This window comes from Mercenaria mercenaria, unplaced genomic scaffold, assembly GCF_021730395.1.
Source record: "Mercenaria mercenaria strain notata unplaced genomic scaffold, MADL_Memer_1 contig_2226, whole genome shotgun sequence".
Lineage (NCBI taxonomy): Eukaryota > Metazoa > Mollusca > Bivalvia > Venerida > Veneridae > Mercenaria > Mercenaria mercenaria.
Genome location: NW_026460271.1, coordinates 1 through 65190, shown reverse-complemented (window position 1 = coordinate 65190; position 65190 = coordinate 1). Strand labels below are relative to the sequence as shown.

The window sequence follows — 65190 nt, the reverse complement described above, 5'->3', positions numbered from 1 at the left end:
CCGTTTCATTTGCAAATATACGAAGTCAACTCAACAAAAATGTTTGCCAACTGAATCATCGGCTTACGTGGACTTCCGTTTAATGAACTCCACGATCTGACAGGACCAGAACGCCAGAAAGAAACGTTATTTTGGTTACAAAAATCAATAAATTAACCAGATCTGCAAAGGACAACATTTTCCTTTCACATGGTCATGTAGAAAAATAAATGTCTTCTAACTTTTCATAAATTTTATAAAGTTTCCTGCCTGCGAAGATCTAAAACGTATTTTTTTACAGGAAATAACTCTATGAAATGGGTGCTTTGTTCCTTCAATAATTATCTCAATAAAAGATGTCATAAATGTTGCTCAAATGTGATCAACGAACTTAATTTTTTTAAATTATCTACAAAAAGAAAAAAACGCACATCCAATCGCATCACACAAAGCGAGCATTTCTTTCCACGCGTAATCAGATCAGCAGTCACATTTTTTTAGGGATAAAATGAAATTAAACATGTTAATTAAAATACGTATACAGGTAGTTCTCCATGTTTAATAAACCGGGTAAATGGTGTAACGTCATTAATACGGAACACGAAGAGTGAAGTCTGGTTAGGGCGGAAGGAAATGAAAACACTTTTTATGAGTGAATTTATTACAATAGCACTATCACTATCTTTTGAAAGTCTGTATATGATATTATAACATCAGACACGTTAAATAATTCAAAATAATTTCTTTCAATCAGTTCATTTAGATAATGGCCAAATATCTCAAAAATACGCACACAGACCTATACATTTCATTTCACCACGTAATAGACCATATGTTTATTTACGACTTTGAGAAGTTTAATTAAAATCTACACTGTAGAACAAAAACTATTCACAAAAGTGTTATGAAAGTTTTTATTTTCCCATGGACTTCCATTCCGAAAAAGTTCGCGAGGTCCAAATTTCTCGAAATAGTCTATCAAAAAATCAAGCACACGACTCTATATTTTTTTGTATTTTTCTGCATTTTCTTAGTATATTCTGTAATTTTGAATATTAGGATTGGATCAAATTCTACTTGGTAGAAAAATTTCGATCCGAACATGCAGAACTATCCTAAGACGTATTTCTGGAACGTGCCTAATTAAACAGACATTATTTATAATACGGATATTTTCGAAACTATACCATTAAGAGCTAACTTGTAATTTATAAAATATCAACAACTTCATTGCTTTAAATGCTGTCTATGTATCCATAATTTTCATCAACTTTTGATTCTATTTTTCATTGAGGGAAATTGAGAGAATTGGTAAAATCTTACATATCAAGAAATGTACATAATTTTGATAACTATCAACTGAAACAATTTGCTGAATGGCTTGATACTTTTTTTTACGAACGTTGTAAAGTATATGACAAAATGAAGAACATATCTGTTTAACACTATTGTTAATCATTTTGTTAACTTTGAATTGTCACGAAATAATTTTATTTGCACTTTACCGTTATACATGTTTTTTCCTTCAAATATGCTGCCTCGATCAAGTCTGCATTTTATGCCAAAACGTGAGTGCAGGGACGACATGGTATAGTTATACATTGTAGGTAACAGTACCCTCCAAATACAGAGCATTAAGCAATCTAATTAATTTATAAATTTATATGTTATGCGCAATATAAAAATACGAACCATTCTAGAATTGCTCCGATGAGTCCAAATATGTTGTTATCTTCATTTGCGCAGAATCTCGTATAATGCATGTATTACATTAAAGATTTGGCGAAGAATTAAACCTGAGAATGTTACTTTTGTTCACAATTTCAAAAGGGCATCTTGGGCATCTTCACTCTTTAATGATAACAAATGCTACTTTCACAAAATATGTTGACAGTTTTTAAAGAGTATTCATTTTGTAAAATGACTATCTATTAATGTGTTTCCTAACTTACTTTAGACCTCAAAGTTTAAGTGAATGAATAATGAATGACCACACTTAAGAAATTCTTAATCCTGTTTTAAAAACCAGGACTAGGAATAAAGACTATTTAGTTCATTTTGTGAAAAAAAAAAAAACTGACCGAAAAGAAATATTTTGAAAACTATGATTTTATCATAAATAGCATCCGAAACTCATTATTGCTCCTCAAACTATAAAACGATTTTACTTCTGATCATGATAAAAATAAACGATTCTAGAGTACTAGCTAAAATTCTATTTTGTTGTAGCAGCTGTTTGGGGCATTTTTTTGTTTTGATTCAGTACAAAATAGAGCAATATGTTATCAAAGTTTGCCCCATCAGCTGTTATATCTGGCGATATTGGATGGCGACCCACACAAATGAGACAACTAATAAATGTTTTGAACTGGTAAAGAAATTTTAGGTCAGTAGTATAAGCGGTTTATTAATTATCACAACTGCAATCTTTCAGTGCCGTGTGGCGGCTGTAAAAAGTCTCCCCGTACTTGGATTCAGTGTTGTTAAATTTTCTGGTCCTTTGGGATCATGGAGTCCATTCAACATGTGTAATAGAGTTCCGCTTATAGAGTTCCACTTAAACCGTTGCTAGGGGGCGTGAGAGGTGTTGTACATTTCATTGCCTCTCATGAATAGACTCAATCAAACCGAGTCTGCTATTATTCTTTTTGATTGCATTCTTTATTTCCAAAGGATCTCTTCACAGATTTTATTACTTGTAAATAAACAGGCGTCATCTTGGCTGACCTAGTTACTATAAATAGTCACTCATTTGCATATAAGAAATCAAAATAAGAGCGCATGTGCGGCGGCCATATTGGATTTTAATTTTAGAATGACGTATTTATGAGAAACATTTTAGTTTAAAGAACGACCTCACTCTGCTATTTATATCTCCCTGAAGTATATAGAGCTGACTTATATACCTATCTAGGGTGTGAACGCGCACATTGAGGGTCAGGTGCTCAGCCCTAGACGGGGAGATAACATGAAAACAAAACATTACAAGAAAATCAAATAAAACATTAATTATATTTGATCATATAGATTTATCTATGACCTAAATGAATAAAAACATTTTATGGTAAACAAAGAACTTATTAATGATAATCTAAAGTACAACATTCATTATATTTTTGATAAAAACAAAAACATTAAGATAGCTACGTTAGAAGTAACGTAAACTGAAAATAAATAGAGAGTTTGAGATTTCAACCTTCGCCTTCCCCTTAAACGTCTCTTGCGAAGTTAACGTATGAAGTTGAAGTTCGATTAAAATTCCTTGAGATTTCAAACTTTAGAATGAACCTTACTTCTTTTAATCCGCCCATTCAATGTATCTGTAATTATGATCGTTTTTCTCGTGCATTTTGATATCAATTGTCCGAAATTGCAGGACTTTTACAAGAGGTTTTAGAAATGAAAATTAAATAAAAACATTTCAATTAACATAATCATCGCATGGATATTAGTGCAATTACAAAAAAATAAATAAAATAAAAAAATAACATATATAATGTATACAATGCATGATTGTAAATCATACATGAGAGGAAATAAAAATGATAATCATATCAACGTATTCTATTGTTGATGGTGTTCTTGAAATATATTACAGTTAATATTTAAAAAAAAAACATGAGACATCAACTACAACAAATGCATTTCTCGATATACATTGAAGTTAAATATATGAGATAAAGCAAACACAAAAGGCTGTTGACTAGTATTTCATAGTTTTTCCTAAAGTTTTTTTTTACTTTGAATTGGTACTTTGTACATCGAGTTCCTTAAAAGACGCGTTTTACTTGTAGACTGTTCCTGTTGAAAATCTAACCTTTTAAAAGATATGTTGATAACATGAGCCAATATACACAATTTATGAATACGTTTAACAAGCGATTTGAAAGAAATGTAAGATACTCTCGTGATATCATACGTTTTGGCATCATGTAACTAAGTTTGACTCTGTATAATACCAAACTCTCAGACAGCACAATATAATCGTGCCAAGTCACCATGTGTCTAGCGAAACAGTCAAGAACTGTTAGGTGGAGACGAAAATTGTCGCACAAAATAACATGTGTGCATATACACGTATTTGTTTGAATATACTATTTCATAAGTAAAGCATGTGCAGATCAAGGAATTTTGGTTAGAGGGACACCAACTTTAAGAGGAGTGGGGTCACCCATTCAGGGGCGGGGGGAGGGTAGTCACACCGAGTTTCAAGATCGATTTTCTTTGTAAAATGTTAGAATCAAAGGGGGATTGACCCAAATGCCCCTCTGCCATGTTCTGGGTCCGTGCATGTAAAGAAAGGAGCTATCCCATACGGCTAACAGGAAACCTCTCGCATCATGATATCATAAATCAAAAATTGTCTGATACTTCAAAAAAAAAAAATCCGTCTTAATAGTACCATTTTATGTTTATAATTAAAACGCAATTGTCTTATTAAGTGTCCGGCAGAAACGGATTGATTCTATTTGGAAGTTAAAATAAAATGTTCCACCAAATGATAATCGCGCGTTATCAGTCATTTTTCAAGTAAAATGACTGTCATGCCATGTGCCTCCATCCAGATTTCAGTCTTTGATGCCGTGTATGTGGACAGAGTAGATGTACAAAGACTGAAGTTTTGACTTTCGTGATATCACATCTTCGGACGTTCAAAACTTCACTTCTTACGACAAAAATGCCCATCTGGTATAATCAATACCGCCTGAGGACACAAATATGCCGTAGAAGTTAAAGTTTGAACAAAATCTCAAAGTTTTTCAAAATCAGTTGATAACTTCATACTTCCAGGTTCAATTCAATGTATTTAGTTAAAATCATTAGCCAAACAAAACTTCAATATTCTTATACTTATTGATAGTGTTTCGCATCAAATTTAGTCCAGTTATACATATGGATAATCGAATAACTTAATAAGCAGAAATCCTGAAACTAAGCTTTTTATTTCACATAGTAATAAAACGAAGTCTTAGGCTTTCTTGAAATTACATGGAAAACTTTAGTAGCAACGTTTGATATAAATAAAATACACGCATATTGGTGACGTTTTACTCCAAATATATATGAGAGACGTGGAAGGGGAAGGCGAAGGTTGAAATCTCAAACTCTCTATTGACTACTTTTTTACTTACGATGTTTCCTCCTTGGCGTCCACTGATAAAATGACTCAAATCATAAGTGTATTATCCCTAAATGCGCATGCTCGGACCTATTCTTACAATGATTTCATAAGCTATATTTAGATAAGGTCATGAGTACATCAAACGTGATCATGGTCACAATGTATAGCGTGTGTTGATTTAATGCCGGATAGACAGGACAATAAAAAATAAACATGTCAAAGTTAATCCCTTAAAAGTCGCCACAATGTCTGGCGTGTATTTATTTAAGAGCGGATGCGTTAACAATAGCCTATTCAACTGTCAAAGTTAATCCCTTTAAAGTCGCCACAAAGTCTAGCGTCTGTTGACTTATGGATGGATAAATTAACAAAGGCCTAGTGATCTGTCCAAGTTGATCTGTGTATTGAGTACAGGAAGTGAGGCGACATCAGGTCTGGGGCACATACGGACCGAAGTGCCTCTTTCATACCATCAAATATGTGATGTTAAAAAACATTTTGATAGTTTTCTTAAAAAAATAGACGTTTTAGGGTTTATTTTTACATTTTGGGTATCTGACATATTTGAAAAGCCTATAGGGTACACTTTACCATAACTTAAGTGCCAACGGGAAATGAAATCATTAAATTTCAAAGTCATTGTACTGGCTCGGGACCAGTACCGTTAGAAAGACCTTTTCAAGAAGGTTCGGAAATTATGTTCTATTTTGGGTCTATCTCTATCCATTTTCCAGATATTGAGGTTAAAACCGGATTTATTTATCCGGAAACACCCGGCTTCACGCCTTTATTATTAAAGATTACCTAGGCATGTTGGGTATCTAACTGAAGGTCTCGACGAGAACTATAAGTTGGTATACTCAAACCGGAAGTGAAATCAATCATGCGTAAAATTCATATTTTTGCGCGTTCCTAGACTCGAACCTGGTCAAGTAAGTTATCGTTGGAAAGGTCTCGTCAAGAAAATTCGGAAAAATTATACTTTGATCATTGTATTTTCCAAAGGGACCGAATGATGAGCTAAAATCACTCAAGCATTAAAATCCAGCTTACTCCTTCATAATTGAACTAAAGCTAGGCATGTTGGGTATCTAACCAAAGGTCTCCATAAGTACTATAATGCAATAAACTTAAATCGGAAGTCAAATCACTCATGCGTAAAAGATAACCTTTTAACCTCTTTTTGTATAAAAAAGAACCATTTGAAAAATATGTATAATAATGATATAATTACGTACTGCCTATGACTTGACAAATCATTGATATAAAAAGAAAAGTACTGCAGTCGATTGTACATATCAAGTCAAGATCAATAAATAGTACAGAGGAGAAAGACTAGAAGATGTGAGGCAAGGTCTCCATCAAATGTTTGACGACATGTTGGAAGAAGCCCGGGGCAATTTGGCGGGAAACGATTTAGGGCGTGTTGTTATACATCACCAAGGACTGCATGACCCTATTGTTGTTCCCCTTCAGCCCTGGAATCAATTGAACGCAGACACAGGAATGGGAACCATAGAAAAAGTATCAAACAGTAATAAAGATCTTTGTATTGACGAAAGTTTTGACATTTCAGTAGGATTTATTGATTTACCTAAAGGAAGCGGTGGACCAAGACGATGAATAACTAAACTCAAAGGAAAAACAATTTATTAAAGTTGAAAAAATCTATAGTCACCATAGAAAATGACGACCAGATATGTATGGCCAGAGCGATTGGAGTCAGTTGGGCCAAATTAAAAAGATGTACGCAAGATGAATGAAAAGAAAATTACAAAGGAAAGAGGAAAGAAAAGTAATCTACAGTTGATACTAGAATATCAGCAAGTACCTTAAAGTTACTACAATGATCTGGTCAATAAGAATCTGAAACAACAAAAACAATTAGCAGTTGCAATACGCCAGTTAGCCAGAGTGCCCACAGACAGAACAGCGAGTTTAGAAAATATAACGGCGTTGGAAGAAGTCCTTGGCGTACGCGTAATTGTGGTCAGCGCCATGCTGGGCAATAAATATACTTAGTGGACGACAATCACTTTTACGCTATTGCTAGTATCACCGGTTTCTTTAGCGCCATGTATTTTTGCGAAAAATGCCTCAGACACTACGATCACAAAGAATATCATCAGTGCGAAACCCATTGTATAGTGTGCAAGACGGACAAATGCGTAGAAACAGAAAATCAAGTCACATGTCAAGATTGTAATATGGACTGTAGATCAGAAGAGTGCTATCAAAAAAATGAACAAATACCAGTACTTAAGAAGAGAAAAATAAAGGAACCTCACATTGCGACAAACGATGGAAGTGCCCTTTATGCTACAAAGTTTTAAGATTGGATAAACGCAAGAAAGATGAACACCAGTGCGGAGAGTATATGTGCAGTTCATGTAACGAATATGTATTAGGGGAACATTTGTGTTATTTGTAAGAGCTACCCCGTCAAAAGATCAGATCAAACTCCAAAGTGTATATATATTTTTTTATTTTGAGTGTAGCCAGGATGAAACATCAGTGTGTGACAATGGATACCTAATAGGAAAAATGATTGTAAAGACTGCCAATCGCAACAGGTATGACAACCATGCTCCAAGTGTCAAAATTGTAAAACGTCATGCTGCGGTAAGACCACGCATCGTCCCAAATTTGTAGTGGCCCATACGGTGTGTCCAGAATGCATTGATAAAGAATTAGTGCCCGAGTCTGTATGTAAAAATGCGGTACCCGTTGCGATGAATGTGACAACTCAGAGTTGCCTGCTAATGAAGATGAAGGGCCATGCTCTGGAACTTGTGGGTTTAGAGAAGTGACGTTTGAAAGAATGATTACCACGGAAAAATTTGGCGAATGGTTGTTTTCTCATCAACATCAATATTTTTAAGTTGTTGCCCACAATATGAAAGGCTACGACGGTTATTACCTTTTAGAATATCTTATAGACCAATCCCTTAGACCCAACAAAAACATTTATAGCGGATCCAAAATTATGTATATGACGTTGGAGCAAGGTTTGTAAATTAAAGGGATTGACATTCTTATTTTTTATCCTTGAAATTATCTGCCTTACTGAAAGCCTTTGGATTAGATGAATTGCAAAAAGGGCGGTTCCCTCATTATTTTAATACAAAAGATAACCAAAATTATATAGGACCCTACCCTGAGGCTAAACTTTACGGGCATGATTTTATGAGTGAGAAAGAGAGATCTGATTGTAAGCATGGCTCAGTGAAAGAAAGAATGATGTGTTTGATTTTAGAAAAGAAATGTTGGAATATTGTAGAAGTGACGTTGATATATTGAGACAAGCGTGTTTAAAATTTAGAGAATAACTTCTGAGTGCTAAGGGTGAAAGACAGTTTGAAATGAATGAGAAAGGGCAGGAAGAAGAAAAGTTATTACGGGCCGTGGATCCATTCGATTCCGTGTTTATATATAGCTTCTGTCTGCATGAACGTAATTAGAATCAAATTTTTGGAAAGAGAATGGAAAGTGAAATTAGAGGGTGAAAATGATTGGGTACCCGCACAGTTAGTAGATCGAAAGCTGTATGTATTACAAGAAAACGAATGGATCCATGAAACCAGCCGAGATCGTTTCACAGATAATCGCGAAAATATGTGCCAATCAATCTTTAGACGAACTATTCGCATTGACATTAAAAAAGAAAGCTTACATAGAACAATTAGAAATGAAAAATGTTTGTATTGGGGACCTAGAATTGAGAAAACAAAAGAATAAAAATTCTGAGATGAAGCGTTTCGTTGACAATTTAGATTTAACAGATAGACTAGATCCTAGGGAAAGTTTCTTCGGGGGACGCACCAATGCCTGTAAACTCTACTACAAAGTTGATGAAAGTGAGCAAATCAAATATGTTTATTTCACTAGTTTGTAACCTTGGGTCAACAAATATTGCCAGTATCCTGTAGATCACCCCGTCATAATAACGAAAGATTTCAGTGACATAAAGAAGTACTTTGGCATTGCCAAAGTTAAAATAGTACCATCAAGAGCTCTATACCATCCCGTCCTTCCTTATAGGTGAAAGGGCAAGCTGAAATTCCCTTTATGTAGGACCTGCGCAGATACTGAAAACCAAAACCCCTGTAATGGCCGGATGATGACAAAGCGTTAACTGGCACGTGATGTATTCCGGAGATTCAGACCGCTTTAAGATTATACCATTAAGAAAATATACGAAGTATACCACTGGGAGTAAACCAATAAATATGACCCTAAAACCAGTGAAGGGGGACTGTTTGCCAATTACATAAACACATTTTTAAAGCTTAAGCAAGAGGCAAGCGGCTCCCCTGACTGGATAGAAAATGAACAAGACATGAAGATTACATAACTCAATATATGGAGAAAGAGTGTGTTTCATTGGATCGGTCAAATATTAGGAAGAATCCTGGTTTGTGAGCGCTGGCTAAACTATGTCTCAATAGCTTTTGGGGTAAGTTTGGTCAACGTCTCAATATGCGTCAGACAGACTTCTTTCACGAAATTATTTTCCGATCCTACAAAACAACCACTCAATTTTCATATCCTTTCCAATGACATGTTACAAGTAGAATGGTAATTTAAACAAGACTGTCAACCTGAAGATAATAAAACTAACATTTATTTAGCTACTTTTACAACTTGTTGCGCCAGATTTAAATTTTACAGTGTACTCAAAAAGCTTAATAGGAGGTATTGTATTATGATACAGACAGTGTGCTATATGTAAGTCGCCCGGGACAGTTTGAGCCTCCATTAGGCGATTACCTTGGGGAACTTATGGATGACGGTGGGGAGTAAATTGTAGAGTTTGTGTCTGGTGGCCCTACAAATTACGCTTACAAAACCAGAAAAAAACAAAGAGACTTGTAGGGTTAGGGGTTTTACTTTGAATCATATAAATAGTCAGTTGATCAATTTTGAAAGTGTAAAGCATATTGTTACCGATCCAAAAGGATGTCCAAGCATTACAGTGACTAATCTGCAAAAAAGTTGTAGAGATAAGAGAAAAAGGAAAATAGTCAATCAAAAAGAAAACAAAAAATATCAAGAGGTGTAGACAAAACGTAGAAAAATTGCAGATTTTGACACTGAACCATACGAATATTTAGTTAGATACAATGTATTGTTAAAATATGTTTTAAAATTATATTTATGTTACCCTCGTTTCAATTTTTTTCACCTGCGTTTCAGTTTCTGTCATCTGCGTTTTAATTTCTGTCATCTGCGTTTCAGTTTCTATCATCTGCGTTAAAGTTACTGTCATCTGCTTTTCAGTTATTGTCATCTGCGTTTCAGTTTTTGCACTTTAACATGTAATTTCCCATATGGTCTGTTTTTTCCTCCTATGTATTTATGTAGCCAGATGAGTCCAGGGAATGCTCTAGGATTATAACGAGCTTTTGATATACGATAACACAAGTGCCTTAAGTCAATAGCACAGTCCAAATGGGCACTGTACACAACGTTTGTGATAATCATGGTTTGGACTACGCAATGTCTTGACTATAAATGAAGATAAATTGTCTCATATCTGTAATATAAATACAAGTCAGATCACGTGGCTTGTATTTTCTGTTTAGGTTTATTGAATTATAGTACTTATTGAGACCTTTGGTTAGATACCCTACATGCCTAGTTTTAGTTCAATTATGAAGGAGTTAGCCGGGTTTAAACGCTTGAGTGATTTTGGCTCATTATTCGGTCCCTTTTAGAAATACGATTATCAAAATATACATTTTCTCCTTGATGAGACCTTTCCATTGATACCTCACTTGACCAGGTTCGAGTCTAGGAATGCACTGAAAATGTGAATTTTACGCATGATTGATTTCACTTTCGGTTTGAGTGTACCAACTTATAGTACTTGTTGAGACCTTAGGTAAGATACCCAACATGCTTAGGTTATCTTTAATAATAAAGGCGTGAAGCCGGGTGTTTCCGGATGAATGAATCCGGTTTTAACCTCAATATCTGGAAAACGGATAGAAATAGACCAGTAATAGTACACATTTTCCAAACCTACTTGACAATATCTTTCTAACGGTACCAGTCCCGAGCCTGTACGATGACTTTGAAATTTAATTACTTCATTTCCGGTTGACACTTAAGTTATGGTAAAGTGTACCCTATAGGTTTTACAAAAATGTCAGATACCCAAAATGTTAGACTAGCTCCTGGACTATGATATATCTTTTTACATTTTTATGATTGAATATAGTGAACAGTCTATATCCTATGTCCAATATCATAGTCTAGTACAATCCGAAAATTCACAAACCAAATTTTAGGTTTGTTATCAATCAATGTCAAGAACTGACCACAGCTTAACTGATAGAGATCAGTGGTTTATCTCCACATGTTTATGCAACTCATTGAGACCATCTGGTAGCTGGGATTTACAATTTTATCAGAAAGGAATTTCATTTCTCAGTACTTGGTACTTGAAGTTAGATTGAAAAATCTGAAAGATACACAATTCCTATGGCTTGTCATAAAATGGACATAAGGAATTAAACTGTAACTGAATAATAAAGGAGTAGAACAGAATGTGTTTTTCCCCGAACTGGTAGCGAAAAAAATTAGCTTTTGCGACCTTGAACGTTAAAAGACGGAATGCACATATAATATAGTGATATCACCTCTTGGTGCATTAATGAATATCCAGGTTCAGGGGCTGAATAAATGCATATTAAATTGCTGTCTTTGAAGAACAGTGAAACACAAGTACAGGCACATAAATCTGCAATCTTGCTCTGAGAATATTGGACAGAATGCTTTCATTTCTTCTTTTCCTGTATTCTGTTAGTTAGAGGGTCTATGGCTTTTCTGGATCTAAAGCAGGTGTCACATTCATTGGAGGAATTTTTAGCTTCAAACATCTGTATATAAATACATGAAAGCACATTTTTTACATCAAAATTGGTATTTTTGCAGAAGATAGAAAAGTTAAAGTTAGAAATACATTTAAGCTGATAATTCTTGCAAGTTTCTGTGCAAATTTCGCATGTTGTATACTATATTCTTCAGTTAACTCCAGTTAGTTATCTATTACTTTACAAATCAAGAAAACCCCATACTTGTATAATCTTTGGTAACGATTAGCAGTGTCAAATGTTTTAAAATAAAGAATAATTGATTTGTGAAAAATATAATGTTAAATAGAAACATTTGGTTTCAAAATGTTTATGGTGTTGAATAGGTAAATCTGCATATTAATATTCAATTACATATCTCTTATAATGCACATGCATTTGTTCAATTAATCGCCAGTGTAGAGAGGACTGGGGGTGATTGAAAATCTTATGTATACTATAAAGTAATATTATTTGAAATTTTAAGCGCTGGTTATATCATCTTATTAGACCACTTTATTTGCTATTTTGATGATAATAGTACAGGTTCTTTCATGGAAGGCTTGTTCAATTTACCAAATACTTCATTTTAACATCAAAATGCTTAATACTTTAATTACAAGTAAGCATTTGATATTTGATATAAAATATACAGCATTAGGAAGTTACCATTATATCTCCGCCCTTTCATTTGAAAAATGCCACATGTCAAATGCAAAATATTTAGTGCTTAAGCTTAAACATTGAATCATAATTGTCAAATGCGATGACAAAACAATACTATGGAAGGCTGGTGCGTCATGCTAATTGCCAAATGCTAGATGACAAATAATTTAATAAAATAATAGCATTTAGCATTAAATAATTGGTATTTAGCATAAAGTTATTGGCGTTTAGCATTAAAATTGACATTCGGCAATTAACAAACCAGCCCTCCATACAAAGCTGAATGCTTACATGTATTGTCCGATGTTAGCATGACATGGTAGAACATACAAGGGCTTCAAATCAGACTCATAAGACATGATGCAGATCTTTATTTCATAAAATCAATGGACAATTAGCATAATCTTTCAGCAATAAACATTAGATATTTGGAATTTTCGCAAGTTTTGATATTTTTCAATCTTCGTTAAGAAAATAAAATATCTTTTTTGTTTGGTGCTGCAGTGACTGCATTGAATGCATTGCATTGATGGTCATTGAAAATGTTGTCAATCTTTTAAGAAAACTATCAAAATGTTCTTTAACATCATATATTTGATGGTTTGAAAGAGGCACTTCGGTCCGTATGTGACCCAAACCTGATGTCGTCTCACTTCCAGTACTCAATACACAGATTAACTTGGACAGATCACTAGGCCTTTGTTAATGTACCCGTCCATAAGTCCACAGACGCTAGACCTTGTGGCGACTTTAAATGGATTAACTGTGATAGTTGAATAGGCTATTGTTAACGCATCCGCTCTTAAATAAATACACGCCAGACACTGTGGCGACTTTAAAGGGATTAACTTTGACATGTTTACTTCTTATTGTCCGTCCATCCGGCATTAAAGCAACACACGCTAGACATTGTGACCATGATCACGTTTGATGTACTCATGACCTTATCTAAATAAAGTTTATGAAGTCATTGTAAGAATAGGTCCGAGCATGCGCATTTAGGGATAATACAATTATGATTGGAGTCATTTTGTCTTTTACTTTTAGTTTACATTACTTCTAACGTAGCTATCTTTAATAAGGCTTAATGTTTCTTTGTTTTTTGTTTTTATCAAAAATATGATGAATATTTTGCTTTAGATTATTATTAATAAGTTCTTTGTTTACCATAAAATGTTTTTATTCATTTAGGTCATAGATAAATCTATATTGTCAAATATAATTAATATATTATTTGATTTTCTTGTAATGTTTTGTTTTCATGGTATATCTTAGTCTAGGACAGAGCACCTGACCCTCAATGTGCGCGATCACGCCCTAGATAGGTATACAATTCAGCTCTGTATACTTAAGTGAGATATAAATAGCAGAGTGAGGTCATTCTTTAAACTAAAACGTTTCTCATAAATACGTCATTTTAAAATTAGAATCTAATATGGCCGCCGCACATGCGCACTTATTTTGATTTTTTATGCAAATGAGTTACTATTTATAGTAACTAGGTCATCCAAGATGGCGCCCGTTTGTTTACAAGTAAAGCGACCCTTATACTACTAAGGTCGACAACACGAATAAACCGCTATTGTTAAAACCAGAATAGAAATAAATGCAAAAATCGGTGTTTTAAAATATGTCAAAAATTTAAGATATATTACTTGTGACGATTTGTGTGATCGGACTTTGAGTATGTCTAAGAAAACTATGTTATATAACGTCATTGAATTTTACATGAAAGAATGTGCTAAACGGTGGAAAACCGACATAAATGCTCCACATGGTCAGAGCAAAAGAGGTAGAAATAAATTATATAATTATAAACTGTTTAAAACAAAATATGAAATAGAACAGTATTGCAAAATTATCCTGTCACGTTGCAAAACTTAGGATAGTGTGTAGCATCAAGACGTATTGAACTGGATTATATGAAAGACTAGATACGATTTAAAGACTTTGCCCATTTTGTAAGGAAAATACTGAGGATGAAAATCATGTCATTATCGACTGTCAATTATACAGGACCTTAGACAATAATTGTTCAGAAAAGCAATTCTATTGAAGCAGAATTTAGGCATTTCAAATGAACGTTTTCATTATTTTTTACAAATATAGCTATTGTTTGTTTTACAGCAAAAACCCGCTGCTTTCTTATTTTAAGAAGAAGAAATGAATTTGTATATAAATAATGTAGTTATTAAATGTACAAACAACTGGCTATTGGACTTACACGTCCGTCGGCGTCGGTGTCCGCATCGGTGTCTCGATTTGGTAAAATTTTTGTATGTAAGCTGGTGTCCCAGTAACCACGTATTGGAATGAATTGAAACTTCACACACGTATTCACTGTGATAGACTGATTATAGTGCACTGGTTCCATAACCCTTTTTTGCTTTTCTTTTACAATTAAGGTTTTATATGTAAGCTGGTATCTCAGTACCCACTGATGGGAATAGATTGAAACTTCTAACACTTGTTCACTGTTATGATCTGACATGCAGTGCATGGGTTCAATGACTCTACTTTACATTAAGCTTTTGTATGTAAGTTGGTATCTCAGTATCCACTAATAGGAATGGATTGAAACATCACACACATATTAACTATTATGATCCGACATGCAGTACAAAGGTTACATAACTCTACTTTGCATTTTAACAAAAGTATGCCCATTTCTTGACTTAGCTGTTTGTTGCTGTTGTTTTTCTTGTTAAGTTTTTGTAGGTAAGCTGGTATCTTAGTACCCACTGATAGGAATGGATTGAAAATTCACACAATTGTCCATTGTCATGAGGTGATATATATTGTAGAGGTTCAAAAAAATCCCTGTTTTGCAATTTTACAAAAAATATCCATTTTTTCGACTTTAATATTCATTCAATTGATAAGTTTGTTGAATAGTACAGCATTGCTGTCCTCCGACAGCTTTTGTTGCAATGGTATTCACCATGGCATTTAGAAATACATTTAATAGAAACATACATTTTCAAAAAGTTTTAATAGCTGTATCTGTAATACTAGCACAATGTTCTTATATGTATCAATGTAGCTATTTAGGACAGTCTGTAAACAGTTGTTTCATCTGTTGTTCAATGTAAATGAGACCGTTTTAGTATTTTATGTCTATTTCCTAGACTTTAGATGATAATGATAGAATTGTAATTAATGATTATACCGGTATATATAAGTATGTTTTAAAGTTATGTCTGGCTTTTTATAGTAGAAGTCAACTTTATCTGTCGCAGTCTCTTTTAATTCATAAATTGTACGCTGTATTAATGTTTTATTAATTATTATGTTGAATGTGTATTGATAAACTGTGAACAGACTATAATAAATAATTATAAAAATGTACAATTTAAGTAGGTTACATAACGCCAGTATGTTAACGTAAAACCAGTATTCCTTGCTTTTTAAAAGAAAACGTATTCTCTAGCAGTACTGAGAACTTTGCAATATGAATAAGAGGAGGGGTAGCGGAGAAGGAAATGTATTCTATCATACCGTCATGGAGGACATTTGCAATACGCGGAATATCACGACCACGACCTCTCGATTTGCAGAACTACACACTATCATCTGAACTAGTATAGATAAAAAAGAAACACAATCGACCAATCGACACGAACTTGAAGCATATTTTATAAATATTCTTTACATGCGTTCTTCGAAACCGAAATATTACGTAATATTTTTTTATAGTTTATTCTGTTAAAACGATGATATTTCACGCCATTTTAATTTTAGCAATTTTTATCAAAGGGCAAAAGCCATTTTTCAATGTAAACTGTACCAAGTCCTCAAAAGATTTTTTCTTCTTCTGTTAACAAAGAATTTGGCTGAAATATATATGACACGTTCTGTGTTTCTGCGTCGTTTTAATTTGATGTGATAACGAAATATCAATACAATACACAGTACTACCAATCTGTTCTGTCTCGTGATCAGTGATATAAAGCTCATAAATGCAGCCATTCTTGTGAGTAGGGAAACACATTCTGTAAGTTCAAGCGTTTATTTTCATTTCAGAAACAATATATAAAGAGAAAACAGATGTACGGATCATGAAGTTTTTGATATTCTTGCACGAACTATGCTTGTAATGATTTTATGAAATACACTATGTCTGAATTCATTCGATCACCACTTTTGATGTATAAGGAGAAGTTGGAAGTTACTTGCGGATAACAGAGAAGTATCAATACAAAATCCAGGAACATTGGTTAGCTTAACTGCCTGCGTTACATAATTGAATTACTGTTCCAAGCGGTACTTAACTAAAACTAACAAACAAAGGAAACTACGTGTATCTAAAGTAAGAACTTAAGATTCAGTTTTGTGCTCCTTCAGTGTTAACAAACTAAGATAAAAGAAACATAGGTGAACTTGATGGATATGAAATGAAGAAAACTACTGAATTCAGTTAGAAACATTAAAAAACAAAATATACAGACACTGACTACACTGAATTAAGTAGTGGAATATTCCTAGATATACTGGAACATTATGAGATACAGTAAGGGATGGAAGCTATGTTTTGATCGTAATATATGAAGTCTAAACTTCAATGAAATGAAGCATCAAAGGCTATTAAGAAGGCGCGTTATGCGCATGACCTTTCTTTGTGAAAAGTACAAACTGTAGCAATAGACTTAAATACATTTACAATGAAATGATACAAAATGCATCACGATCAAATTGTAATGAATGTCATTCAAACAAAATAAGGTGATTACAGTCATGGAATTATTACAACTGCCACAAAGTAGACAAGTTGCTATGATATTTTGTTAAGTCAATATTACAGTTTATATGTGTAAAAACTGATGTTCTTCTTTGGTCAGTTGTTTTCCATTTTAATAAACAATAGGTTATAAGGCAACGCATTTTTCATTAGAGCTAGCCAACAGAAGAGCAAAATGTAAATACGCTTTACATGTATTAAGCTATATTAAAGTGAAAATAACATCATCAAGACGTTGCAGAATGTAATTCCTGTACTCGCGCTGCCAAATATTGTAACATGAACTATGTTATTCAGAAATTTCGTCATGATATCAGAAACTTATCATTTCTATGGCAAAATATTTTCAGCAATATTCAGTGTCAGTCAGAAGGCACTCGTCTCATCCTAAAAGTCTTGAGTAGTATTTAGTGCTTTTAATGTTAAAGTTTCATATTATTAATTAAAATATGTTATAAGGTTAAGAAGTACTTTTGACACATAATGCCTTAGTATAGTATAGTCATTAACTATATGCAATATTTCAAAATTAGTGATACTTTACGATATTTCTAAATTATACAGAATGATAACTATAAGTTTCTCATTTTATATCCATTAAGCCATGTTTTACATTTGTTTCTACCACTTAATATAGTTTCCATTCTTGGCAATCTTTTGCAAATCTAACGATCTTACTTCAAGAACCTGTTAATTTTTGTTTTGTGTGGCCTTTCAACAGTAGATATTTTATTAATAAGTACATTTCAAAAGAATGCATTTCTGAATACTTTATAACTCATTTGAATGACTGCAGAGATACACTTTACGACCACACAAAACAATAGTTACTATTAATTAGGAACACCATTGTAACCCTTTATCAGAGATTTGATGTGGTCATGGATGTAACATACTTAATCTATACACAAAAATTCATAGTCAAAGTGAAACATAACGGTGATTTCATTTTTTTCTTACATATTTTTAGATACAACCTAATAAGTAGTAACGTATTTTCAAGCACCGTCAAGGAAAAGGTCTCACTACCTGACAAGTATGGAACTATACTGTTTTGTTAGAGTATTAAGTAACTTAATAGTAAATTATTCCTAGACTATTTCTAATAAGACGATACAATAAAACATAATTATTGAAATGGTAACGTAAAATGTATAAAGTATGTTACGTACAGCTTTGTTTACACTATATCAAACTATGATACAGCTCACATTATCACATTTTTATCGCAGTTTATTCTATCATGCTTTTTAGTTTTAGTAATATCTTATTTCCTGGGATGTTGGATTTAGCATTTGTTCATTATATGTGAATTAGCTAAACATACCTAATGCCGAGTAAATTATTTTCTTCAGAGTAACAAAATACTAATTTAGAAAATACCGAGGGACTTTAAGAACATATTAAAAATGTTTGATACATTAAATGTAGGCTGTCATTTTGTAAACTTTTCATTTATATTCATGAAATGCGAAATTAAATACTGCTAATAAAAGGCCAATGTCTAAGCTCTTTTTTCTACCACATTAATAGTTTCATCACCTAAACTGACCAAGATATTGTGGATTTTATTCTATACGGTTGCCATTTGAAAAATGAGCGTATGCCACGAAAATAGTAAATCATAAGTAGTTCAACACACTTTTTCATGTGATAATTTTCTATTGTCACACAGTTGTACTTGACCTATGAAACGTTCTCTTGGTGTGCATGAAAGGACGTACTGGCTCTAGACGTAGCACTAGTTTTCTACATTGCCTATGAAAACCATTGTTGGCGAGGGATTCTTGTGTTAGCTTGTTTTCTTTGATCAGTAAAGAAATAGAAATATATTCTATCCGCTAAAATGGATTAAATAACATTTAGGCATTTAAATAAGTATCAACGTGTACAGCGCGGGTCGAGGTTTCAGCTTATAACATGGAAATTATATAATGTCCGTTCAAAATGTATTAATTTCGGTCTAGGACATCTCTCTTTTTCTCATGTAAATTTCCGACGTTTTACTTAATATGTGCAGGTACACACATATCATTTGCAAAAGTTTCATGTATATTTTTTTCAGTATTATGTAATTATAAATATACTCGGACAAGCATTTCTAGAATTTACAGATCTTTAGTATTTTTTCTGACGCAGAAAAAAAATGTTTGTGTTACTGTATGTGATTTGCAGAGGAATCAAGTTTTTTGTAATATAGGGTAAGTAAATACATACTTTGCTTGTTAATCGCATCCAATAATGTCATCACGCTATCTTTATAGTACTGGTGTATCTCGTAGACTTCAACACAATCGAATACGAATATGGCACAGTGAATCATTTCTGATAATGAAGGGTCTGCGACGAAATGTTCGTTTTCTTCAGAAATTGTCTCTTCGGTAAACTAAAATAAACAGCTTAAAATGGGTATATAAATATCTAAATGACTCTTCCACACGCGGTCGATCAAAGTCAATTATAAAATATTGCAAACTCACCCAAGAAGACATTCGATAACTAATGATATCTTTGAAACGTAATTAGATGACTTGTTTGATATCATTTAACAAATAGTTTACGTCTGCGAGAACTATTTTGAGACACACTACTTTTTTGGTGTTACGTTACATGCGTATTTGGCACTTATACATTTATACATGACCATTTTTGTGATTTACATAACATGCCTTTAGTTATCTTTACATACATAAGACATTCATCCGGCGGGGAAAAGTTTTATTTATACTGTCGCATAACTTTGGAACAAAATGTTGAAAAAGAGAGCGAGGCAAGGGACCGGTTTAAGCTATTGCCACAGGCAATTTCAAAGTCAGTGATATATAAACAATATTGTACTATATATACAATATGTATTATAACACGACCAGCAAATAACCTACATACATGTAGAGCAAAATCTATCTCGGGCTATTCTGCAATAAACCACTCGCGTGCAATGACGTCATCCGATCCAGGTGCGTAGCACGGTCGTAAAAAGTAGTTACCATGTTTTCTAACACTGTTGATACTAGTATGTCATGTTAGAATCGAAATAATAAGTTCCCAAGTGTGATTTATCGTAGAATAACCCGAGTTTTTCGTTCTTATGCGAAACAATAAATCACTCAGGCCTACGGCCTTCGTGATATATTCTTACGCATAAGAACTCAAAACTCGGGTTATTCTACGATAAACCACGTTTGGGAACTTATTATTTCTTACAAAACACAACACTTGGATTAAAATTTGCATATACATGTACAAAAACCATCTATAAATATGAAAAAGTATTTAATTTCTATTTTTATAACATTTCATTTTGAAACTGGTTGGAAAATTTGAGAAAAATATAAGAAATCATCATACTAAAAGGAAGTTATTCTGAGAAAACTACATCAACATATTTTTTCACTGGGTCCATCTGACACATGAGCCTATATCAAAATATTTTAAAGACTGGACAGGAAAAAAGCAATGTTAACCTTTGACCTTTATGTGTGGCATTGACCTTTACGATTGCTGTTTAGCTATTGCCCATGACACATTGTCTCATTATGGGGAAGATTTGTGTAAGGTAATATTAAAATTCCTTAATTGATGACAGAGTTATGGATCGAAAAGAATAAAAAGTCCTTTTGATCTTTGACTTCAAACAGTGACATTGACCTTTGAGTTCAGGATAAGGAGTTGCGTAAGACACGTTGGCTCATTGTGGAAAGCATTTGTGATAAGTAAAGTCTATATCCGTTCATGATTGACAGAATTATTGACCATACAAAACCATCCTATCTCCCACTGACCTCCAAGTGTGACCTTGACGTTTGAGATAGGGGTCTGGGTGTTGCGCAAAACACGTCGTCTTATTATGAAGTACATTTGTGCCAAGTAATATTAAAATTTCTTTGAGGATTGGTGACTTGCAGACCGGACAGATGAAAAGCCCAATTGGCATTTGACCTCCAGGTGTAACCTTGACCTATCAGCTAAGGGTCCGATTTTGAGCACAACAATGTGTCTCACTCAGGGATATATTTGTGTCAATTGATATTTAAATCCTGTTTTGCATGAAAAAGTTATGGATCGGACAGGAACAAATACTAATTCACCTTTGATCTCCACGTGTGACCTTGACCTTAAAGCTAGAGGTCTGGATGTTTCGCATGACACGTCCTCTGATTATGGGACAAATTTATACCAAGTAATATTGTAATCCCTTGATGGATGACATTCTTCTGGACCGGACACGAAACAGACACTGTTTATGCCATGATAGCTTCTGACTGCCAAGTGTGATCTGATCTTTAAAATAGGGTCCTGAAAGTTATGCATGACACATCGTCTAACTATGGGGAACATTTGTGGTCAGTAATATTAGAATCCCTTTATGGATCGCAGAGGTATGGACCGGACAAGAATAAAGCCCTGTTGACCTTTGGCCTCCAAGCTAGGGTCTGGGTTTTACGCATAACACTCCATGGACTCTCATCATGGAGAACATTTGTGCCAATTAATGTTAAAATCCCTTGATAAATGACTTAGTTATGACAAGACAGCCAATTTCATACCTGACCGTTGCTTTTCAAGTTAGACATTTTAAATGAAATTCGGGTAGTGCCTCGTAGTCGGGAACGCCATTTATAAGTTAGATGCCATTTAACGTGTTTAGCTAATTTGCATATTGCGCTAGCAGTCCAGTTTATGCCTTATTTACGCAATATCTTCAGTATCAATTACGTAAAATCTTATTTACACATGTTGAGAACTACGGGCGTACAATTTCGAACAGGTTGAGATGACCATACAACGTTTTCATAAATGTTCTTTCATTACCGCATGAAAAAAAATATTGTAGGAATTACCTACCAGTGAAACGAGTCGATATTTACCCCAACACCGTGCCAATTTGGTTGTGTTTCTAATCGATGTAGCTCATTGCAGAGTTGGAGCGGTCTTCTGCGCATGCCCGGAAGTGATTATCTAATGTCGCGTACGGCGAAAATGCGCATTTAATGTATAATATGTATAATATACTGACTAGAGGTTATGGTAAGTATCACTATAGTTACAAAATATATACATTTAAAGTACTTTTAGTTCAAATTGCTTCAATGCGACATATACCGGCGCTCCAACTATGCATTGAGTCACAGCTGTTTCTAATCACGTACCGTACCCATACCGTACATCCGTATTCGTAAACTATAGGTTTTGTTCGGAGCAACGCGGAAACTTTCATCGTTCTATGACATCAAAATACTTCAGAAACACCTTAAAATCCGCTTATTAAAAATCTGCCGTTTGATAATTTGATATGTCTCTAAGTCATTTGCTCAAACACTGAAAGAGTATTTCGTACCAAGCTGCGTTGTAGAAATACCCGCCATACCCCACCTCGCTGAAATTTGATTTAAGCGAAATCTAATATGGTGACCTATCAATAGTAGTACCAACTTAAAATTGACAAAAATATGCAAAAATAGCCCTTGGGTCTGCTGAACAAGTATTCCTTTCTTTACAAAATCATTTTCTTTTGATTTCTCTGAGCATGTTTCAAATGGATATATTGTTTTCCGTTATAAAAATGCTTAGATATCAAATTTATGCTGGTTATTGTACTTTACTGAAATATATTTTAGGAGTATAGAAATTTTGAAAAATGTTAAAAATAGCACCATATCTAGGGGCAAATTAAACTGAAACAAAGCTGGTGACCTAGTATTTTTATTTCATTTTTCAATACATCATAACATGATCTTTTAATACAAAACATTTCATCAAAATCTATTATTGAGAAAAAAAATCGAAACTGTAGCGAGCGTCCTTAAAGAAAATGTAAAGTGCTTGATATATAGTAATAGCAGTCTGATTTTGTAAACAATATTACCTCATAGGGGTCTTTTATTTTCCCTTTTATTAACAGTTCAATGTCTTTCAAAAACGGTCTCATTTCCTCATCTTTCTTCTTTGGAAGTCCTGATATATCACATACACGAAATTGAGCCATATCACCAAGAAACTCATAGCTGCGATACTGCAAATAATCAAAAAGGTTTATTCTTCTTTTATTCCAACCTATTAACAGTTATAACATGGTTTATTGTTGCTGTAAACGCTGGGAATAATTATGATATGCGAAAAGAATAAAATAACAAAGTAATAACCTGATGTTCAGAGAACTCTTTGCTTTAATAGTAACCCCAATTACCTGTCTTTGATCGTCTGAGCATTTCAAAAATGAACTCTGTAACATATATTTTAGCAAACTTGATAACGAAAAAGAGTTTCATATGTATGTTTCTGATCTGCAAAAAGTCGCTCCGTTAGCCAAGTTAGCCAAATTTATTGCCCAGCAAATAGACATTTACGAATTAAGTCTACGTGGACTGTGAACACCTAAGACGATCGATTTTTCAAAGGGACCGTCTCAACATGATAATTTTAATTTATGTGTGGTAGGAAAACATTCCTATAATGATGTTAATGTCTGGCTTATTATGTCACCGCACAGGATAAGATTTGGATTTGTCTATCCGTCTGTCTGTTTGCAAGAGAGGTGTTTTGTTACGCATATCGCAAAAAGTATTTGATCTAGCGTCATAATACTTTCCTAAAATGTTCTTCAATATTATAAGTTGCACATCTGCGACAAAGTTGAAAAGATGAGCTAATCTATTCACAGTGTATCCGTATTCCATCGTCGTCGTCGTCGGAAATGAAAAAAAAATCTAAACTGGGTTAGCTGGGATCATAATGTAGGTCAGCAGGTAAAACATTGTGAAAACTGTAGAAAACGTAATATCTTGCGTCTCCATTCCTTTGTTGTTATTATACGCCCGAAGGAACGTATTTTTGTATACCACGGGTGTTCATCTGGCCGTCTGTCTGTCTGTCTGTTTGTGTGTTTGTCGACTCCGCTCTGTAACTCGAGAACCCCTTAAAGGATTTTAAACAAACTTGACAAATGTTCTCCACATCAAGACGACGTGCAGAGCGCCTGTATAAGGTGGCTCTCTTTAAGGTCAATGTCACACTTAGGTGTCAAGGTCATATGACTTTGTTTTGAGTCCGCTCTGTAACTCTTAATCTCTTTGAGGGATTTTAAAGAAACATTGCACAAATGTCCACCACATCGAGACAAGGTCAATGTCAAACTTAGGGGTGGAGTCAAAGGTCATGTAACTTTTTTTCGAGTGCAATGTGTAACATTTGAACTGCTTGAAGGATATTAAAGAAACTTGGCACAAATGTTCACCACATTATGACTACGTGCAGAGCGCATCGCTCGCTTTAAAACTTTTGGCGATATGTATACCATAACTTCTCTCTGATGGACAGAAACACGGAACAAGAGCATTCAGTAAGACAGCGCGCTCGACTTTTCTTAGTACTTGACTCTGAATTAGAGCTTTGCCAGTAAAACAATTCCAAGTTTAAACGGGACATAACCCTGTCAAAATTCAAATCAGAGTAATGGGAAATATTTCTCTACGTGTAGACTTTGATCATAGTAAATAACTATTTTAAATTTCAAGTCAATAGCTTTGATAGTAACAGAGATATTTGACTTGATCTAAAACTTAAGTCAAAAATTCTAAGTTAAAAGGTGGCATAATTCTATCAAAATTCAAATCAAAGTTATGGACATTGTTTCTCCTGGTGAAGCCTTTGATGGTAAATGAGTATTTTAAGTTTCAAGTCAATAGCTTTGATAGTAACATAGATATTTGACTTTATCAAAAATTTTAACCGAAAGTTCTATATTAAAAAGGGGCATAACTCTGTCAAAATTCAAATCAGAGTTATGGGGATTGTTTTTCCTAGTGTAAACTTCGATAGTAAATAACTTTTTTAAGTTTAAATTAAATAGCTTTGACAGTAACAGTGATATTTGACTTTATCAAAACCTTTTACCAAAAATTCTAAGTTAAAAAGGAGCATAATTCTGTCAAAATTCAAATCAGGGTAATGAAGATTGTTTTTTTTTTGCTTATGTACATGTATTTAATCAACATCATCTTTGATATGATGCTGAACCTTTCTCATTTGCTAATACGGTTTAGATATATCTCTGCCATGTTATAACAGAGAACATGAAGGAATCTATTTTTTCTGCAAAAATGAAAAGAAAATTAACTGTCGATGCTTAGTTTCGATCTCTCACGTCCAAAGATCTGTTTAATATAAACAGTATGCTTTAGCTCTGAGCTAATTTGTAATTGGTGTGAAAACTAGAAATATTTAGATTTCGACGATTTAGAAAAATGTTGAATTCCCTATGTTCCATTTAAATCTATTGATAGACATGTTTGTAAACATCACGTTATTGGTTTTCCGATACCTCTATCCGAAATGCTAGTGCCACATGTTGTCATTATTGCGTGTTACGAATTAGACGTAATTTAACATTTTTATGTCTATACATTTTATTTTTTGTAAAGAAAATCTTGAACGTGCACGAAAGACGCAGTCCCTCATTCAGGATTAGGATTCATAATTCATAGATCATTCGAGACTATGCCTGTATTGTTCTTCACTGAGTACAACAATTTTGTGTTAATTTGTTATCCGTACACCATAGGTTTGCAAATGGATCGCAAACACCTTTGAAGTCTTAGTGTGACATTGGCCTTGGAGCTAGGGGTCTGGGTCTTTTAAAGCATGACACGTCGTCTCAATATGGTGAAAATTTATACCAAGTTATTTCAAAATCCATTTATTGATGGAAGAGAATTTACACAGACGCACGCACGCACGCACGGACTGACGAACGAACAGTGCGATTTTAATATGCCTAACTTCGGGGGCGTAAAAGTACCGGAAATAATATTTAACAAGAAATTGAATATATTTTATATTCGTACCGGAAAATGTGGTGCTACGTTTTAATGAAAGGGATTATGTGCGTTTAATAAAATTTTCGTTGACATTCTTAACAAAGATATTACTAGATTTTATCTGGATCGGATGCCGTCATTGAACAAATGGTTTATTGCAGAATAACCCGAGATAGAGTTTGCTCTACATGTATGTTGGTTATTTGCTGGTCGTGTTAGAATACTAAATAATGTCACTTAAAGAAATAGAACAACAAGGTAAGTTTTTATTTTCAGAATGTTTACAGGTCCGCTGTAACACGGGTTTTTACACAATCCGTGTATGCGAAGAACATTCCGAATTGTGAAGTGCAGTTTTAAAACCGCTAAAAAGTGAAAATAACATTTGGATTTACTGATTTTAATCTGATAAATGCGTACTATTCCTTCCCCATTCCGAAGCAAGGTCTCATATAAGAAACGTATATCTTATTCTATTCTGGAAATATAACTGTGTGAATTGAACTTTTGAAATTTTCAAAATATCTTTAAATTTTTAAAATGGATCACAAGAGCGTTATAAAATACGTTTTTGAAAGACGATACTTTTAATTAGACGAAACATTTCGCTCCAACACAAATTGTATCGAGTTTGTATTTGTTGTATTACGAGTACAATGGAAATATCTTTTACTCTAAGCTCTTATCTTAATATATCTTAATGACCTGAAATAATAACTATATAAATATATATATATATAAAATTAAGTTATTGTTTAGTTCAGTATTGTCAATCTTATTCAGGCCTTAAACAACTTCATTACTTTTACAATGCATTAAAACTTGTAGATACATATGTAAAAAAGATTATTATCTTTGCATCGGGAAATATGCACTCGTTCTTCAGCAGAAGAATATGTTGCTTCTAAAATTGCGCAATATTCACGCATCAGAACTTGTGCATATTTCTCGATACATAGACAATAACCTATAAATAGTACGAAGAAAACAAGCATTGTGTATTTTGCTCTATTTTCTGATGTTCGAATCATTTGAATTTGGCAGATTTGGAGGAATTTTACTATTAACTGACCATTGATAAAAAAAATTCTACTATGTAATTGGTGTACAATTAAAGTATAAGTAGATACATACTCACAGGCTAAAGCTCAAGAAATAAACTTACAATTGTCGTAACATTTGACTCCTTTTCAGCAGCGTTACAAGCAGTAAGTTTGGCTTCTTCGCTAATAGAGGCAAAAGAGTTGATTAGTGATGATTTTCCATGTCCTTTAGGTCCAATAACAAGTACTCTAAGTTGTGTAATACCAGATTTCTTAGTTGGTAAGACTTTCACAATTTTCTCTCGTAGATGATCTGCAGTCTAAACAAGAACTTTTATTAGATGTACATTATGTCAATTCTATTTCTACAATGACGAGACATGTGGTATGTTCTGTACAGTATTCGTATTTTATTTGATTAATATATTTCGTGACAAAGATTTTCTCTACTTTTAAAAAAAAAAAGTTAATAAGATTATTGACGTTATGGTCATTCTATAGAGCCGACTAGAAATGTGTTAGCTTTTCAATATAATTGACTTATCTTGAATCAATCATCAAACATTCATTTTAAATCACAACTTTTCACTGCGAATTTTAGCAACTATGGACACCAGAAATATGTTATTTTTGTAAACAAATTATTTCGTGGATTCATTTCACTCTACCAAAACTATCTTGTTGTGTCAAAAAAGAAAGATCTAAAGTACGGAAACAAAATGGCTCCAGTCATCTTGTCATTTGACATTTTGTAAGGGAATCTTGTTTATATTTGCCATTTATATTTACCTCAATTTGATCGAGAATCTTGCGAAAACAACAGGCTACCATTTCAAAGGTCAAGGGCACATTTGGAAGCCAAAAGTCATGTCTCATCTTGTCGGGGCCATAATTGACTTGCATAGGGATTCTTGTTTATATTTGGCATGAATTTTAATTAACCTCCATGAGACAAAGTGTCACATGCAAAGCCCAGGTTCCTATTTCAAAGGTCAAGGTAAAAATTAGGGACCAAGGGTAATTTTAGAGCTTACCCGGGCTATGACTTTGATAAGTATGGAGGAATCGTAAATGTTAACCTCCACGAGACGGAGTGTTGCGCGAAAACCCAATGTAACTAATCTAAGTCAAGCTAAGGTGTCAAAGAACATTTAAGAGCTTGTCCGGGCTGAAACTTTGCCATGCATAAAGCAATCGTTTTTATTTTTCACTCGGCTAGAATGTTTGTTATAATGAAACGGGGTGTCGCAGACAACTCCAAGACCCCTACCTCAAAGGTAAAGATCACACTTAGGAGTCAGAAGTCATTTTAGAGCTTGTCTGTGCAATAATTTGACATACATAAAACAATCTCATTTTATTTGTCATAAATGTTTGTCTCAATGGGACGTAGTGTCACGCAATACCCAGGCTCGTTTTTTAAAGGCCAAGGTCACACTTAGGGTTAACTTAGACAATAACTTTGGCATGCCTAGAGCAATCTTTTTTTATTTGGCAGATTCCTATTTCTGGACTTACAATTTTTTATAGAGTAACTTTCCTTTTTGTTCCTATAAATAGCTTATTTTGCAACCTTTTATTGTAAACCCCGGGGAAAAACCGAGACATCTTTTCTGTGGTACAACATGGATTCTTCTTCAAATTTTTAGGTGTATTTTGACATACCCGATGGTCAGGATTTTTGTGGACTGAAAAACACTTGTTGTGGACTTATAATCTTGATCAGTATTATATACAAACTCAATACTATTAAATATTGTCAGATAATGAACAGTGATGATAAATCTACCTTCTAAGTTGTTTAAATTAGCCATACTCTTTAAAAACATAATGTCCACATTTAAAACATTACAGCAGAATATGTTTATTATAATATCTCAGTCCACATTAAATAGAATCATCTTATTTTCTATCATCTATTATATAGGATATTACATGAGTGTCTTTTCATATGGAATTAATTAAACAAATTGAATAAAATATTAAATGCGAGGCTCTGTCGAGCATTTAATCAATTTTATTCAACGAATTTAATATATTCAATGTGGAAAGTCACAAACGTAATGTTCTTTTCTCATATGGTAGCTTTTCTGTCGAAACATTGAAAATTCTACTTTCTTTTACTATATACAAAAGTCAATTTGACCAACGTCTCCTGTACTACAAACGACGTCGACGTCAAAGCTTTATTACAATAGTGAATTATCATTTTTATAACAGCTTTATTACACTCCCGCCACGTCAAACATGTGATAATTTGTTTTATTATGTTATGTTATTTATGTTGCATTTCTTTGTTATGTCAGATGCTCTAAATGAGCCTTGACTTTTCAAAATAAACTGGACCTTTTAGAATTACTTCCTCTTGTTGTTACTATAAATAGCTTATTTTGTAATTTTTGCCATTCTACCAACACTACTTTTCTGTGGTACAACATGAATGATACATTACAGATTAGGTGTATTTTGTTTGAAAAATTAGAACTTTTTTGTTTGTGTGAATGATCGCTTTTTTTAAAATATCTTCAGTTTGGGTCAAGATATTGAAATGAAACTTGTTTTTATTGGCTGAAATGTTTGAGTCATTCAGGCTGTGTCCACAAATAATGGACTCGACTTTGTTGCCTTTTTGCAAAATAACTTCTGAATAGAATCTTACAGTCACAGTTTTACCCTTGACATGAAATATGCCAGAATTATTCCAGGTGAATCCCAAAACGAACCCAGCATAACGTTACTTGAAGAGGGAAATAGTTTTAACTTCTTCATCACGATTAAAAAGCCCAAAGTTCTTTTTGGGTTACCCTTGATGCTTTTATGTCTTGTCAGCTGCTTCAGTATCCACCTAACACTTACCTAACTTGGCCATACATAATGCTGCGTGTAAAATCTGATGTGCCGATGCTTTATCGATCCTAAACTGATAAGCTTCTTCCTGTAATATCACTCTTCGGTCTTGGTTCGAAACAGTCGCCATCATTGTAGCGGGTCACTGTTTCAACGGGCTGGCTTAGGCTTGTCACTTACGCTTGTCCTGCCTCCAACAAATGTTAAACCAAGCTAAAAAAGCTTGAGTGGGATATGCACGCATTAGAAAAAAAAAACATTTATTCAACCGTTGAAAAATGTGACAAGTCTTTTCACCCTCTAAAAGCAAAACTTTTACTAAAGTTATATCTCTGTCAGCTTATAGTCCATTTTAGACGTTTAAACACGCAAAACGTTTTGGTTAACACTTCTCATTGAAAATAACTGACCGATGTATAGTGCTATAAAATCTAGTTTTCGCTCACGAATAATATGCGTAGATTGCTGCACGAAGAAAGACAAAAAGTCAGGATATTTTCCTACCGCCCTCGTACAAGTGAAGATATGTATGAACGGTAGCGCATAAATTTTCTAATACTAAAACTCTTTTCTTTAGTTTGTAGAGGAAAACGTCAGGTGCCAATCAAAACATTGTTGAAGGCTTATACGGGTACCACTGTTCTTCCGCAATAAAGCTAGATGACTCCCTCACATAAAGAATTTCACACCCAAAGAGAGGTTAAGCTTTGAACTCATATAAATGACGGGTAAGTAATTTAAAGCCAGCGACCTAACCTACTTGGCTTCCTTTCATTACTGAATGAATTCAAAGTTTTTGAAATTATAAACTGCTAAATTGTTAGTCATTCACTTACTTAACTTTTTTGAAAAATAACATTAAAATGCTCACAAGACTTATAAATCATATGAATTATATTAAAAGTGCGTATTTTGTAATGTGTAACGTTATTTAGTAACAAAATTGGTAAAGTAGTAGCCTACCTACTTTTGTCAACTCTAAATTCCCAAACCAATATCAATATCTGTTGGGTTTTCTTTTAAATCACAAATTAAATAACAAAGTTGGTACAAACGAACGAGTTGAATTTTGTGGATACTAGTTGGCCAAATTTACTCTACGAATTGAGTTAACAGGTACAAGTTGACTAACATAGAAAAGTTGAAAGTCTATAGGTCGCCAAACACGAGAAAAATGAAAATGCTGCAAGCTCGCTTTGATTGAGCATTTTCATAGACGATAGTGGAAATGCATGCTACTGTCCACGCTCGCTAGCCCCGGGTTCATCAGTACTCAACATTTACACATGCTACTAGTACCAAAGCAATGGTCATGTTATGTCGAAAGGTGATTCCAGAATAAATTTCACCATTCACACATGAAATAGGAAAAAGTGTGACGTTTGAGTCTACAGAGTAGTGCATTCGTTCATTGCTATTATAAGGAAATACTGGGTGTCTATCGTTATTTTCATATATTGTTTACAGGTATAATTATATGAAGACAAGTAACCTTTTTAGTGTGTAATTTTCTATGATTCTTCTCAGCTGGCCACCTACATGATATGCATGGTTCAGATGTGTGATGATATCACCTCACCTCTGTCATTGAATTTTACAAATTTTACCACCCACGTAATTAGTTAGATATTGTAACTCATTATAATATAAATTTTTACAATTTCTTACATAGAGACTGGATCGCATCCCTATGTTTGTTTTGTTATATCTTTTGTGTATTAGTTTTTAAGAGGAAGTAACTCCAGCAAGTTGTTTCTAAATTGACATTTTTATTGCCCCTGACTCAGCACGTATGCATGGTTTAGCAATCAGATAAAATGTGCCATTTTAGAGGATTAAAATTTACTTCAAAAATGTTTGCAGTACTCGAAAAAATAACAATGCAGCCAGGCAGCTAGACTAGATTCGCCTAGGTTCATTCCGTTTTCACGAATCTTTGTCTCTGAAAATACATGCATTTAGTGTGTAAAAATTGCTTTTCCTAAAGACTAGAATTTAATACACGGGAGTGATTTCTATAGTCAGATGGACATCTTTCCATAGATAGCTTTATTTGAAAATAGATTTAGATATATTACTATTGATAAACATTTTTTCCTGATACATGTTTTCCATAGATAGTGCTTTTTTTCTTTCAATTAAACCGGGACCCCAGTGGAAATATGTCTTCGGACTTTTCTGGGCTTTCCAAGCATCAGCATACTATTTCAAGTCAGGATCTTTGTCATCTTGGATATTTTTAATCAAATAATTTTAGCATGAATTTAAAGAATATTATTATCTAAGAGCATCTTTCAGAGTCGATAAAATTCTGTATATTTTCTGTGATCATTATAAACCGTGTGATATTATTATTTTTGTTCAATTTAGATGTTCAACATTGAAATTTTATGCACACACTTTTATTTTCTATCGTTTTAATACTATGTTATATATTTGTATGATATTTCTGATGTTAATTAAAAGTATCTATCGGTTCAATCCAGTAAGTTTTACTATCAAAATGTTTGTTGAATGGTCTAAGGTAGAAAACCATTACGGGTTTGTAATGGTTATTTCTCTGTTTAAATACTACAACACAAAATCTTGAGCGCATGCAGATGGGTACAGCGTCTGATATTTCTTCCGTATTTCCAGTCATTTTTTAAATTTTAAAGAACAGTACACGTCCTATCATTTTCATGCTTCTCATAAAATATGTCGAAACATTCACCTAAACTTCCTAATCCGTCTTTGCAATTAGAACTTACACAGTTCAAATAATATTTCTGGAAGTTGAATTACCTCTTCATTGAGAAAAAGATCTATCCAACATGAAATACCCTTTTTGTTATTTTCTTTCCTTTGTCCATACATCATGGAAACATCGGAGGGACTGAGAACATGTATGAAAAGACCAAGGTGGAAAATTGTACTTGATACAGAGTGAAGACTAAACCGATTTACCTTGAGGACAAATCCTCTTAAATCGTTTGAAGCAAGGATTGTAACGCCATATTTTCCCGTACTTTTGTTTTGATCATGTTTTGCACACCACATGAAATATTTCGCCACAGTGCTTATAAAACTGTCAGCATAGAAATGATACTTTCTTGAGTCATTTGTTTGAAAAAAAAGACAAAATTTTAATTGGCCAGATTTGTTCAAGACAGTGTTCCTTAGCCAATGAAATTATCCTTATACAAAAACTACATGAAATGTTTATAGTAGGAAATTGATGTTTTTGTTAAAAGACTGCATCTAATCGTTTATGTTTATCTTTTTAAATACCAAAAATGATTTTTATTAAGCCAATAATTTTGCTTTTGTTTGATTTTTGTTGTAGGGTTTCTGAAGTATTATATTATTTAATGCCAATTTATTATGTCAAAACGAGCTCTATTAGGTCGAAATGATAACCTACATGTTTTGGAACCGTAAACAAAAAATAGATACAATAAGGTACTGTGCCTGTCTTTCATTAAATATCTCATCAGAAGACGTCCATTTAAATATAGTCCTCTGCAAATGCATGTGACTTGGCTAAATACATGAGTAAATTGTATATATAGATTCCGCAGAAAGTACAAACACAGAGATTTAAAATAAATAAATCAGTAATCAAGTAGTCGGACCATTTTGTAAGATCCATTAACAATATCTGCTGCAGTAAAAGTGACACTTAGGTCCGCGAAAATATTGTGGATTTTGCTAGGCCGGATCATACCCGGCGCAGGCGCCTCGTGGGATCTACACCTGGGAAAAGCAACTCGAGCCGGATATCACATTGCAGATAAAGGTACTGTCGTAATAACCCTATTTAGTTAAGCAAGTTCTATTTGCAACATAACACACAGTAATATTTATATACACAAATACGTATATTTCGTCAGCATATTTTCTGTATAGTTAGTGTTAACTCTTTTAAATTATGAAATGTGGACATTGTAAAACTTTCAGTTAACTTCAAAGTGGATGTATTGTCACTCTAATAGAAATGTATTTGATATCAGATCGTCATGGCACGCAATTCTTTGGCAAATCAAGTACATTGTTTAGTCTTTTACGGATGTCATTGTGCATACTAAGGAGTAACAAAGACAGAATTATATCTTTGCATGGAAATAACTTACCTCTTTGGTCCATTTGAAATTTTCTACAGGAACTCTCCAGGGAGACCACTCAAGGCCTGAAATGTAGCGTAAACTTAGTAATGGCATTCACACATTCAACTTAATAAATAAACTTATAGTTTTATCATAAAAAGGTAACATTGTCAGAATAATTCTTTTTTGCTTGCTGCATAACGGTGTTAAACCTTAAGTTGTAAATCTATACTGTATGGTTGCTTAAACGGTTATCTACATTTACAATTCGCTATATTGTACTCGCTGATAAAATGATTACTGCAGTATAGAGAGTAAGGTGTTGACAGGTACATTGGAATTTTACACAAATTTATGAGAATTTATCAGTTTTGTTCGCACTTTAGCGAGAGAAAGTCGCATGTTATATATGCAGTATAAAGGGTGTTAGAGTGAATTGATGGCTCGATTTAGTTTCTTGATCTTGTTGTTGGAGATTGATGACGTACGTTTCATTGTGCATAATTGTTCATTTGCTCAGTTAATATTTTGGTTGTTTGGTTGTTTACTTGTGGTTTTGTTTTGAAGTTGATACTTTGGTTGTTGGTCGTTGACCTTCTGCAGTTTGGTTGTGTATTGTTTATTTATTATTGTGCGCTTTGCAGATTAATTGTTTGGTTTTGAATATTTCTTGGTTAAAGCTTGTGCTGGCCGAGCATAAGTAAGGAAATGTTCATCATATATACCTGCGTATATGTGATAAAGCTTGACGAAATGCGGTGCCAATTAAGTTATGTTTGTGGAGAGAATGTTTGTAGTGTGTGTTTTATTTAGGTGTAAATAGTTCGTCACCATGCTTAAGTATATAATATTTATACAGTGAAAAAGATATACAGAATAAAAACTGCAAAAAATACACACGCGTAAGTAAATAAGGAAACAATTAAGTGCTAGTTTCAAAGGTAAAGATTAGCCATAGTCAGGCGGTGCAAACTACCTTCCTTACTTTTGGTAACGCCTCGCACGAACCAAAGTTCCTGACAAACTGAGGGCTCGTCCGGGATCTTTATCAAACAACTAGCAAAATATTGCTTGTTTGCATGTTGAAATATTGTATTATTTTACGATGTTTTGATGTTCTGAAAAGGTGTTAAAACGGCGTTCAACATAGTGTGTTTCAGTTGAACAGTATTTGTTGAATACTGAAATTTTGAGTAATGGATTATGATAAACGGGTTTCGTTTGGCGAGAGATTAGGCTTAAAGGAAGATGTCTTACTTGAAGAAAGAAGCTGAATGTCTCCGGAGGAACGAACGTAAGGAACGGCGCGACCAGGAACGTCGGCACATAGATGCTGAAATGGAGGAAAGGAAACGCTTATTCGAGCTTGATAAATGCAAGTATATGGCTGAAGAGGCCGAGAGGCAGAAGCACATAGAGGTTAAACTTACAGAGCAAGAAATTGAATTTATGATATTGAAAATAGAAGCAGGGACGTCAGCTGATATCAAACCTTCTGTTGAGGCATCGAATAGCAGAGGTCTTAGACCAAAGCTTCCAAAATTTGAAGAGAATAAAGACGATATGGATGCTAATCTTGAACGGTTTGAAAGGATTGCACGTAGGCAAGAGTGGAAAGAAGATACTTGGGCCATAAGCTTGAGTTCTTACCCGGGAAGGGTCTTGAAGTGTACATGCCCTCGTAACAAGCTTCGGACTACCATGCATTAAAAACAGCCGTTCTAAAAAGAAACCAGCTTACGGAAGAAGGTTTTCGGGCTAAATTTAGAGAAAATAAACAAGAGCTAGGGGAGATGTTATTTCAATATACGGCACGGCTTGCCAGATGCTTCAGCAGATGGACGGATATGGCGGAGGCCACAGATACTAACGACAAGTTGAAAGACTTAATTATTAGAGAGCAGTTTACTAGGACCTATTCATCCTTTGTGGTGGCTCTTTTTCTTAAAGAAAGGAAACCTAAAAGCCGTAATGATGTCATTACTCTGGCAGAGCAGTACATAGAAGCTCATGGCCGTACGATCTCGTACAATAAGAATTCCAAATCTAACAATAACCCTAATAAATTCACACCACACCCAGTTCAGAACCAAAACCAAAAGCCCCCGTCCTATTATAAAGCGGGGCATAAGAAAGCCCCATGTTCTATTTGCAATTGAGAGGACTCATTGCAAAAGACTGCCGAGATCAAACAACAAGCGATATGGGGAAGCTGCGATGATGTACAGAGGGCAAAATGGTGGTAGCTACCGCGATAGGCGCGACCCTTCACCAAAATATTGGCGCACAGGGACGACAGAAAATAAGCGAGATGGTAAACCAGATAAGAAGAAAATATCGGGCATGTGCATGTCACTTCCTCCGGAAAGCTCATACGAAGGTTGCATAGAAACGGGAAAGCTCAAGCTTGCTAATGGAAATTCAGTTCCAGTAGTTACAAGTAGTTGTACTATCGAATCCTTAGAAGGCGAAAGGCAGTTAGACTTAAAGCAGGGTTATGTCGGAGAATAAGAAGTTAAAGTACTTAGAGACACCGAGTGTGAGTTAGCAGTTGTAAGATAGAAGTTTTTTAAAGAATGTCAAATGTTGGAGAAAAACTGTGTAATGATAAAAATAGATGGGCGTGTAAGTACCTATGGCAAGCATAAAATTTCAAGGGTGAAATAAATACCATGGTTTTAGAAACTAATTTGTGATTTGGTTTTAGACAACATTAGTGGCGTGCTAGATAAACCAGATGAAAAATGGGTTGGTCGTGATGCTAGTAAGGTAGAAGCAACGGATATAAATGTAGCTGCTGTAGTCACAAGTGAGCAGAGAAGGAGAGGAAGCTATGAAACCAATTAAAGTACCTGTAGTTAAAGAAGATGAGATAATGACTTTCTTAAGAAAGCACAGTCAGAGCATAAGTCTATGAACAGACTATGGAGATACGCCAAAGAGAAAAAGATTATGTCGACAAAAGGTGGCAATAAGTACAGATACGAGATAAGTAGAGACGTATTTTACAGAATCTTTGAGACAGTGAAGGGCGATATGAGAACAGAAACCAAGCAGATAGTGTTCCCGAAGATATACCAGAAACGAGTAATATCCTTGGCACATGAATCTATAGTGGGTGGACATCTCTCAGTTCGCAAGACTGTAGACAGAATACAGTCGAGCTTTCGTTGGCCAGGAATAACAAGCCATGTCACAAGGTTTTGCCGTTCATGCCATATTTGCCAGAAAACAGTACCGAAGGGTAAAAATCAAAAGTTACCTTTTGGACAGATGCCAATCATCGATTTTCCATTTAAACGTATTGCTGTTGATTTGATTGGGCCAATTTCGCCTGTGTCAGAAAAAGGAAACCGTTATATATTGACCGTAGTTGATTATGCTACACGTAATCCAGAAGCAGTAGTTTGCCAAGAATAGAGACAGAAAATGTTGCGGAAGCATTGATAGACATGTTCTCTAGAGTAGTTTTCCTTAACAGAGGTAGCCAATTTACAACGCATATTATGGAAGAAGTATGCTAGCTTTTCTCCCTTAAACAGTTCTTTACGACACCTTAATACACGAATGTAACGGCCTTTGTGAGAAGATGAATGGACTTCTTAAACGTATGCTGAAGAAAATGTGCCAGGAGAGACCCAAAGACTGGGATAGATATATATCTGCTGAATGGTTCGCATACAGGGATGTACCACAAGCCAGTACAGAATTTTCGCCATTTGAATTGTTATATGGTATAACATTGAGAGGTCAAATGCTGCACTGAAAAGACTTTGGACAGAAAGTGAAGTACCAGAAACAAGAAACACATATGAATATGTGCTAGATCTACGGAACAGATTAGAACAAACGCACATAATTGCAAGAGAGAGCCTCAGCAATGCACAAGTAGAATACAAGCATCACTATGACAGAAAGGCAAGAGCTAGATGTCTTGAGCAAGAAGACAAAGTTCTAGTTCTCCTGTCTACGGCTCACAACAAACTCATATTGCAGTCGAAGTTTCCATTTGAAGTAGCTGAAGTTGTGAACAAATTTGATTATAAAGTGTAAATAGGCAGCAGGGTAAATGATTAACACCTAAACCTTTTGACGAGGAGATAGAAGATAAGGTCTGTGCAAATGCAGCAGTTATAGAAGCAGAGAATGAAAGTGAAACTGGTGTAGTTGACGATGAAAGTTTAATGAACTTAGTAAATACTAGTGGTAAAGAGACGTATAAAGATGTCTGTGTAAAAGAGCAGTTGTCGAGAGAGCAGAAAGCTGAAGTATAATTATGCTCTGCTTGAAGAATTTAAAGATATATTCACTGATGTACCAACTGACCACGAAGAACACAAAATTAAATTGACTGATGAGACACCGATACGTGTTAGACAGTACACTATACCTTACGCAATGAGAAGAGACGTTGAAGACAAAGTTAAGAATACGTTAGAGGCTGGAGTCATAGAGCCAGCAAATTGAGATTACAACTCCTCGGTTATTCTTGTGAAGAAGACAGATAAAACGAACTGCTTTTGTACATACTTAAATGCTATTACGAGATTCGACACAGTCAATGGGTAACGTAGAGGACCTTATGGCGATTTTGCAAGACGATAAATACTTCACAAAGATAGACCTGACAAAGAGTTATTGGCAGATACCAATCGAAAAAGAGCCGAGGCATTTAACAGTATTCTCTACTCCATACGGTAGTTACCTGTTCAGAAAAATGCTGTTTGGAATGGTTAAATTTGGTGCAACATTCAATCGAATGATGAGAAAGTCATCATAACTTGGGAGAGGCATGTAATAATGATGAGAAATGTATTCACCAGAAAACGGGAGGTAAGACTGACATTAAAGCCATCAAAATGTATGATTGGATTTGGTAGAAATTTCATTTACTGGCCACGTTGAAGGTGATGGCATGATGCAAATGGAAGAAGATAAGTTGGACAAGATACGTAGTGCTGAAAGACCAGAAACTAAGAAAAAACACTTAGGTCATTCCTTGGTTTTGGGGGATACTATATAAATCAAACGGGTCCTTCGCAGGGATCGCCACCCCTTTGACAGACCTTATAATGAAAAGTCAACCGAACAAAATAGTCTGGGGGCCAGACCATGAAACCGCCTACACAGAAGAAATAATTGACTCGTGCACCGATATTACGTTTGACAGACTTCTCCAAATGGTTTGTCTTGCAGTGCGATGCTCCAGATACTGGAATTGGAACAGCGCTTCTACAAAGATTCGATGACTGATGGTTTCCTATTGCATATGCAAACAAGAACCTTTTGAAAAGGGAGAAGAATTACTCGGTTTTAGAGAGGGAATGCTTAACTTTATTGTTCAGAATTAAGAAATTCCACGAGTACTTGTATGGACAACAATTTGAATTGCAAACTGATCACACACCTTTGGCCTACATTCAAGAATGTAAAGTTAAAAGCGGTCGCATTATGAGATGTGCCTTGTTCTAGCAGAACTATTTGTTCCGAATCGAGGCTGTCAAAGGAACCGACAACGTCAGACGTGCAGATTATCTGAGTAGACTTGATATCTGAGGGGTTGGTGTCGAATTATTCTTTGTATTTGGAATACAGCTGAGTGCTTTCTCAAGTGTGAGTGTGTGTGTGTGTGTGTGGCGGGGGGGGGGGGGGGGCTGTCAGAATAATTCTTTGTTGCTTGTTTCAAAACGGCGTTAAACCATAGGTTCTAAATTTATACTGTATGCTAGCTTAAACGGCAGCAGTAAAAAGTTTATCTACATTTACAATTCGCTATATTGTACGGCTTGTTAAACCTCGCTGATAAAATTATCACTGCAGTATAAACAGTGAGGTGCTGACAGATACATTGGAATTTTTTTGAGAGTTTATCAGTTTTGTTCGCACTTTAGCGAGAGAAAGTCGCTTGTTATACATGCAGTATAAAGGGTGTTAGAGTCAATTGGTGGCTCAATTTTTGAAGGACAGATTTGTTTCTTGATCTTGTTGTAGGAGATTTGTGACGTACGTTTCATTGTGCATAATGTTTGATTTGCTCGGCGAATATTTTGGTTGTTTGGTTGTTTAATTGTGGTTTTGTTTTGAAGTTGATACTTTGGTTGTTGGCGGTTGGAATTGTTGGTTCTTTTGTGAAAATTAAGTTTATAATTTGTTTGGTTGTTTGAATTTGTGTGTTGCTGTGTTGTTTTGACTTTTAGAGGTGTATAAATTAATTTTCTGCAGTTTGGTGTATTGTTTTGAATATATATTTTGCTTTGAGTTTTGCAGATTAATTGTTTGGTTTCGAACATTTTTTGGTAAAAGCTTGCACTGGCCAAGCATAAGTATTGAAATACTTGCGATATTTTGTTCGTCATATATATCAGCGTATATGTGATAAAAGTTGACGGAAGGCAGTGCAAATTAAGTTATGTTTGTGGAGAGAATGTTTGTGGTGTGTGCTTGATTTAGGTGTAAATAGTACATCACCATGCTTAAGTATATAATGTATATACAGTGAAAAAAAAAACATACAGAAAAACTACAAAAAATACACACACGTAAATAAATAAGAGAACGATTAGCCGTAGTCAGGCGGAGCAAACTACCTCCCTAACCGTTGGAAATGCCTCGCACTAACCACCAAAAATCCTGACAAACATTTTAACATCTGTTGGCTCATTGAATATATAGTAGAAGCGTTATGTTATTTGGAAGAATTTTTATTGATGACAACAAAGATTTTATGACAATATTCCAAAGAGTCTGAAATTGACTAAACTTAAGATGCAACTTATATTGTTTGTATAAGAATGATTGATACTTACCCTATATAAAAAGGGAACTGCTCGTGCAATTTCATTTCAAACCCGTTATTTATTTTCTTTTTTTTTGTAGAATTTTTTTTATCTGCTCCTAAGAGCAATTACATTGTTGCTAAATAGTGTAATAAATAAATTGTAATGAAAACTGTCATTTCCTTTAATGCAAAATTAAATGATGTTTTTGTTTAAAGGCTTATCACTTAAGAATATAATGTTCAAAAAACTGACCAACAAAAGAAAACGGTTTCAAACATCTATGCTATACGACATAAAATTTAGTTTGCTAATACATGTACATCATAATAATGTACATGTACATTTTATAGCAACTTATCCAATGACATTTGATTTTGCATGTTTAAAATACTAGTAAATCAGACAAATCAGTCAGGACTTAGAGAGATAAACCTAACGCTGAAGTCACACTGATAGAAACCTAAGAAAACAAACTATCGACGACCGGGCGTACGCATGAATGATACCGGTATCTGAAAAAATACAATAATGTATAAATGTTAAATATGTTATGCGGATTATTTTCTATTTACATGAATAGGTATGTCTGTTTGGATTAGAATTACCTTTTTCACGAATGATGCGGTGGGTGAAGGTGAGGAGAAGAAAGGGTTTTGTTGATAGTGATCAAGTTTTCGGAATTCGACATCGCTTGTTGACATAAAGTTATTAAATTGGTAATTTCATATCGGCTTTGATATGTGGTCGAGGGAATTAGTCTGTTAATTAATTAATTAATTAATTAATCAGCGTAATGATATTTATTTTGAAAACCTTTTTTGCTTTAGTTACAACATAATCACTCAGGATCCTCAAGGACTGTGCTGAACACTTGGCACCAATCTTAACTGTAATATTCCAGCAGTCTATCAACGAAGGCAAGGTTCCCGATGACTGGCGGAAAGCAGATGTGACAGCAATCTACAGGAAGGGTTCCAGACAGGATCCTGCCAACTACAGACCTGTCTCACTAACTAGCCTGTGCTGCAAACTACTTGAGCATATCGTGGTAAGCCAAACACTGAAGCACCTTGACAAGTACAACATCCTTCATGATTGTCAGCACGGATTTAGAGCAAAGCGTAGCTGCGAAACACAGCTTCTAACACTAATTCACGAGCTTGCTTCATCCTTAGATAATCGGATATAAACGGATATGTAAATCCTTGACTTCAGTAAGGCATTTGACCGAGTCCCTCACCAACGACTGCTGAATAAAGTCCACCATTATGGCATTAGAGGTCATACACATGAATGGATCTCCTCCTTCCTATAAGACAGGACCAAGAAGGTATTAGTTGATGGTCAGTCTTCAGATGAGGCCCCAGTCTCAGCGGTGTTCTCCAGGGATCGGTCCTAGGTCCACTTTTGTTCCTCATTTTCATCAATGACCTCCCTGAGGGACTACATTCCAAAACGCGCCTTTTCGCAGATGACTGCATCCTATACCGACAGATCAAGTCTGAGCATGATCAGCAACTTCTACAAGAAGATCTGGACACACTGGCCAAGTGGGAGTTGACATGGGGCATGGACTTTCATCCCCAGAAATGCAGTGTTCTGAGAGTTACAAGGTCAAGGTCTCCATTGCAAGCACATTACATGCTAAAAGGTGAAATATTGGCGCTGGAGCGAACATCAAAATATCTCGGTGTCGACATACAGTCTGACCTTTCATGGAAAAGCCACGTCGACAGAGTATCTAAAAAGGCAAGGAACATGCTTGGCTTCCTTCGACGTAATCTACATAAGACCAGTCGGGAAACAAAAACACAAGCCTACATCAGTCTTGTACGTTCCACCCTCGAATACTGTTTGACTGTCTTGAACCCACACCAGAAAGTTTTGACAAGGAAGATAGAAATGGTACAACGGAGTGCTGCTCGCTTTACAACAAATCGGTACCAAAACACCAGCAGTGTGTCCGATATGTTGGAAGAGCTCAAGTGGGAAACTCTGGAATCACGTCGCTGCAAACATCAAGTCACTATGTTCTACAAGATAGTTCACCATCTTGTAGCCATAGACCATGAAGACTACCTTACACCAGCGAAGGTCCTGCCCAGATCCTCACACAGCAACAGATATCTACCATATCGAACATTAACTGGCTGCTACAAGTACCGTTTTTTTCCCCAGGAGTATCCCTACATGGAACTCTTTGCCAGCAACAGTTGCTGAGGCCCCCTCTTTGGCATCATTTAAGAGAGGGCTATCAAACCTGACCTTCTAAGGGGACTCTGTCCAAGCTACAAAGTAGCTCCAAATGAGGGACTTGAGCTATGTCGGCGGGGCTCCGCGCCCTGGTACCGCCACGGAAGTCGAACTGGTCATTTCCTGATGGTGTGAAAGTAGCTGGTCAACACTTTTCTACACTTGTTTCTATCTTTTTCTTAGCACCATACATCCTTAGACCAATCTGCTTCTTACTTTATCTATCAGCTCTTTTATATACTTTCTCTTATCCTTGCGCATCGTCATAGGATTGTCAAGTCTGACAGTTTGACGTACTAATGTAGATGTAGATGTAAAACAGGCATATACATATCAAATACGAGGTAAAATGACCAAGGAACTCATTTTGTTTCTCTCTAGAAGAAACAGGACCAATCCGTCTAACTTTTGCAGCGTAGGCCGGTTTACCGCTGACAAACGTCTGGACCATTGTTCGGCTTCCCAACACTGCCCAGGTCCATCAAGCGTATGTCGATGTGTGCCAGACGTTCGGGCTAGGCAAAGCGACAAACCCTATATTCTTGCTGTATCTGGATAAACTTTTGCAAATTTGGAGTCGATAACAGAAAGGGTAGAACCATGCCAGAAGAAATATTTTGATAGGTCACGATAGAAAAAATCGTAACAAATCAGGCAAATAACAATCAGACTTTGTTGATAAATTCAATCACGCATTCTACGGGCTGAGATCAAGTCCAATAAAAATGTTAAAAGGTACAAGCATCGTTCTAGGTGGGGATCTCACTGGTCAAAGTTTTGATGTTTTTCATGTGTACGGTTCAAAGCTCCAGACGAAGTAGAAGCTTGTTGAAAGCAAGTTGGACGTTTATTGCCTTTTTTTTGTAATTCGTAATAAATTAATAATTTATATTCACGATTATCACTGATGGACAGCATTTCACGACAAAACTGTATCGATAGGTAAAAAGATTTTACACATTGAAAGGAGGAATATATACATGCATTTTCAAACGATTTCATAGTCTCCTTTATATAATGATTTGTGCATTGTCTGATATTGAAAAAAGCAAGACAAAGTGATTTTTCTGACATTTTTGCCTTCGAAAAAAAATGATTATTTATTAAATACGAGGGCTCTTCAAAAATAACGTAGAGATTTTCTCTAGCTTTTATATACTTTAATGAAGCAAAACAAGAAATATACCATCATGATTTGCAGTCTTTCTTCTAACTGCACTGTAAATTTGACGCAATTATGACCATGCATTTAGGAGTAACGCCTCCTCGAAAACAGTCCCTTACACGGACCTGGCGCGATCATATATTCAACGAGGTTAACGACGTCGTGCTTTCATGGTGATGTTTTCATTAAGTTTGCATTAATTCATACTTGTAAATTTATTTTATAAATTTTCATAAGCAATTTTTAAGTCATAAGAATTTGTTTGGTTAGAATACTAAAAAGGTATGAATACTTATGGCACGCATCTCGGACACGGTACTCAACGTGAGAACTTGGTCTTTAACTACGGCGTCATACATTGGCGTTAACATCCATTCGCAGATTTTCCGTTTTCTCCCTCCATCTTTGCTGTCTTTAAGCAATTCTGGACCATTTGAGAATCGTTTGTACCACTTGAAGATAAAGACACAGATGACTGAACACTGTTGTGGCGTCTGCTTCATTAGTTTGAGTTTCAGTTGCTGTTCGCCGAAATTTCTCCATAACTAAGCAACGGTCTTAGTATCCGTGCGAGTCGATGACGACATTACATGCATTATAAACAGTAACACTCGCTTTGTTTAAACGTTGTTTTCCTCTGCCTTCCACATCGGAATGACGCCATACTCTAGGTGCATGTCGCCCTGGCGTGTTGCTGCACTTTGGGGTATTTTTGGGCAAACGAGTGTAATATTAGTGCGAACATTAGCGATCGAATTCAAATCACGACAGATCAAAAAGCGTCTGCGCCGGCTATGCGTAGCTATGGTAATAAAAACGTTCGACGAGCTTCGCCTATCAGCAGAAATGTTACAAAAAATGTATGACCAAATTACAGAAAGATTCCGAATTACAACGATATATGCCGCATTATTATTTACACAATATACAAGATTTGACAGCAAAAGTCTACGTTATTTTTGAACAGCCCTCGTATTTCTTTGAAAACCTATAAAGAAAAATCAAATTTAATATCTTAAAAAGTGACATCTGTTACATACATACATGTCATCTATAATGCAATCGGAATATAACATAAAGCATGATGTACTGATGAACGTATGCTTATATATTAATATATAATTACATAGGAGCGCACGGGTGAGTATACGCATGCATATGTTGGTGTGCATTTACTCGTAAAAGTATGTGTGTTACACAGAGAAAAAGAACTGGAAAGTCTTTAGAAAATAGCATAGTACTCATATATATAGAAAATTAGGTCTTATAGCTACTGGAATCCGTAATATATACTTAAATTTACAGATTGCTGGAATCATAAGATATATATAATACTATACGCGCGCGCAAGTGGAAACTAATACGTACACACGTATTTGTACCCCTGTGCCATCGAATGTACCAATACATTCGATTTTTTAAAGATCATTACTGTTTTTCTAGAAAACCAGAAGTTGCAAAACACTTCGAATGTTTTATCACCTTTATTTTCGGCTGACAACTATTCATTTTAATTCACTAACAGAGCACACAGCTTAAGTCGCGCTCCTTTTAATTCGGAAGCTCCTGGGTTTAATCTCCGGCCGTGGCATACCATAAAACATGAAAAATTGTACCAGTAGCTCCCTTGCTTGGTGCTCAGCATTTAAAGGGAAGCAGACGTCACTTTTATATTGCTATAATTCAAATATCGGTTGTTAATGACTATATGTACTGTACTACTGTTTGCAGATCCAATTGCCCTTTCGTCTTTTCTTAAATCGATAAACTTGTACCTTTACAGCGATGCTGGAGCTATTTTTGGATCTCGTCTATACAGGTAACTCCGCCTTTCCGATACGAGTAAAAATTACTGAATGAACTTGTTTACATAGACTGCGTTTAACTGGATTGTAACAGATGTACTAGAACTAATCTTCATTTAAAATTTAAATGAATCTTGCCACAATGCAAACTACATTTAGGTAGCGTGGGTATGAAAAAAGACACCCTCTTGTACATTACAGGAGTTTTTCTGCCTAAATTTCAGTACCTTTTGCTGCATACTTTCAAATAATGCACCCCGTGTTTATTTTTTTAACAATAATTATAAAACGTTACTGACTCGAGTTGTTGGATTCGCTCATCGTTTATTGAAGGGCATAAATTCGATTCCCGGAACCGACTATGCTTCCTTAATTGAAAAAAAGTCGGAATATGTGAGTCTTAGTCTAACTAATCTGACGCGATCCTATGAAACAGTTACGAGTAGTTTTCTCCACTCGAAAGAAATTGTCATTGCCAGATTTGGGTTTAAATGCTGATATTGTTGCGAATATAAGATAAATTCAAATAAAACTTACATGTATCAAAAGGTAGTCCAAATAATTTTACTCAAGAGTTGAATATCGTTATATTTTTGACTGGTTGATAACAACTATCTATTTACGTCCGATACATTTCCATACACAGGTTTATTTTTAGGTTACACGCCACGTCTATGTCATCGACATTTTTTTATTTACTCCATGTACTTTACTATTCGCATTATGGTTAACAATTTCGTTTCTATTGTATGTTTTTAAATTGATGGCATTTTCTTCTTATTAAAGATTTTTCTATTCTGTCTTTGCCTTTTCTAGCCGAAAGTCAAATTTTATTTTTCGCATTGATTTCAATTTATTTACTTATAAGACATAATAGCTATTTGCGATCGCGCTGTATAAAATTTTACCTGTAAATTTTTGAAAAATCGGCCGTTTTTATGTAATTTTGATTGTATCTTAATGAAAATGCCCTAATATTCTAGCTACATCTATCTTTTATCGACGTTGAAAGTTTGAAGCAAATCTGTTGGATATTAAAGCTCCACACGCGTTTCCTGTGTACGGGACACCTAAATTTCGCGGTATTATTCTTATCTAAAATTAACCTGGTTACCTGTTTTCGGTTGCCTGTCGTCGTCTGCTTGTTTATTGTACGTTTTCACTACTGGATTTTCCTATGGTGACTTCTTTCTTATATCCATTACTCTGCTCTGTATGTTGTTTATGCCACCATAGGTCCCTAACATCTATTTACAAATGCATGCCTAAGTTTACTGTAAATGATATTTTCTTCCTATGTTTACTATTAGATTTCTTATAGTTGTTTTATTACCTTTGTTTCTGTTCTATGTAAAACATGTTAAAGTTGTTTCAAATTTTGGTTAAAACTGTTAAAACTAGCTAAAATATGATAAAATTTTATAAAATCAGAATCGGCGTGTGCAAGCGATAAAACCAATAATAGGTACTGTGATTTATCCTCAATTATTTTGGTCCTTTTAGAGTGACCTTCACAAATATATAACAAACTAAACGTCGAATTATTTTGACTTATGTGAGTCCATAACTGGTTCTTTCCATGAACGAAGACAAGGCTTATCAACTGCCTGTATGTTGATAACTGATACAGTGTTTAAACGACTTCAAATAAATAGTAGATAATTTTCACATAGTTTTACACGTAAACCAGTTTTACACGTAAACCCCACCAAAAAATAAAATAAAAAATCAAATAAATCAGTTTTTATGGATATAACAATTACATTTTCTACAAGTGTTGCGGAGCTTGAAGGTTCAATGATCAATATTCTATATTCTACTTTTGAAACAATATATATCTATTTCCTCCTTATTCATTGCACTCTACAATGTATGCAAGTACGGCGATACTTCAAAGATAGAGTCAGAGCGCGCGCTTTGTGTGACGTCAAGATAAAGAAAAAAGTTTCACCACAAAGTGAATGAATGAGGCGGGGTTAACCTGTCAACATTGCTCCAAAAATAGCTTCAGCTTCACCTTTTTTGTGACGTAAAAGAGTAACTCTATCGATTTCAAAAAGGAGGAAAGGGCAATTTGATCTGCAAACAGTAGTAATTATACAAATACATGTGTGGCACCGTTAAATGTCGCAACACCAACGCTAAATGTCACAATGCCTATTCAAAACTAAGACATATATAAACAATTCACTGTGTATTCTTTTTCAAATTTCATTTTATGAAATAAACTTGACTTTAAGCCTGGCGGAAGTCTTGTGTACATTTTTGAGGTCAGCAGACTCAACATGTTATACAAATAATCATCTTTATACCAATTGCTGGTGCATATCGGAACATACAGATGGCTCTTGATCGCTCGTATGAATTTCTCAGCTTGTTTAAACAGAGGGTCACACACAAACATATATGTGAAAATATTTTGACATAGGATCAGCGTTTTCTGACAGGAAGATTTTTAAGTTTCCACTACATAAATGATGGGGTAGGGGTAAGGAAGTTGGTGAATGATGATACAGGAATCTAAGACACAGTACCAACAAATAGTAATAAACATTTTTATACCTCCAACAAACATGTTTGTGGGGAGGGGTATATAGGAGACAGTCCCGTCGCGTCGCGTCGCGTCGCGTCCCGTCGCGAAATCTGTTATCTCAGTTAATACTAAATGGATTTGATTCAAACTTGAAATAGATGTTCCACCTTATCACCCACATCATTGACACAAGGTGCATAACTCTGAAACCAACTTTTCATGAATTATGCCCCATTTAACTTAGAATCTAAGGTTAAATTCGATGCATTTTTACTATATCTCAGTTATTTCTGAATGGATTCGATTCAAACTAAAATTGATGTTCCACCTTGTCACCCACATCATGTGACACAAGGTGCATAACTCTGACACCAACTTTTCACGAATTATGCCCCCTTTTACTTAGAAATTAAGATCGATTTTGATGCATTTTCACTATATCTCAGTAATTACTAAATGGAATTGATTCAAACTTAAAATAGATGTTCCACCTCATCACCAACATCATGTGACAGAAGGTGCATGACTCTGACACTAATTTTTCATGAATTATGCCCCTTTTACTTAGAAATTAAGGTTATTTTGATGCATTTTCACTATATATCGTTCTGACTGGCTTAGAGCCTAAGGGAAGTTACCTTTTTAACTTTCGTACTGTTACTTTCCCTTAAATTCCAAGAATTACTCTATTTTTAGAAATTCTATTTTTAGATTTTAAATATTTTAGGTATTTTACTAACTTTTTTTATTATAAGTCCTATGTAAAAAGTAAAGACATTTTTCTGTGGTGTGGTAACATGTGTCGGTAAGACATTTTTTTTGTATTCATTATGACTCCCACCACACAGTCTTGTGGGAGACATATTGATTTACTCCAGTCTGTGTGTGTGTCTGTCTGTCTGTCTGTCTAGTGTGTGTGTCTGTCTGTCTGTCACAAAGCATGTCCGCACTCTAAGTATAACATTTCTCATCCGATTTTCACCAAAGGTAAACAAAATGTGGTTGACCATGAGACCTCGGCAAAGTTCGATAACTAGCCAACTCGGTCCAGGCGTATTGGAGTTACGGCCCTTGAAATACAAAAAATCGGCCTTTTTACTCTTGTCCACACTCTAAGTCGAACATTTCTCATCCGATCTTCACCAAACTTGAACAAAATGTGTTTGACCATAAGACCTCGGCAAATTTCGATAACAAGCCAATTCGGTCCAAGCATTTTTGAGTTACGGCCCTTGAATTACCGAAAAATCGGCCTTTTCACTCTTGTCCGCACTCTAAGTCGAACATTTCTCATCCGATCTTCACCAAATTTTGAACAAAATGTGTTTGACTATGAGACCTCGGCCAAGTTCGATAACTAACCAAATCGATCCAGCCGTTTTGGAGTTACGGCCCTTGAATTACCGAAAATTTGGCCTTTTTACTCTTGTTCGCTCTCTAAGTCGAACATTTCTCATCCGATCTTCACCAAACTTGAGCAAAATGTGTTTGGCCATAAGACGTCAGCCAAGTTAGATAACTAGCCAAATCCGCCCAGGCACTTTTTGGTCGGTAAAACATTTTTTTTTGTATTCATTATGTCTCTCACCACACAGTGGTGTGTGAGACATATTGATTTACTCCAGTCTATGTGTCTGTCTGTCTGTGTGTCTGTCTATGTGCGTGTGTGTGTGTCTGTCTGTCTGTCACAAAGCTTGTCCGCACTCTAAGTCGAACATTTCTCATCCGATCTTCACCAAATTTGAACAAAATGTGTTTGACCATGAGACCTCAGCCAAGTTCGATAACTAGCCAAATCGGTCTAGGCATTTTTGAGTTACGGCCCTTGAATTATCGAAAAATCGACTTTTTTTACTCTTGTCCGCTCTCAAAGTCGAACATTTCTCATCCGATATTCACCAAACTTGAACAAAATGTGTTTGGCCATAAGACGTCAGCCAAGTTAGATAACTAGCCAAATCCGCCCAGGCACTTTTGAATTATGGCCCTTGAATTACTGATTGGATCCACTCGTCAGGTCCATCTAATTGGATCCACTCGTCTAAACCATTTAGAGAAACTAGACATTTTTCATAGGGGCAGTTGTGGGAGACATGCGCTTTTCTCAAAAGCATCTAAAAGTAAAATGTTTTTAAAGTATTAAGTTTTTTTTACGTTTAATATTATTTAAGTATTTTTAAAATTTCTTATTGTTGCTATTCTGCTGTGACAAGACTGTATGTTGGGGGTATAAGTCACTTCTGTGACAGTTCTAGTTTGTGTCGGGGGTTGGTGGGGTAGGGGGCGGGGGAAGGGGGAATAAATGTGCGGGGTCGGGACAGAAGAGTGTGGGAATATTGTGAATAGGGATTATGATGATGTGTTACTATGATATTAACTGTAAAAGTCAAAGAAAAAGAACCCATGGCCAATCAATAGGAAATTCTTCGTTTTTTACTACTGCATGGTACAAAACACAGGAACAGTGTTAGGTTAACTGCCTGTGGGCGTATGCTTAGTAATACGAACAGGTTAAAGACTCGCATGTGCATGAATTTGCGATTGGTTGTCTTTCAACATACCAAGGTTCGATCCTTCGGTGGCAAGGCCATTTTATGTCGCGTATATCATACATTTCCATATTACAAGAATACAACTTGTAGCAGCTTTTACTTACAATCAGATTTGATTGGGCTGGGCTGGGCTGGGTTGGGCTAGTAAAGCCTTCAGTTTTGACAGAAGGTCACTATTCTTTTTTATATTTGGTATTGTGTTAGGAAGTTATCGGCAACTGTCTTACGACTTTTAAATCAAATCAGCTCGACCGGTCGAGATAAGACGTCGGGCGGACGTGATAAAATGCCATGTTTTCGCGACAAAATGTCGTACATTTTAGATAATATGTCCTTCGCCCAAGATAATATCGCAAGTGCTCGAGATAACTTTATCTTTTAACATAAAAGTAATGCTGGTCCTAGATTGATCACCTGAATTTCGAAGCTTAAAATGATATGAAAAAATTAACGTCCGCTAGTGACCATGTTTTTGTACAAATCAAAAGTGTGTGAGAGTACTTAGGCTAGTTTAATGTTCACAGGATATTTTCAATGCATTGTAAGCCATGTTCAATTAAAAACTGCAGTTAACCATGTATTGTGAAATCGAACAAGCTATTTAGACAAAAATATACAAAGTATCCTATCTATTTATACATATAAAAATAGTAAGCCCGTCCATTGAGGAGCCGATTGAAACAATTTTGGTAGAAAGACATGTTCTGCCAAATTATTTGTTTGAAACTGCTTGTTCGATTTTAGAACAATTGCAATCAACAATTTTTCTTTGTATGTTGTTTTGTTAAAATGCATTGCCATCACGGCCGTAACTTTTTTTTCTATATGTTTTGTCAAAACAATTTATTGCAAATTATTCTTTATTGAACCAGTCTACTTAGACTGTTCGCATTACAGGATTTGTGAGAACAAGATGACCGCTTTAGGCTCCGGCCTGCTTTAACATGTATAATAATATATCAAACGATCGATCTAGAATTATCACAACTCTTTTGTTTTGAGAAAAATATCTAAAGCGCTCGACATATCAAATCAATCACACGATATCTATTCTCGTGGACTCGACATCTTACTTCTATGGAAAAGAAACAACAACAATTCGAAAGCAACTCCAAAACTATTCAAATATCATTGTCATGGTTGATATGTCGAAAATATAACGCAAGGGACTATAAAGTCTACACATATGATATCAGACTGTTTTATATTCAAAATAGTTCTTTACTACAGCAAATGACCCCAGAGAGCAATGAATGGAATAAAAAGTAGCAATTGAATACCCTCGGTTAATCATATATTCCCATTCAAATATCAGTATTTTGTGAAAAGAATACTAGTATATGTTACAAAATTCGATTATCATCCGCTGTATTGTATGCCGAGCGTCGTTTGGCATTGTTGTGCTCCGACATGCAATAAAATGCACGACACGACACGACACGCGACTTTACTATCGCATAATCTCAACAAGGCTCAAACCTTTAAATATCAAATTAATTACCTAGGCATGGGCGGAAACTTTGAAAATCAAACATACACTTCAGAACAGTATGTAATTTCTAAGCCCTTGACATATTCCACACAATGCACAATCTGGCATGCATGCACACACACCTAATCTTATGTCAGGTTCAAAATTATTGAAAGTAGAAATTAAACAGTTGTAATGACTCTGGAACTTACCCTAGTTATTTCTTTTGTTATTTGCTGTGCGACATTTAGCGTCGAAGGTGCGACATATAACGGTGGGCAAATACTTGCGACATTTAGCGTTAAAGGTGCGACATATAGCGACAGATGATTTAGCGACATTTAGCGCTGGTTGCGACATTTTACGTCAATCTTTCGACATTTAATGGTGTTTGCGACTTTTAACGGTGGTGCGACATTTAACGTTGACTCAACATGTATTAATACCAATAAAAATATTTTTACACTAGACTATTTCTTCTCTCATATTGAGAATGAACGCAGTGGACAAGTGTTAACACAGTCTAACTATAAATCAGTACTGTGCGCTAACGGTGTATAACACTATTAAACTTGTCAAAATTACCTGATGAAGAAATTCGCTTATCAATGCCAAAATTGGGTTAGACGTTTTTATCATTTCAATTGGAGATTTGATGAAGAGGGGTTTTCAGGTTATCTCTAATGTGTTGTACTTGTTTACTTATTCTCCTTTTTTCTCTCATGTCTGGCATATTGGCCTTGATAAAGGTTTACTACTAAACTCATAGTTTATGCAACATTTTGATATGAAAAGAGCGCAACAACATTTGGTCTAATCAACTGAGGTCGTGAGTTCGAACCCTCGTTCCACCAACTAAGTTATTAACATTGAGATAAGAGATAAGTATGGGTACTTTAAACCTGGCACGCTAGAGAACCAGGGAAGCTTCTGGATATGGAGCGTCTTCTATATCTTGAACTATCCTTACGCATTGAACTGTATGAATTTGAATGAACTGTCGTGCGTACGATCGAGTCAAAGCGGCTCATCATTCTTACATAAATAAATTATCAACCAGTGCTAGGTGTGTTGCTTATAAGTATTTTTTGCCTCTTTAACATTTGAGCAACTAAAAAGAACTATGAAATTTTAAAGTTGAATTATCATATTATTTTGTTTGAAAATGCGGCTGAAACACTATGAACTTGAATACAATGCCGAAATGCAGTTGATTGTTGTGTAAAAAAAACATATGAAAATGATCGTCAACTGTTTTACTTTCAGTATACTTGTACACTAACCTTGTACCTATTGAAATATCTTATAATCTCCTAACCCCACCTCACCCCACCCCATCCCCGCGTATCTTTTGGATATGAGTGCGTTATCCTGTTCACTCAAAAGAAAAGTGTGGCTCAAAACTACGAAAACCAAATGAAATTCAACATGAAACGGACCTGATGTAAGGCTGATTTTCTCTTAAAATGTTTATATATGCTTATCTTTGTAAATTTAAATACTGACTTGATATTTCAATTAAGGAATTTAGTAAATTGTTACTTATTTCGATGAGTTTTTTATTTTCTTCAAGGTGAACATCATTTTAAAAGAATATTTCCGTATTATATCTGTGGGGTTTTTCTTTTTTATTCAAAAAATAGTTTCGTTGTGTATCTTTGTCCGAGTTTGTCAATGTTCGTATATGTTTCAGTAAGTTTTATGACCCGGTCTAATCATGTGACATCGTCGAGATCACGCCTAGTTACTTAAAACAATGGAATATTAGTATTAAAATGATGGTATGCACATATAATTTCAAAACATTCAAGGTCAAACGTAATATCAAAGGTCAAAGGTAAATAAGCGAGTAAATGTTGCAATAATATTACCTATGTGTAATAATTTTCATTTTTAAAAGTATTTGTTTTGTCATATTAGTTACTTATCATTGATCATTTTACTGTATGTATGTCAGACGATTTCATAGAAGACAAAATAGGTCAAGGGCAAACATGGTATTGAAGGTCAGGGGTAATTTTAGTATTAAAATATCACAAAAAGAATTTATGGTGAATCTAGTGAATAATTAATGACATGATTCTTTCGTGCAAAGTAAGTTCTTTTTCTAATTTTTATTTTTGCATTTTCCAAAATTTCGTTTGTATACTGAATTGTAAATTCTGTTTCAAACCTAATTTGTATTTTTACGGGAGGAAAAAAATAGTTCAGTGTAAAAAAAAAAGTGTGAAACGTCCCCGAGGAATAACACGTGAATTTTACCAAAAACCTCCATAAAAGAGAATATTTGGCAATGAGGACCAGAAATAAACAATAGTGATTTCCATAGAGAAAATGAAATTCAGTCGCAAACGCACATGATTTTTCTCTGTGGACTATGAAAGGTGAGTTAAAATGATAAATCGTTAAAAATGTCCGCTACTTGACATAATTCAATGATCCTCAAGTCTAATTTTGCTTAGTAACTTGAATTTACGGAAATAACGGGAGTGACTGATAAATTTTTATAACTGTTTCACATAGTATCATGCTAAAATTGGGAAGAAAACTATTTCGAAGAAAGGATTTTCTTTGCTATGTTCTTTCATAGGTAACACAAAACCTTGATTACATATTTGTCAACAATAAAATCATGTTCTATCTACAGAATATGATATGTTTCACAGATCGTTGTACTAAGCTTGGATCAGTAGTTACAATGATAATGATAACTTTATTTAACGAGGAATACTTATTTGGCTATAGCTATTCTAACATATTGTCTTCTTACTTTACAATTCAAATAACACATTATGAGCAAATTAATACTTCGTTGGCACACACATTATGTAGGAGTATGAAATAAACTTAATTTCTAGGCAATATCAGAACATAAAAGTATGTACAAGCGGGCGCACCAGAGAAATAAACTTTTTTACAGTCAAAAAAGTAACAATAATGTAATTATGCACTTAAAATGTTGCCGTATTTGATAGGTATGCGCTAATTTCATTTAAGTAACAAGAAATGCACCCACCCATCGTTGATATGCTTGTGACATTACACTAAATACACACTGACCACTGCCACCGACAATTACGTTGCTTGGTTTCAGAGAAAGACAGGGAATAATAATACTTCGCTATTTTGGCAACCTAAGATAATACCATACTGTCGTTTCCAAAAGGACACTTAACGTACATAATGGTAAATGTGCACACACCATGCAAAGTTTTTGTATTAACGAAAACTAAAGGATAATAATTGAGAAAAATTGAAAATTGTTTCTACGGTATTATATCCCTCGACTCGCATGAATTCAAACGCACAGTCTCGTTGGAAATTGCATAAATATCTGACACCATACCGGTATTATATTTTTTTTCACAAATTAAAAACATTTATTAAGTTACTTCAGGAGATCAAAAGCAAAAATATTATATTAAAAGTAAAAAGCAGAAACTAACATACCAATTCCAAATTGAACGCGAAAAGCCGTCATTCTGGTAATAATAATATTGTTAATGTAACTACATTGGCAAACAATGTGTTGGGTGAGATAAAAATGAGAAATATGACATTGAAGTACCTTTATCTTGTTATTGACTGATAAAATACACTGACTTTTAAAAGTTTCTTGTTACATGAATATCAAAAGTATTGTTCATCCAAAATCAACTACAAAAGAACGTAAATCACGCTCTTTTTCCTTAAATAGTTGTGAAAGATTAAGAACACCAAGTTGATTAAACAACACAAATACAGATGTAACACTGACAAAAATATTGCTCTCGAGGGTATAAAGAGATTCTCTAGTGGCTAAATATTCAATGATTTCTTAATCTTACGAAGTCTCAGTTTATAGTAGCTAAGCAAGGTCACCTTATCATGAAGTAGCACAAGTATTTCGAACATAAAACGATGACATACTGCTCTCTTAACGCAACTTATATGTTCAGATATCCTTTATTTCGTACATGGCATAATTGCTAATCAAAATATCAGGACAACATTGCTCAGAAACTGCGGTTTGCAGCTCAAACGTTATGAAATCTTGATTTTCTTTCAAACCCTACTTTGAATTTGAAACATAACATAAAAATCTTTACATCGATGAGGAAATTCACCAATTATTGATATAAACTTTAACAATGATGTTGCTACCGTTCAGTTTCTGTACAAAGTCTACGTCAGAACTAATATATTTGAATGTTCTTCTTCGTATTTAAACCAATGCTCAGTAATTCGCAAAACGTATGTTTTCTTTAATGTGTGAAAAACAATTCAACTTATAGATGTTTGTAGTTAATACACGCTTTAGATGTTACTCAAACATCTTTACTTAGTGGGAATAATTTCGTTACAAGTTCATGTGCTGTTAATGAACACTTTTAGTCCAATAACAATAGATACATATTGTTACTTGCCTGAATACGTATACGTAGTTATGTTCTAAATTTTCAAATGATCTTTAAAAGACTTTATTAGACTGTCCCAACTTTATTGCTGGTTTTCTCAATTCAATGTATGCTACTACATAATCTATTAAGTAAAACAGATATGTATACTTGTTACAGTCAAAATACAAGACAATCTTGAGTAATAAAATCTTTTGTTTTAATTTTGGTTATGTCGTTTGCTTTCTACATTTCTATACTACAAATATATACAAGTACTGGTATGGCATATATTTTACGTAACAGTTACAATTGCGTACAGTGTAGTCTAGAAAAGTTAGAATGAATACATGACATTATGAATAAGCCATCTTTACAGAACAGTTAAATACGGATTAGCAGTTTAAAAGTAAGTTTTTTATTTTTATACGACTGTATTCAAACACTGGGCTTCATATAGAATGACGATTCCGTCAATCCGTCCTGCCGTCAATATTATCCGTTTTTGGATTCTAAATGACAAAGTATTGTAGCTTTAGCTCTCAAAAAAGAGAAATATCCCTATTGATTTAATTTTGGGACCAATGGCTAAAAGGGAAACGTCACAGGGACCTGACTTAAATTTTGGAATTATATTTCGTTTCCTGGCTCTAGGTCACAAAGCCTAATAGCTAAAGCTTTAATATTTACAGGATGATTAAGCAAAACTTAAGGTAGAACTATATTGTTTTAGGGTCAAAAGTTCAAAAGTCAATGTCACTGTGACCCGGAGGCTGAAAAAAACAGTTTCCGGACTTAAAAAGTAAAACAGCCGTGACTTTCAGACTTGAAATAACGACTACGTACTGCTAGGGGAAGAATCATGTCGATTTTGGAATAGGTCAAACGTCAAGATCACAGTAACCAGAAGACTTAAAATGGTTTCCAGACTGTAAGTCATTAAGAACAATAGCTACAGTTTTCAAACTTTACACTAAAGCTAAGTATTAGCATACAAAATGATCTCTATCAATTTTGAGGCCAGGTACTCACGGGCCGAGGTCACATGCTTAATTTCTAGTATTCTGCTTTAATTTGTTTTCAGGCTCTAAATCAGAAATAGCTTTAGCTGAATATGTCAAACGTTACATGAATAAGCAACACGTGGGGAAGAACCCTACTGATTTTAGGATTTATGGTTGACCAAGGCCACAGTGAAACCATCCGAGACCCATCTTTTTCTTTTTCTTTCATATTTTACTTTCAGTTTAGTTTCTTCATATTGCCCTAAGTGTCCTTCATCAACATCCTGCCCACAAATACATCCGGCCAAACCGTTTATTACATATTAGTATCCTTCATCCACATCTAGACCTCCACTCCCTTCTGTATATCCTCGCTAGTACACCTATATTTTCTTTTACATGCAGTTTAGTTTCGTATATCCCTTCTACGCAAGTATGTTTGTGTTTTTTTTTTGTTTTTTTTTCTTCCAGGTCCTAGATCGGCAAGTTCGATGAGAAAAGCTGTATTATAATTTTTACAAAGTACATAGTTAAAAATACTGGAAAATCCTTGTTAGACTTTTGTTCATGTAGAGACTACAGAACAAGTATATTGTTATTCTAAGGCAAAAAAAAAAAACCATATTTCACTAATAGGTATTATTGATAATGTCATGGCAACTGAAATCAAAAGCACCGAACACACCTAAAATTAAAATGTACTTGATAGCTTTTTGAAGCAACTCGTCTATAACATTTTTCCGTTACTGCTTCTTTTTGTTGTTGGTCTACTTTGCAAATGCGTGGCTCTGATACTGTGTTTGTGGTGCTCTGCGTCTCTGAGAATTATACCCTTACCAATTTTTTTTTTCTGATGAAACCAAAAAAAGACGGTTGAGCTCTTTTTCAGTACAATTATTATCAACTGCTTCTAAATATTCAAATGGATGAATCTAAGTCAGTATAATTCGTTGCATCAATAATATTCTATTTTCTTTTTGATAGGTTACGATTCTTTTCTTGTTTTTTGTTTACTTAATTTACGTATGAAGTTTTCATGAGTGAGCGGGGGCTTTAGTTCATACAAGGTTAACTATAAAAAGCGATAACACGCACGTTCACCAAATCCTGACTTAGTATTTTCAGAAATATGAAGAGATGTTCTTAATGTAATTTATTCTGTAGAATTCATGTTTTAAATATTTCTTTAAGAAATTCATCGATTTATAACTGGATTACAATTCATGAATATTACCCAGTTTTTGTATTGTTTTTACATTGTTTTTGTTCTGTTTGGCACATTTTCTTTATCTACAGAAACATTAATAAGATGTAAGTAAATTATCGGAAAGCAGGAGGTGAAGAAAGCTCTTTCGCTTGTCAGAGCCTCTGACTTTCCCTACCCGCTCCCATATAAAAACAATAATATGAAAATTAGATAAGAGTTATGGTTTGGGCAGCCGGTTATTCTGTCTTTCTCGGTAGGTTTTAGAAGAAATTTAAAAAATCATTAATTCAAAACCGTTACGATTGTTTTAACAGATAAAAAAAAACAAAGCGTTAAAATCAAGATAGTATGTCACGTATTTTGCATATTACAAATGGATTGTCCAGTCTGTGATGTGTCGGGAAGTTTTTTTGCCTTATGTTCATAATTCGTCTGGTATATGTTATGTTTCCTTTGGAATATTGATTGCGTCAGTGCATGCATATTTAGAAAGAAATGTGGATGTGGTATTGATACTAGTATATTTCTGACTATATTTTTGAAGGCGTTCCATTTATGAATTGTACTTTGTGCTATTGATTTTTTTATATGAACAGTAGTAAACCGACATCTTTGAAGCCTATTATGTGTTAAGTTGTTTGTTTGGTATCAGTTATATAGGATAGGAAAGAAATATTTTATTTTCGGACGAACGAAGTGAGGAGGAAAATAACATGAAAATAACATGAACAAAACACATCATGCACGAAAACGTCAAACTGCTTTGAAGTTCTTAACGTCGTTTGTAAGTTTTGAAACAGTGAATATGTTTGTTTTTAAATTTTCAGATGTGAAACGTTTGATTTTCCTTTAAATGCCTTCCGTAACTTACTTGAAATCATTGTAAGTTTTAAAACAGTGAACATAATTTCTTTAAATTTTCAGATTTGAAAGGGTTGATTTTTCGTCCCTTACAGTAGACAGATTTTGTCATGGAACAGTCCTTATTATTACATAGCATCCCTCGTCCACATACCGAAACCCCGACACACATTTCTTGTCCCACTCACTACCACTGGATCCGTATTACTTTCAGGTCAGTTTCCTGATGCTTTATATTTGTTTCAACATCCCACACACCCACACATACCCACTCCCCTACCCTTCTTATCCCTGTAAAGCAAAGAATGTTTACTGTTCTGTCCCAGTGTGAAAGTGCATAGGCGGAACTTTTGTAATATATTGACAAGAAGGATACAATTATAACGTCTTCATAATTTTGTCACATTTGCTCTGATGTATAAGATCTCATTTTCATAAAATAGTGTTCCATCCGCGTGGAAGTCTGTAGATTATATATTGAAAATGGGGGTTCTGGCCTTCTTTCCTTTTATTTGCTAAAAATGCAAAACTGTATTGACAATTGGTGTTTTTGACTAAGCACAAATTGCCAGACCAGAATATTCTTGACCAATATGAACAACATAAATGATAAATGAAAAGATAAAGAAGTTAGGGTAGATTTCCCGGAAGCACAGAACAACCCAAACACAACAACAGTCATTCAGCGCAAAGTTGGCCCGCAACAAATAGAATCTGCAACGGAAAAATATTGAAGACGTATTGCTAAAGAAATCCAACAACAAGCACATTTTAATTAAATGCAAAACAGATTAATCAGGGGGTTGTAAAGCGTAGGTAAATTGGTCGGTATGGTGGGGGAAGCAGGAGGAGGAGAAGGGGTTGGAACAAGGATGAATATCCAACAGCGAAAGTAACGTTCCTAAAACGCAGTCTCCCTCAAACGTTCAATTATTGAAAATTAACTTATCCGTCATACGTTGTCAAATACACACAAATCAACAAATAAACACAAATTAGGTATTCTCTAGTTAATACCCTAGTTGCAGCTTTAATGTTCACAAAAAGTAATGTTTGTTTTGGTAAAACTAATTTACAACAGAAGTTTAGCTTCCTCATCAGTGTCATTAAATCCACGTTAGGACTTCGTTAACCACTGATATCATGATATTTCCACTTTTTCCAGTCTGGATCAAGACTCAACCACTTCAGTCAGGGAACATGGGGAGTCATATCTGAATGCGTATTATTTCATCGCCTCCTATCAAAATATCTAATATCATGCAAAGTCGAGCAGCCAAGTCGTTTACTTCTTCACCGTTGAGATATCTAATTTGTGCAATACAGTTTTAATATTTGTGCAATATATTATTAATACAAAATCAGCCTCTGATATGCTGTTATAATATTTACGCGTGTCATATAACGCAACATTGCTGTTTGAGCCATATCCTTTTGTTTGCTTTTCGCAAATATTCCAAAGTTACTCCCATTTCTACTTGTCCATTTGATGCTCGTAACCAAAGTCATAGATTCTTCAGCATACAAAGTAATTATTAATGTTGATAAATATTAGGACTAGCACAAGGGTAAATTTCCATCAAATTGTGTGTCTGTCGAGTACTCAGGCAGTAAAATATTTGTTTGTACATCAGGATTAATCTGCAGCTTCATTATGAAGGCTTTACAAAAGCATGTGTTGAAAGAATAACGACAGTTATAGAACGTATCTTTGAGCAATTCGTGTTGCGCAATCTCAAAAAAAAAAAGGAAACGATATAAGTGGTAGTTGACCTGTTTTTCTTGCTCAAAAACACTGTCTTTCAACTTTGGAAGATTGTAGACTTGCCAAGTCAGTAGATAATATATTTGGAGTGGGATTTTATACGGCACCAAGCGATATGACTGCAGATATCCAAGGCTACAACAATGAAATAGTCATCGGAACAGACGATCAATCACATGGATTTAACAATGATATGAATGTACAACTCTCCTTACGATAATCACATATTACCTGGCACACTAACTTTTCCACCTACACTGCCTCCTGTAGCCTTGTGGTAAAGCACCCGCCTCGAATGCTGGAGGTCGTGGGTTCGATCCCTGGCCGCGTCATGCCAAACAAAAACTTGAAAAATTGTTCAAGTAATTCTCTCGCTATACAAAATAACAGGACATGACAAAGACTGGTCAGCGCAGTGTGACTAGGTGGGGTAACTTGTCACGTGTCGACAGCGTGATCCAGTGAGGCAGCACTGTAAATTTGGGCATTTCGCTCACTTCTAAAAGTAGACAGCGTCATTTATATGACTGAAAAATTGTTGCAAAAGACACTTTACTGTAAAATCATTTAATTTTCGTGGTGGACTAATTTTCGTGGATTTCGTGGTTGAGTCAATCCACGAAATTTAATCCCAACGAAAAAGTAAAATTCCCATTCATTTTTTTGTTCAAAAGTTGAAATCCACGAATTCATATCCCCACAAAATTGCAGTTTTGGCCAAAACCACGACATTTTATGCCCATGAAATTAAATGCTTTTACAGTATTCGAACACACCCACACTCATTGCAACCGCAAAAACACAAGACGGTTGCACCGCAGCTAGATATAACTAATAAAGATCTTTGACGATTTTTGTGTCAATCGCTGTTGGATTAGAGCAAACAGTTTTGTATAAATAAGGCCTTTTTAATATACTCCATTGACGTTGCAACCGAAACAATTAAGCCAAAGTATGATAAAAACAATTTAACTACTTTACCTGTAGTAGAAAGCAACCATGGCACAATACTGCCAAGTATGCCAGGAATTTAGTCACGGCTTTTCCAAGAATCTGGAAAGAAATTTACCGGGATTGCTGAGCTGCTTATCTATTCAATAAGTTAACTCATCAGATTTTCTGCTGTTGGAGGGAGCGCCATATCAAAAAGCATGAAAAGTTTCAACCAAAACACCAGTAGACATTCCGACAACACTTAATATACTCATTACGATGATAATGCCTTACATTTTGAATAGCGTTTTTATTCTCTTCAATTAAGATGTGTCTTTGTTAAAAGCTTTACTAATAGTTTCACAAATAATATTCTTCACTTGACACCTTAGTGCTTCTTCAGAGGCACTTGCTACTTCTAGTCTCCAAGATTTTAAATAATTTCGTCTGTTGCTGATTGTTTTCCGTTGAAATTCACTGGCTCCTGTTTGCTCTAGTTAGTGTTTTCCTTTGGTTAAATTTTTATCGACTGTCGTGCTAACTTACAATCCATACGCAACAGATCAAAGCTTTAAGGTCCAATTACATAAGCAAATGACTCCACAATAGATTGAAATTCAGTAATTGTATTTGGTTATGATTTTATTTGATCAGAACTCGAGAGGTCTTGTAGCGGTATTTCTACTGCCGCCAAATCACTTTTTGCATTCTGTTAAACTTGTATTGCTTTTGCGAAACGTGTTGATTAGCTATTATGCTCTGGTAAATTCAAGTGTTCTCTATCTGCTAATGGACTTCCGATTCCAGTGTTTTGCCAGAGAAACAAGAGACAGAAACGACGCGGCACTGTGTTTAGCTTTCTATTTCTTATCACTAATTACCCATTCTCGCATTAAAACTACTTTTTTTACTGGATCCGCCCATGTATTATCGGGAGAAAAATCATGTGCAAACAAGGAAATTCACATGCTGTTAATACATGATTTTTATTATTGAATGCTTTGTCAGGGATATATATATGTATTTATGCGCAGGTTGATATCTGGTATCTGCGTCTTAATTCTTCCATAATAATCTCTTCTTGTAGCATAAAAGATGCAATCTAATCCATAGTATGTTTTGCTGTGTCGGTTACAAAAACCCAAACGCACTACCCCTAAAAATGTACGTACTCGCTCCACCCCTTGTTTATATCCTTTTTAGAAGTTGGAGTCGATTCATTTTTTTGTTGATAACCGTGAATGTATAAGAATTGTGTGTAACCTGTGCAATTGTTTGTTTTTTTATGAATCATTCTAATGTTTTGTACGTATCAGTCAGAATGTTTTTATCTAATTTCGCGAAGAATGTGGATAAAACTTTTGAAAGCTTGTCACTACGTTCTTACTCATCCGTACTCTAAATGTGTTCGTACTCAAAATAATTCGATTGTAAAGTTGTTACTTTTAAAATTGTGTTCTTGTTTACAAAATATTTAAGGGATATGCAAAACTATGGTTAATTTTATGTTTGTAATAATGACAGATAAACAATCGGTTAAAAACCTTCATTACATGCTTTTGGAAGTATTGTTGATTTCTAGGCCCTGGTTATGGATATTGAAAACATGTTTACCGTTTCCAAGAACAACAGAATGGTAATTAAAAAATGTACCGGAATCGTAAAGTCATCACATATGAAATCAATGCATTTAGTTGTCGTGTAATGTTTTTTATGCAAGAATAGCGACAATACACGTTTGTTTTGTGTATTAACGTCTGCAGAAGCCCCTGGGATATGTTTGCGACCTCGACCAAAAAAACGTGTATTATCGCTACAGTATTATGTTTTACCATCCTCTAATGCTGTGATCCAGGTTGTTTATCTATGCATGTTATTCACCAAGAAGGCATTTTTTCCGAGCCAAAAATTATTTTTGTTCCACCTCCAAGATCGTCAATAGTTTGACTGTGATTTAAAATGTCTCTTTCAATAGGTCCAGGCGATACCATCTGTAAATCCAAATAATCAAGTTCATCTGGTTTATACGTAGGGTTGTCAAAATCATATACGCCTTCCATCATTTATAATGACGCGGCCAGGTAGCGAACCATCTACATTCCGCACTCAGAGCTACCGAGTCGGTATCCACAAGCAAACTGCCAGTACTTTAAGACTGACATGCCCACATAAATGGGTTTGTTGAGTGTTACATCTGTTGTTGTTTTTTCACTTGAAATCACTGATAAATCATTGGAAATGTCAACTCGTGAACTGAAGTTTTCTTCCATAATTTATCATTTTTGCTGCTCTCTTTTCTAACACTTTCTTATATCCGCTGTGTGAGGAGGATC

The 65190-nt window shown here is 34.7% G+C and overlaps 1 protein-coding gene across 1 annotated transcript; it reads right to left on the bottom strand.

Moving 5' to 3' along the window:
• Positions 1–19579: 19579 nt before the first annotated feature.
• Positions 19580–56249, bottom strand: LOC128552278 (interferon-induced protein 44-like; the record flags this gene model as incomplete). The annotated part of the gene is made up of 5 exons (XM_053533308.1): positions 56162–56249; positions 34181–34236; positions 27344–27541; positions 23229–23375; positions 19580–19748 (listed from the first exon to the last, which is right to left on the bottom strand). Coding segments are annotated over exons 1-5 (601 nt in total), but the record flags the coding sequence as incomplete, so codon positions are not given.
• Between the last annotated feature and the right edge of the window lie 8941 nt (positions 56250–65190).